Genomic DNA, 70,906 nt, shown 5'->3' on the forward strand with positions numbered 1-70,906 from the left:
CCTCCTCGAGGCAGGACCAACCTACCCCACTCCCACCCCCGTGCCTAGGCTGAGCAAGGTATCTCTCCATAGAGAATGAACTCCATAAAGTCAGTTCATCCATTAGAATTAGATCCTGGTCCTACTGCCAGTGGCTCAAGTCACACCATAGACACCTGTACTCAGCCATTAAAGGCTAGGTTCACAACCAAAAATATTTGTGTTGTTTGTTTGGGTTATTTTTGTTGTTGTTGTTGTTGTTTGGTTGGTTCTTTGGTTTGGTTTGTCTGTCTGTCTGTTTTTGAGATAGGGTCTCACATCACCCTGGCTGGCCTCAAACTCACTGTCTAGCCAAGACTGGCTGTGAGCTTCTCAGCCTCCTACTGCCCCCTCCCAAGAGCTGGGATCACAGGTCTGTGCTACCACACTCAGCTTGACACAAGCTAGAGTCATCGGGAGAGGGAGTCTCAGTTGAGAAACCGCCTCCATGAAATTGGGCTGTAGACAAGCCAGTGATTGTTGTGGTAGAGCCCGCCCATTATGGGTGGCACCACCCTCGGTTGGTGGTCCTAGATACTATAATAAAAACGGGCTGAACAAACCTTGGGGAGCAAGCCAGTAAGCAGCCCCCCTCCATGGCCTCTGTATCAGTTCCTGCCCTGTCTTTCTTCGGGAATGGACTATAATGGGGAAGTGTAGGCCAAATAAACCCTTTCCTCACCAACTTGCTTTTGGTCATGGTGTTCTGTCACAACAGTAGTGACCCTAATTAGGGCAGTGCCCTTTAAGAGCCGCCCAGAAAGAAATGGCCTCCTTCATTATTAGCACATTCCCAGAAGTAGGTAAATAAGTTGCCACCTTAAAAAAAAAAAAAGCAAAGCGAATCAGTGACTCCTTCAGGGAGGGGTAGGCATCAATACAATATTATCTATTAGCTTATCAGATGCTGACCCACACCCTGCAGGATCAGGGCTCGAAAGAGTGGGAGTGTGGGAGTTCTGACTCATTGAGAAGGCCAGGGAAGGATACGAGAGAGAGAGAGAGAGAGAGAGAGAGAGAGAGAGAGAGAGAGCGCTCAGTAGGAAAGCTTAGAGCTCTGTCCAAGGAGTCACATTCCAGGACCCAACAAAGGACCAGATGGGGTGGGTGGCAACCTTCACCAGTGGACAGACAGCAGCAGCAAGCACCTCAATCAAGCGCTTGTACCTAGGTTTTCAGTGGTATTTATCTCACGGACACCGCCACCTGCTCCTCAGAGCCAGGCCTCGTCCAGTTGACTAACCTCCTAGACAGCCAGAGCTGAGCATTCTCACACCTGTGGACCCCCGCCACACACACACACACACACACACACACTCACACACACGCTCACCTGGTTTATAGTGGGTCTCTTGGCTTTCGCGTTCACATTTGGAGCAAGACCTTTTAGAGCTGTGTCCCTCTTTTGATGGCTTCCGATCATATCATGGTCATCTGAAAAATCAGAATCTTTACGAAGGTCCATAAATCGCTGCCCCCACCGTTCCCTATGACTTATCCACTGTCACCCGCTGACCCAGCTGTACGATTCCTGCTGATTCTCCCCCACAGCGCTTCTGCCTAGGTCACTGCAGGTGAAGCTGAGTCCTGCTACAACACTTTTGTGCCAGAATCTGCACGGTAAGTGCTCTCCCTTCGCGTCCTCGTAGGGGCTTTTCGTAACATCCCTCCTCCAGCTGAAGGAGCTCTGCATTGCCAGATTGCTCACTGTGTGTGAACCCAGAAGAGGCAAAACTAGAACGAGTGCTGTGGCTTTAGCTTGAAATGATGGACACTTTAAACCCACAGGTTTCAATATAGACAAGTGTAGTAATTGTGTGTGTGTTCAGTTATGAGAGACTGTGAGCAGCCAGAGTGCTGTAATAGTGAACACACTTCAAGCCGATATCATGACTTTTAAAAGCTATTCTCTACAAAAAGGAATAAGGATACCTTGAAGCAGTAGGTGACTGCAGGGCTGGAGCAGGAAAAATTACAGCATGGTCCTGGAGTATCTTTTATGACTGAAATACAGCTGGACATAGTGATGCTCAGCTGTGATCCCAGCAGTCAGGAGTCTGGGAGTTCAAGCTGGCCTAGACTACCTAGTGAACCTTATCTCCGAGCAAACAAACAAGATACTCAGGAACCAGTTGGAAAGGAATCTTACTAGTAAAATAATGAACAACTTGAACATTAAAATAATTCATTGCTGGGCAGTAGTGGCCACAACTTTAACCCCAGCACTCAGGAGGCAGAGGCAGGAGGATCTCTCTGAGTTTGAGGCTAGCCTGGTCTACAGAGCAAGTTCTAGGACAGCCAGGACTACACAGAGAAACTCTGTCTCAAAAAAAAAGAAAGAAAGAAAGAAAGAAAGAAACAAGCTCTTCTTGGGGGTGTAGTGCCTAGTGTCTATCAAGAGACTAACAGACTAAAGGCTGTCCCACTTTGGAAAGGACTGAGGGTTGGAAGGCAGAAGACACCCAACCTTAGGAGGACCCCTCCACATTCTTTCATGTACCAACCAGAGCAGCTGGCCTTACTTCCCAGTTACACCAACTGCAATGTGACAAGCAAGTATCTGTGTCAAGGTCACGGGTACTGCTAATATTACTGTCACCTATTCATTCATTCATTCATTCATTCATTCATTCCTCCCTTGCCTCCTTCCTCTTTTTTCTCTTCCCCTATATCCAGAATGAAAGGAAATATTAGCTGGGTGGTGGTGGCGCATGCCTTTAATCCCAGCACTTGGGAGGCAGAGATAGGCGGATCTCTGTGTGTTTGAGGTCAGCCTGGTCTACAAGAGCTAGTTCCAGGACAGGCTTCAAAACTACAGAGAAACCCTGTCTCAAAAAACCAAAAAAAAAGAAAAGAAAAAGAAAAAGAAAAAAGAAAAGAGAGAGAGAGAGAGAGAAAAAAAAAGGAAATATTAAACTCTACATAGAGGTTAGTGAATGATGATGGAAATTTTTGGCCAAGTTCACGAACCTGCTGAGTTCTAGCTACTGACTTTGCCTGGCATGGTGTGCATGTCAAAGTCCAGAGGTTGCTGCTGAGAGGACCCCTGCACTGAGTCTGTGGAGCAGACGAGACAGAGGCTTAAGTCAGGGCAAAGGCTGTGGGTAGTCCTAATGTGAAGGGACAGACAACTTTGGCAAGAGGGTGGAAGCAAGCTGAAAGAAATGCAGCTGGTTGTCATGGCGGATGTGACGAGGAAGAAGCTGATGATGATCCTGAGCCATTTGTAGGGGCAAAGACACGCTAAGGAAGAGCAACTAGCTGTCAGGGAGAGACCCTTGGCATTACTCATGGCGCTACGGATGTTGTTAGCCCAGGTCAACCCAGGTGCCTACCCCAGCCAAGCGTACCTCTCTCCCCACCTTCCATCACTGAAATCCCAGGACTGAGCATGCATCGGCTAGCCGTCTTCATCCTGACCCCGTTAAAATACAAGTCCCTTTGCGACAACATCCTCCATCTACCATGTTTAAGGCCAGAAATACTTAGGATTTCATCAGATTTTGGAATATCTACATATTCATAATGAGATATCTTTGGAGATGGAACCCAAGTCTAAACACAAAATTCACTTATGAACATAGCTTAGGGGTAGTTCTGTATAGTGCTTTTGGCAAGTTTGCTCACCCACAATGTAAAGTCACGTGTGGAATTTTTCACTGGTGACATCATTTTGATACTCAAAGGGTTTTGGATTTGGGATGGAGAGATGGCTCAATCCGTAAAGTGCTTGCTATTCGAGCATAGGAATCTGAATTTTGATTACTAGAACCCATGTAAAAGTCCGGAATGGTGGTACACACCTGTAACCCCAGCTTTGGGGTAGTGGAAGCAAGCAGATCCCTGAAGTTCACTGACCAGCCAGTCCAACCCAAACTAATGAATGTCAGGTTCAGGAAAGTCCCTATCCTCCAAAAATAATGACAGGAAAGTACTGAGAAAAGACACTAACCCTTGACCTCTTCCCTCCACAAGCACCCATATGCATCTGCATGTGCATATACCCACAATAACATGTACATGCTTCACACATACACTGAATGGATAGATAGATAGATAGATAGATAGATAGATAGATAGATAGATAATAGATTAATAGAGAGAGGGATGGATGGATAGATAGAGTAGGTAGATAGATAAATAGATGATAGGTAGGTAGCTAGATGATAGATAGATAGATAGATAGATAGATAGATAGATAGATAGATGAGAGATAGATAGATAGATAGATAGATAGATGATAGATATATAGAAGATAGATAGATAGATAGATAGATAGATAGATAGATATAGATATATAGACGATAGATAGATAGATAGATAGATAGATAGATAGATAGATAGATAGATGATAGATATATAGAAGATAGATAGATAGATAGACAGACAGACAGACAGACAGACAGACAGATAGATAGATAGATTCCAGATGGTAGTGGCCCACTTAAAATCCTAGTCCTGAACAGGCTAGGAGGACCCCTGGGGTTCGCTGGCCAATAAGCCTATCCAAATTGGTGTGCTCCAGATTCAGAGAGAGACTCTCAAAATGTAAGGTGAGGAGTAGCTGAGGAGCAACACCTGATGTCAACCTCTAGTGTTCACACACACATGCCCACACACATGTACACATACACACACACACAAACACATACACACATACCTATACAAATACACACACACATACATACACAAATGCACACACACAAACATACACACATACATACACAGATGCACACACACAAACATACACACAGATTTTGGATTTTTGAAGAATTTAGGGTTTCAGATTATAGATTAATGGATGTTCAGCATTTTATTTACATTTTGGTCCAAACAATTTTATCCATGTTTCCTTGAGAGTATTAGGAGAGTTCAACTAACTTTGAGAGCTCCTTTGCCCATCCAGCCAGATGGGCTGAACAAAAGGGGCCCTCGTCAAGAGACTAACAGAAACTTTCTGTTCCTGTACCTTATGTGGCTGTGCTGTGCGGCTCCATATTCTGCCCCTCCCTCAGGGCACTCTCTGGATGGAGGACACCCAGTCACTCTCTAAGGGTGATTAGGGCAACAAGAATCAGAAGGGGATGTCCCTAAGGAACGTGTTTGTAAAGGACCCAGGGCAGCAGTTGGTCCCTATTTTACATGCTTATCTACCTGTCTGGAATCCCAGGGGCACCCTTAGGTGACAGCCCAACATTACTAGTGGGCTCCTCCTTATATCAAATTGAGTACTCACAACCCTGTTTTCTTACCCTGTTCCTACTCTCAACTAATGAAAAGTCCCCATAACCTTCAAGTTTTCTGAGTAAGGGTGGGGACAGGTCCATATACACCTTGAGGACTTTTTCCTGATTATAAGCATGAACATTATCCTAAGCCCAAAAGGCATTGGCTGTATTTTCTTCTAGTCCATTTTTATGTATCTCTTACCTACCTGCAATCTCACCTCCTAAACATAGGTGTGTATTTGGGCATCTTGCTTTGAAGCGAAGCCAAGCAAAATAGGAGAGTGTAAGATGTATCGTTTATTTTCACTGTGGGAGAAAGTCCTGGAAGGGTACACACCAAACTGTGAGATTATAGAAGGCATCGGAGAACAGCTTTTGCTTTTTACCTTATTGACTCCTGAATTCTTTGAAAAATGTCCATTCCTGTTAAAGAAAACATTAATTGTTTTTTGCATTAGCATTTTATTTTATTTTATTTTATTTATTTTTTGGTTTTTCGAGACTGGGTTTCTCTGTGGTTTTGGAGCCTGTCCTGGAACTAGCTCTTGTAGACCAGGCTGGCCTCGAACTCACAGAGATCCGCCTGCCTCTGCCTCCCAAGTGCTGGGATTAAAGGCGTGCACCACCACCGCCTGGCTAGCATTAGCATTTTAAAGAACAACTTATTCATGTCATTTGTTGAGGATGGAGAAGCAGACTTTACTTAGTGAACTTTATTCAGTGTGATAGGCATGCGAACCATCGTATACCAGACCGTGCTAGCTAATGAGGGCTCCAGCTTAACTCAAGAAAGGACAAGCAGAGATTTGAAACCAATGTGTCGGGGGCAAGCAGGTATGGAAGGACGCATCAAGAATAAGGAGTTTCTAGCCAAACAGACGAAGGAGATAAGGTGTCAAGAACAGAAAGACACCAACCACACTGGGAATTTATGCGAGCCTGACTGGGCAGGACTTTTGTTCTTCAACAATTTCTTACACAAATAAGAGGTGTTTGTGTCATTGTAATCCGCCACCCTCTTACCTGCTTTCTTCTCCTTCCTTCCTTTATTTCCCCTTTCCCAACAGTTCCTCCTCTTATTTTCACACCCATCTTTGCTTGTTTTGATGTTTGTGACCTACTTCTGAGTTTAGCTCCAGTTGTTTGTACGAGCAGGGGTGTGGGCTTATTTACTGGCTGCAGGCAGCTCACTAGAGTTACACCACTGGAGAAAATGACTCCTCCTGCCCAAGGTGCCATCAGGTAGGTTGGAATTTTAGTTCAGCTAGGACAGGGGAGGAGAGCTCCTCACCAGGCTGCTCAGAAACAGATTCAAGCTTTGGTCAGAGAGTTTTCTTCTACTGCTTTGACAAATGACCACAAACATCATAACACGGCTTAATTTGAAATGGTCTCCTTGGTAACCAAGGTACTCACAGGGCTGCATTTGGACTTTGGAGGCTGTAGGGGAGAATTTGTTTCCTTGTTTTTTCCACCTTCAGGAGGCCATACGCCAGCAGGGTGCGTATCTTCTAAGCCAGAATTCCATCATTCTGATCATGGCTTCTCCATCAACACATCTACAACGGCCCCCTCCCTCCTTTATTTCTTTTTTGTTTTGTTTTGTTTTGTTTTGTTTTTCGAGACAGGGTTTTTCTGTAGTTTTGGAGCCTGTCCTGGAACTAACTCTTGTAGACCAGGCTGGCCTCGACCTCACAGAGATCTTCCTGCCTCTGCCTCCTGAGTGCTCGGTTAAAGGCCTGTGCCACTCCTTTCTTCACTTCTAAGTAGTCTTGTGATCACCCTGAGCCCACCTGGATGACCCAGGACAGTCTCTCAGTCCCAAAGTCTGTAATACAACCTTCCCATGTAAGGTGACATATTTACAGAAGGCGGAAAGCAAGAAACAGCTATGATTGCTTTCCATTTAAATTTTATTTTAAAATTATTAGGCCCGTGGCCCCACTCCTGGATTATTTTATTATTATATGTGTATGATGTATGTATAGGTGGGTACATACATGCCACCACATGAGTGTAGAGGTCAGAGGACAGCTTTGTGAAGCTGGTTCTCTCCTTCCACCTTTACTTGGGTTCTGTGGGTTGGACTCAGGTCATCGTAAGGCTAGTGTGGCAATCACGTTACTGAGCCACCTCGCTGTCCCTTGTCGTTCTTTTTACTGTGATTGATGGTGCAACTTTTTGTATCAATAAAAAAAGTCCTTTTAGTATCAAACCCTGACCACAGAGAGTTCCTTCTGAGCACCATTTTAACACTGCCTCGTGCCTCACTATAGAAAAATACCGTAATTGTTTTCACTGATCCCTTAGCTTGGTGCATATATGTTATTTCTAGTTAATCACAAGTTTAAAAACAATGATTTTTATGATGAATTTCTTTGGGGGAGGGATGACTGAATCTGAAAGGAGTTAGGAAAATAACGTGTGAGTTCAAATACTGACTGCCTCAAATTATCCTTGACACTGAGATCTGCAGAAAAACTCCAACCTGTGGGTTTTATTTTTTAATTAAAATTATTTTTATGTGTAATATGGATGTGGTGCATGTGCACATGTATGTACAGCGTACTGCTTTATCACTTCTACCTTATTATCTTGAGACAGGGCCGGTCTCTCACTAAACCTGGAGCTGAACTGGCAGCCGGAAAGCTCCAGTAATCCTCCTATTCACATTCCTACAGCACTAGGGTTGCAGGCTCCTCCAGGTATGTAGAGACTGGGGATTTGAACTCAGGTCTTGAAGGTTGCACGGCAGGCACTTTGACCCACTGAGCTATTTACTTCTTTAGGTCAGAATACGAAGTATTGGGTTTCGTCATGGCATCTCCATACATGTGTCACTCTGGTTGGCTCTCATGTTGTCCCATCCCCCACTACCTTCCCACAGGCTCCCTCCACTTGATCCTCTTTCTTCCTTCAGTCTTCCTTTGTGCGTTCCCAGCACACATGTTCTGTTGCTCTCTCTACCCACTCCACCCCCCACCCCCACCCCCTGCCACCCAGGCCCTTAAGGTCTTCTCTCAGGCTGCAGAGGTTCTCAGTGAGAACTGTGCTTACCAAGCCTGGTGTCCGGAGTCTGAACCCTGAACACACACAGTAAAAGAAAACTGGCTTCTGAAAAGATGTCTTCTGGCCTCCAGCACAAACACCATGGCACATGCCCCAGCCCACCCCGATACACACAATAAAATTTTTTTTTTAAAAAAAGCCTTTCCTTCCCCTCTCACTATCCCCTATCTGGTTCTATGATGTACAAACACACATATTTAAACTCACAAGCAGATTTTAGTTTCTTCACGTGAAAGAAAAGGTATGGCATTGTCTACATCTCTAAACCATAATTTTTTTTTGTTTCTTTTGTATTTTAATATAGGGTCTTGGCTGGTCTGAAACTCATAAAGATCCACCTGCCTCTGCTCCCTTAGCGGTGGAATTAAAGGTGTGCACCACCACCACACCTAGCTAAGATATAGGGGTTTTCTTTTTTCTTTAGTAGCTTCATTGAGATGTAATTCATATGTCAGCTAATGTACTTATTTAAAGCAGAAACTCGGTGCTTTTAGCTTTCTGGATTTCTTTTGGGAAAGCTCAACTATGTAGAATGCAGAAGCTACCATCACTCTTAGTTTAGTCAGAATCTTCATGGGTTTTGTTTGTTTTCAATTTTTGGTCTTTCGAGATAGGGTTTCTCTGTACCTTTGGAGCCTGTCCTAGAACTCACTCTCTAGACCAGGCTGGCCTCAAACTCACAGAGATTCGCCTGCCTCTGCCTCCCGAGTGCTGGGATTAAAGGTGTGTGCCACCATCAATGCCCAGCCAATCTTCACATCTTTTAGGCTGGGTTTCTGTTTTGTCTAGTCTTGTTTTTGAGATGAGGTCTTCTCTATTACGTGGGCTGGTCTTGAGCTACTTGGTTCAAGGGTCTTGCCTCAGTCTCAAGACTCTAGAGAATCACAGGTATATTCCCATCCAACTTGTAGGGTAGCTTTTTAAGAGGAAACGATGCAAGGGAAAAAAGACTACAGACCTCTCAGATGTCTTGAAAATAGACCTTATCAAGACAGCTGAATGGGGGTCTAGGTTTGACCCCCACCACCAGGAAGAAATAGACAGAAAATGCTCTAAGATCTTCAAAATGTGTTTGGTTTTGTTTGGGGAAGCATTTAGTATTTGGACAGAATTGGGGTCTAGAGGAGGAGTTGGTAAGGAACCTGCTGGATGAGTTGATTCAAGGTATTGTCTCGCATTGCCTTCTTATAAGACTCTGATCGCTGTCACATGTAAAGTGGCACCCGCAGTAAACAAGAAAAGTCAATACTGGACTCTCCCTGCCCTTCTACCTACTTGTACAAAAGTATCTGCTTGATCCTTCACAAACCCAAGTCAGATTTCTTCAGCTTAGGCTGCCAGGGTACCATCTCAGGTCAACTCTTGCCAAGCTAGTCATAAAAAGGAGGAAAAAAAAAACCCGAGTAGGTCTTTGCCAATTCTGTGGGGCACCCATCCTATCTTGCAACAAGCCATAAAGACACCTTCCATTGGACTGTGGGAGGGCTGACTGCAGGTTTCAGGGTTGAGCCAATGAACTATCAGCCAAATCTAGAGTGTATTGCGCCAGAGCCATCTGTGGGAGCAGCCACAGGTGTGGGATCAGGTTCTGAGACAAGGGTGTGGGCTAGGTGGTGAAGGATGAGAGGCAGGAACAGGGAGTGTGGGTGGGGTCAGAGGTGGGCAAGCAGGGAGGAGGTGAAGAATGGGGCCCTGGCTGGGTTTGGACGTAGTCCTCAGATCAGTGGCAGCAGTTTGGAATCCTCTACAGGCCATTGCCTCCTTTGAGAGTCTGATGCAAGCCGAGGAAAGAAAGCACACATGCATGCTCAAAGCAGCTACAATTTCTGCAGAATATTGAGGACTTTCTAAAACTAAGAAAGCCCATCCAAGGGTTAGGATTATGACTTGCTGATGTGAACAAGTTCATAGGGAAATGAACAAATAAACAACTTTAGAGCAACACTGAGAATGTACTAAATCAGACTGGTGGGCCTGACAGGTCTGAAATCAAAGGTCAAAGACCATTTATTCCCTAAGCGCTTTATTTTCTTTCAGATTTTGTTTCTGAAAGTGTTTGGATTTGTGCAAAGTTCCAAATGTGTGGGCTTTCTGTTTGTTCTTGGTGGGGTTTTTATATTTTTGGTTTTTTTAAGACAGAATTTTTCTGTAGCTTTGACGCCTGTCCTGGAACTAATAGACCAGGCTGGCCTTGAACTCACAAAGATCTGCCTGCCTCTGCCTCCCAAGTACTGGGATTAAAGATGTGCACCACCACTGCCCAGCTGCATTTGTTGTTTTGTGATGAAGTCTTGCTATGAAATCTAGGTGGGCCTCAAACTCTTGATTCTCCTACTTTCCCACCTCCAGAGGGCTAGAATTACAAAGTCGGATGGTGGTGGCACTTGGGAGGCAGAGGCAGCTGGATCTCTGTGAGATCGAGGCCAGCCTTAACTACAGAGTGAGTCCCAGGTCAGTCAGAGCTACACAGAGAATTGAAAGATGGACATGTGCTGGCCTCAGCAAAGAAAAAGTGATAGTGTTTTGTAACAGCATAGTGATGGCACACGCTTTTAATCCTGGCACTCAGGAGGCAGAGGCAGGCAGATCTCCAAGTTTGAGATTAGCCTGGTTTACAGAGTGAGTTCACAGAGAAACTGTCTCAAAAAACAAAACAAAACAAAAATACAAAAACAAAGCAAAACAAAAAATAGTATGGGAATGTAGTGTTTTAATAACTATCTGCACAACTCTGTGAAGGAGATGCTGGGTGTATGCTCCAAAATCTGAAGCACAGAGATGTTGAGTCATTGACTCGAATCCACATCCACTGTGAGCCACAGAGCTCAGCAGGACTTGAACCTGGGTATTTAGGTATATGAAGAGGGAGCATAGTCTCATCTAGAAAACTGTGGGGGGAAAAAGTTTAGACTCAGAGCAGTCTGAGCTGTGTGAGGATATTCCTGTCAATAAAGAATATGGACAGGAGAGCAAGACGACCAGGGACCCCAGAAGACCCAAGAGAAGTGTTGGAGGCTTGGATGCCCACCTAGCCATGCCCAATCCCTCGCCTCTAGCCCCCTTCACTTCCCAGCTCTTCCTCCTCCCGAACAAAAACCGGATATTTACAGTCTGAAAGTATCTCCCACTAATTACCAGTTCAATGACAGGAAGAAAAGAGTAACTTTATAGGGAAACCACCTGGCCGACTCTAGTTTAACCAAGTGCCCAAGAGATGACTCAGTGGGCTCTCAGGGAGGAATTTGGAGGGAAATTGGGAAGGAAGGGTAGGTCTAGAACTAGACAGGTTCTGCACAGAAAGAATGGGAAGTTTTGGAGCTGATGGGGGTCTGTGGATGGCAGGAGGAGTGAGGGAGGGGGACAGTTCGAGGGTTCTTATAAGCAAGTCACTGAGGAGTGGGGACAGCTGGTGTCAGGAAGGTCAGACCAGGGCCAATGCGGGAGGTCGTGGTGGCTGGACTGTGCGGCTGTGCTGAAAGGGGCTCCAATCGAGGACCAAGGCTCCTAGGCGGTGGCCAGCAAGTGGACCAGCGGATGACCACACTGCTTGGCGGGTGGCGCGGTCGCTGCGGGGGCGGGAGCCGGTGACGGTCCCCCAGCGCTGCAGGGGGCGCTGTGGGCCGGAGCGGGTCGGGGCTGGGCGGCGGCCGCTCCTAGCGAGCGCGGCCCCTTTTCCGGGTTTCCTCCGCCTCCTCCTCCTCCCTCTTCGCCGCCGTCGCCGCCGCTACCCCTCTCCCGGCCGGTGGCTGCCGCTGCCGCTGCCGCCGCCTCTAGGGGCCGCGAGCCGAGCGGAGGCCGCCGCGGAGCACGAGCCCCGCCGTCCCGCCGGCCGCCGCAGGCCCCGGGCCGGCTCGGCCGGCGCCCCCCGTGCCACCCGGCCCGAGCGTCCGTCCTCCCGCCCCCGCGGGCCCGGCCTGGCGCGGACGCCCGCCGCTGCCGCCGCCGCGCTCCTCCTTCTGCTCGGGCGGCCGGCGGCCCGCAGCCTCCCGTGCCTGCCGCCCCGCGCCCCGTGCCGCGCCGCCGCCCTCGGCGCCCCGCGGCGCCCCCCGGTCCCGCCCGCCATGCCCGGCCCGGCCGCGGGCAGTCGGGCCCGGGTCTACGCCGAGGTGAACAGCCTGAGGAGCCGCGAGTACTGGGACTACGAAGCCCACGTCCCGAGCTGGGGGTAAAGCCGTCGTCGGCCGCCCCCTCGCGCGAACCGCACCCGACCGGCCGCTCGGCCTCGGGGCTGGCAGGGAGGCCCGGCTCCGGCCGCACGTGTCCCCGGCCTCCCCTGCCCGCCTGGCCCCCGGCTCATCAGCCGGTGGGGAGAAACGTGGGGTCAGGGGTGGGGGAGGTCCTTGCGCCTCACACTTTGGGGTTCCTGTGGGATGGGAAGTTCATGGCTGTCCTCTTGAGCTGTTAAGATCTGGGTGGGAGGAACATTTTTTAAAGATGTGCAGATTCTCTAAAACAGGCAGTGGCTCCCTGGAGGGTGTGAAATGGGAGGCAGGTACTGTGGAACCGCGGGCAGGGGAACACCCCAGTACCCCCAGGGGTAGATGATTTGCTCGGTCACTTAACGTGAACCTTAAGGCCCAGTAGCTGCTCTTTCTCCCCAGGTTAAAACTAGTCACTTGGGGTTAGCTCTGCAGAGTGAAGGGAACCAAGCTTCTGGGTGGCTTTCACTTAGGGAATGGGTAGATACGTTACGTAGGGACACCTCCAAATGCTTGTTGAATAGAAGTATAGTGCACGCCTAATCCCGAATCCTGGCATTTATGTGTGTCTCTTGCCTTTCACAGTAATCAAGATGATTACCAACTGGTTCGAAAACTTGGTCGGGGCAAATATAGTGAAGTATTTGAGGCCATTAACATCACCAACAATGAGAGGGTGGTTGTAAAAATTCTCAAGGTGAGTGTCCTATGAATGGCATATAACATTTCCCCCCACAGGGCAAGAGGACTAGAGTGAGTAATTCAAACTCTCGTGTATCTCCTGGAGGATGACCCTGCAGCACCGTTACCAGTTTCCGCTAAACTTTTGAGGAAATGTGTCGGCTTGTCTGAACTCTTGAGTTTGCTAGGCCAGGGACATTTAAAGTGTAAACTGTGGGCTTCTCAAACAACTCGTGAGAGGGGCTGTGTTTGATACAGAATTAATAGCTATTCATAAAAAGAAGAAGAAAAAAGATTTTGTGTGGCGATTCTGCTGGTCCAGGGCTCCTTCATCATTGAACTTGTCATTCTCTGCTCTGAATTACTCCAGAAAGAAAGTTGTCTGAAGACTGGAATCCTCTCTGAGATAAGTGTAAAGCGGAGCGTGCAGAGGATCCCCCAGTGGCTACTCCCCTTTCATTCCGCAATAAAATTTTAGGTGGGCTGGATAGAACAAGCCAGGCAGTCAGAGAGATTTGGGACAAAAGAGTACATTCTAGCCACTGAAATAATAACTGGGCCAAAGCTGTCTGGATGGCAGGACTAGCCCTCTCGGGTGATAATGATAGGGCTGTTATCATTCAAATGAAGACATGATCTTAATGAGCGTGAGGAGTCAGACAAGTTTCTGCACAGGTGATTGAAGATGAAGTGATGTCTTATAGGTTATATGGGAAGGTAATCCTTAGGACCTGGTCGGTTCTTTATGTTGTCAGATCATTTACTGCACGAGCATGTCACCTTAGGATCTGGGCAGTTCTTCATGACGATCACGTTTGTGTGTCACCAGTGAGAGACTGAGAACACTGGAGAGCGGTGTACTTCACGTGAGCCTGGTTTTCACAGTGGCCTAAGTGGAGGTTCTGTGGGACAAAAATGTGGATTTGAAAAGCTGTGTCTTGCTGTGGTCCCCATCTAATTGTAGTCGATCTTAGCACTCTGGACACCACCTTTCAGCAAACAGCTGCTGTCTTGCTCCTGATCAGCCTAGCCTCGTGAGTGGTAAAGCAGCAGTTTTGCTGTAAAGACAGGTCATGGTGTCTCTACTGCTGAAACACTGATGGAGAATCAAGTGGCAGTGTTGAAGGTCGGGAGCATGGCCCCACTAAATGTGATTGGTACACAGAAGGGCAGTAGTTATGGAGGGGGGCGTTAAGCAGAGAAATGTTTCCTTCGAGGAACTTTCTGGAAACCATACAATTCATTACATACATAAACATAAATGTTTTTAATAGAAGTTACTTCATACTCTTTTCGTTTTTCAAGACAGGGTTTCTCTGTAGCTTTGGAGCCTCTTCTAGTACCAGCTCTATAGACCAGGCTGGCCTTGAACTCTTAAGAGATCTGCGTGCCTCTGCCTCCCAAGTGCTGGGATTAAAGGCTGGCCAGACATTTTAATTTTAAGGACTAAGCAAAACAAATTGTAGTTAGGAATATCTAAATATACACACATTTAGGTGATTGAATTGCCAAATCTAAATTTCAGGGAAATGTCTAAATGTCTGTGCAAAAGCATTTTTAGAGTAAGTGCAGTTTCGTGTGGTGTGTTTTAAAGGGAACAGCACTCAGGTATGTGTCTGAGTTCCAGTGTGTGTTAGGGAAGCATTGTAGTATTGCCCTTTAGTTGTTCTTATGAAGAGTTTCAGAGATTAGTTGCTTGAGAGTTTTTCCTCTGCACTAAAGAGGTTTCACGTATTTATTGTATGGAAACTGCTTCAAGTTATTTTTTTACAAATGGTAGACCTAGTCACAAAGAAATGTACCTGACATCACTGTTGAGATGACCCTTCACCAGAGTTCTTTCCTATTTCTTCATGCCTCTGACTGTTCATTTAAACATTGGATTATAGGATCTTAGCACTGAACAGAGTAAATTCCAGGGTTCGAGCATGAGATTTTGATGCCTTAGTTCATGAGGGGTTTGTTTTTTCTCAGAGGGCAGCCTGAACCACCTTTACTTCTTTGTCAAAGTCCTATGGAATTTTTATGTAGGTTTAATTTATTTGAAGGGTAGAGTATAAAACTACTAATATTGTAGTTTTGTTGTTATAATGGATTTAAAGTATTTTTCAAAAAGAACAAGATCTTTATTCCCAAATTCTGCGTACTAACTCAAATAAGTCATGACTAATACCTACTATTGTGATATTTGGGTATAGAACAGCTGCTCAGTTTGGGGTAGTCTAGGAAAGGCTTCCTTTTCTCACACCTGCTGTATTTAATCTGCAGGCAGGAACTTATGTGCACGTGGTGACTGAGACACAAGGTGCATGCGCTCAGTGACATTATTTCAGTCTTTGTTATTTAGTCACAACGGTTGGATGCAGAGTGATCATGGAGGACTTTTATTTCATTTAATTGTTAGATCTCTAAATATTTTATTGATCAAGGTATATTGAGGCAGTTCAGGGGCTTTAACTATTGAAAAGCTGCTAGTGAAAGTTTTATAAAATAATACTCTTAGCAAAGATTTTTTTTTTTTTTTTTTTTTTTTTTTTTTTTTTTTTTTTTTTTTTTTTTTGGTTTTTTGAGACAGGGTTTCTCTGTGGTTTTGGAGCCTGTCCTGGAACTAGCTCTTGTAGACCAGGCTGGTCTCGAACTCACAGAGATCCATCTGCCTCTGCCTCCCAAGTGCTGGGATTAAAGGAGTGCGCCACCACTGCCCGGCGCAAAGATTTTTTTTTTAATTAATTGTAGGAAAGTGAACTTACGCAAGTCTAATGAATAGAGAAGTCATGTCCTCCCCCCACCCTACCCCCGAAACAAGGTGGGGGGAAGCCTTGTGTAGCCTGAAACTAGCTCTGTAGACCGATTGGCCTCCAACTCAGAGATCCATATGCTTCTGCATCCCGAGTGCTGAGATTAAAGGATTATGCCACTACCGCCCCTTGAGAAGTAATGTCTTCTATTTTTCTTTTTTTTTCTCGGGGTGGGAGTGTCAGAAATTGTATTAAGGAGAAAGGGGGGAAATAATTTTTAAAAAGTTTATGCAACAAAGCAGAAAGCGGCGTCAGTGTCAAAAGTTTCATCTTGATCATAAGCAGTCAGCTCTTCAGTTCTTTTATGGCACTTAGAAAGGTGTACACAGAAGTGAAATAAAAACATTGGTGTTCACTGCCCGTGTGTATGGATCGCAGTACTTCCTGGGGTCCTTGAGAGCTTTCAGTTAAACTACTGTTTCCTGAGTAGATGTCAAGAGGAATACAATTTTTAAAAACATCTAGAGCGCCGGGCGGTGGTGGCGCACGCCTTTAATCTCAGCACTTGGGAGGCAGAGGCAGACGGATCTCTGTGAGTTCGAGACCAGCCTGGTCTACAAGAGCTAGTTCCAGGACAGGCTCCAAAACCACAGAGAAACCCTGTCTCGAAAAAGCAAAAAAAAAAACCATCCAGAGCACTTTGAACCAGTGCTGCGGTGGCTTAGAAATCCTCATATAAGGCTTCCTGGTCACAGCATTTTGTATTATAAACATCTTGGCTACCCATTACCCTCTTCCGTCAGAATTAATTCTGGATTAAGGCAAATGGTGGTATTAAAATTTGTCTTAAACGTGTTTAACATGTCTGTAGGGTTGTTTTGAAAATGTGTTGTTGGGACTGAGGTGGTTGCTTAGTTGTAGAGCACAAACCTAGCAAGCTAGAGGTCCTGGACTCAGTCTTCCCCACCCCTCCCCGACAGCGAAGCAAAATACAACTCTGTAGACCAGGGTGGCCTTAAACTCACAGAGATCTGCCTGCCTCTGCCTCCCTGAGTGTTGGGATTAAAGGCGTGCACCATCACTGTCTGGTAAAATTTTGTGTTCTTCAAAGGAGGCTTTAAACGGGCTTGAGGGATGGCTCGGCGATGAAGAGCACTGACTGATCTTCCAGAGGACCTGGAAGCATGGCAGCTCACAGCTGTCTGTAACTCTTGTTCCAGGGGTACTGATGCCCTCACACAGACACACCTGTAGGCAGAATACCAATGTACATAAAATAAAAAGTGAATTGAAAAAAAAGTAGCTTTAAAAGGAAGATTAGCCTTAGTTACAACTCTTTATTAGTGATTTAGTGGTCAGCTGATGACCTTTGTTATATCCAAATAGTGGGGTCTTCATGCGATAAAATACTTCCTCCTTTGAGGTGGTTCTCATCCTTTAGTTAAAGCGTATATACCAGTCTTCCTAAAGCAGCTCTTTAGTGATGGTTTCTTTCCTTTTTTTTTTTTTTTTTTTTTTTTTTTTTTTTTTTTTTTTTTTTTTTTTTTTTTGTGGCTTCTAGTTTTATCAAATGTCTCATGGTATAAAGAGTAGTTTTTAAAAACAGTATTAGAGTATTAGTAACATTAAAAATAAAGTATTAGAAATTATGTGTAAACTGGCCACAGTTGTTTGTAATATTGACATTGTAGGGACATTGTAGGGACATAGGTGGAGAGTGTGATTAATGTGTGTTAAGCAGAATCACAGAATGTCCTTGCTTAGAATCTATTAGAAGCAGCAACCAGAGAAGGAATGACTTTCTTAGGGTCACCCATTTAGTGCAGACACTGTAAATAGGAATCTGTATGTCACAGAGGAAGTTGAGACATGTATGGAAGAGAAGAAAGGCAGTCACTGGAAGTAAAAGGGAATTATTTCTGATGTTTGAGGTAACTCTTCTGAAGAGAAAGACTTAGAAGTCGGACTAGATGCAGACCCAGAGTTAAGTAGGTTCTGTGTGGTGCCCACAGGCCGTGCTTACATGGAAGCCTTGCTGCTTGCTTTGCTTTCTCGCTTTGAAGCTTTAGCAGTGTTTTTGTCAGTGCTTTTGTTATGTGTGGTTTTTTAAAAATCACATTTATATTTGGGGAGGTATACATGGATCATACGTAGAACTCAAAGATGATTTGTGGGTGTTGATTCTCTCCTTCCACAGTGTCTCCAGGATTGAACTCAGGTCTCTGGGTTTGACAGCTGAGACATCTCACTGCCGCCTTACAAAGTACTTTAGACCAGTGCTTCTCAACCTTCCTAATGCTGTGAACCTTTAAGTACCTCATGTCGTAGTGGCCCCTTTAATACACTTCTTCCCATTGTAGTGACCCCTTTAATACACTTCTTCCCATTGTAGTGACCCCTTTAATACAGTTCTTCCCATTGTAGTGACCCCTTTAATACAGTTCTTCCCATTGTAGTGACCCCTTTAATACAGTTCTTCCCGTTGTAGTGACCCCTTTAATATAGTTCCTTATGCTGTGGTGACCCCCAACCGTAAAATTGTTTTGTTGCTACTTCATAACTAATTTTGCTACTGTTAAGAATTGCAATGTAAACGAATTGTAAATGTCTGGTATGCAGCCCCAAAATGGTCATGACCCAAAGGTTGAGAAATACTGCTTTAGACCTTTTTGACCCATACAGTTCCTTTAAGTCTCATAGCAATTACTTCCCAGATTTCGGAGTGCGTAGTTTAATTCCTTTCATACATTAGAGGTAATCTGAGTGTGCCCTGTATGGGAAAAGTCTGCAGTGATCAAGTGCCCCTCCTTCTGTATGGCTCAAGGCTCCATGTGGCATTTACCTAATTTCTGGATCTCACTTCATAATCTAAGTGGTAGAGTTAGCTATATGAAAAATAGGGCAGAAGAGTTCTAGACTGCTCATTTGTAACCTTTGACTGTTAAAACAGAATTCCATGAAGCAAAGATAGAAGGATGTGTAGGTGATGGTATTGTCATAGTCCATTGTGCCCAGGAAGTAGACTGCCCGACTTTAGATGTCAGGTCCAATACTTAGTTCTGTGATATTGGATGGTTTTGATAAACTACAAGAAGAGAATTAATTCATCTCAGAAGATTAAATGTACCTAATAAGCTTGGTGCTGAAGAGCGATATGAAATAGTAATAGCAGTGTTACAGTTGGACTAATTGAACAATTTTAGACGCAGAGTCAATAATCAAAGGGATTGTAACATTAACTTGGTGAGATTAAATGGTTCTGCTCTGTGTTTTGCCCCTCCCCCTTTTCTGTATAACGCTTATAGCACCTATCATCGTAACCATTGTTAAGCATGTTCATGGCATTAATGCATTTATAATGCTGTTAGGGCCATTACAACCATCTATCTGTGTAGCTCTTTTCATCTTGTAAAACTAAAACTATGCCCTTTAAATGATGGGTCCTCAGTCCTCTGTCTTCTCAGCTCCTAGCAACCACTGTTCGTTGTTTGGACTACTCGGGTATCTCATAAGTGAAATCATAAAGCTCTGTCTCGTGACCGGCTTATTTGACTTACCATGCTGCCTACAAATGCATTTATACATATAATACAGTTTACTTTTCACTAGGCGTGTTGTTTCATGCCTGGAATCCCAGCAGTTGGGAAGCTGAGGTAGGGGGATTACCTTAAATTCAAGGCAAACCTAGGCTTGAGAATAAAACCCTGCTTTAAAGAAAACTAAAAATAGAAAAAAATAATTTCCTTATTTTTAGAAGGTAGACTTTGTCTATCCATTCCTCCATGCCTGACACTAAGCTGCTTCCATGTGTTCACTGTTGTGACCAGAGCTACTTTGTTTGTTTTTTTGTTGTTGTTTTGTTTTATTTTTCGAGACAGGGTTTCTCTGTAGCTTTGGAGCCTGTCCTGGAATTAGCTCTTGTAGACCAGGCTGGTCTCGAACTCACAAGATCCACCTTCCTCTGCCTCCCAGGTGCTGGGATTAAAGGCGTGCGCCACCATACCGCTGGTTACTTTGAACATGGGTGTGCAAATGCCTTTTTGAGCCTATGCCTTGCTGCTTTGGGTGTATACTCAGAAGTGCAATTGGTGTTTTATCTAAGTTGCCCAGGCTGACGTTGAACCAGTGATTTTTCTGCCTCAGCTTCCTGGATGCTAGAATTATATGCCCATTGCCATCATGCCTGACTAGTTTTCTTCTTTTGAGGAACTTTCCACAGTAGCTGGTTCATTTTATGATACCAGCAACAGTATGTGAGAGTTCTTTGTCTACGTCCTGATCTACACGTTTCTGTTTTGTTTTTTCTTTTTTGAGACAAGGTCTCACCAGCTAGCCCAGGCTGCCCTTGAGCTTGTGATTTCCCATGCAACAGCCTCCCAAGTGCCAAGATTACAGGTATGTACCTCACACTGGCTTTTTCTCTTTCTCTCTTTTGTTTTTTAATGATATCTCGTCATTGGATGTTACACTGTGCCTGTAAACCTTATTTTTTCTTCTTTAGTTCTGAGACTAATTCCCCTTGAGGTAGTGGGCTTGGAATGACAATATTTGAAAGACTAGAGGCAGAGTTGTGAATAACATTGTTTAGCTAATTTTTTATTTTGGTCAAATGCAATGGTTTGCAAAGATGTCTGAAATTAAGGAAATAAATGTCAACCTAGCTAAGCCTTTTCCTCTCCTTCATCATTCTTCATTCCTGGCACCCATTGTTCATTGTAATCTTCATTGCAAGTTTGGCTGTCATTAGTTTGATAATGGGATGAAAGTTGGTGCTATATTACTGTCTTAAATATGTCAATCTAGTTGAACTTAGAAAGAAATTTAAAGGGGGCTTTGCCTGTGATACTTGCTGAAATGGACTGAGGTCTTGATTCTCACACCCTTGGTAAGCAAAAGTTGATGAGCTGAATTGCAATTAGTAAATACTATATTGCAGATACTGTCATTGTCCTCAGCACTGGTTCTAAAGGAGTGAAGATCTGGGGTGAATAGGAAGGTGATAGGTTTTGTCAATTTTTCCTTTTCTGCAGTGTGTCACAAACTTCTATTTTATTATAGACTTTTTTAGATTTGGGTTGGTAGACAAGACATCCTTTACTCTAGGGCCACTTTGAACAAGGGTCTTCCATATGGCCAGCACTGCCCTTCACGTGGGAAAACTTTCTGAACAGATGTTTTGTTTTGTTTTGTTTTTCGAGACAGGGTTTCTCTGTGGTTTTGGAGCCTGTCCTGGAACTAGCTCTTGTAGACCAGGCTGGTCTCAAACTCACAGAGATCCGCCTGCCTCTGCCTCCCGAGTGCTGGGATTAAAGGCGTGCGTCACCACCGCCCGGCTGAACAGATATTTTAAATGTTAAACAAGTTTTTGTAGTTAAAACTTTTTAGTGTTATTCTTTCCTGTAAATCTTTTCTCAGCATATGTGGTAGTATATACCTGTGGTCCCGGTGCTCCAGGGTTGCAACAGGAGGGTGGCAAGGGTAACTTTTTTGCTACTTTATCTACTTTGAGTAAGAAAATACTCAATTTGGAAAACAGCTAAACCAATGCCATTTGAATCTTTGAAACAGATCCTACCTGAATTGGATGACTGAGTGTAAGCCTTAGTAGCATGCCCAAGGCGGTCTCTGCATGCTGTGTAGCTGATGGCCAGTGGGAACATACTCTGTACAAGAGTTGGACCATCTGTTTTTCTAGAAAACTTGCAAGCTTTGAAAGGTGTCAGTGGTTGTCCCTGGAAAATGTTCTTTTCTTCATTTGTAGAATTAGAAAGTCTCCTTTGCTCTCCAAGCTCTTTAATAGTTAGCTTCTGGAATCTTCTTCCTCAGGCTCAGAGCAGTGCAGAGGCTGATGGAACTGCTTGCTGCCTGTGCTTAGTGCTTTGGAGGGGTGTGTCCCGGATTGTGGGTCACTTTCTTTTTTGAGTCTTGTTGGTGTCTGGCAGCATCTGAGGACTCCAGCTGCCATGAGCTCCACTGGACTATTTCAGCGCTGTGCAGCTGTTCCCAGTCTCTGGTCTGTACGTTCCTTTAGACATGATGAAGAGCAGCTAAGTGTTTCTGAGTTCCAAGAGCTGCACTCTGGTGTTTCTGGGGAGCTGAGGAGCAGTAAGGTTGGAGAAAGTAGCATAAGGATAGCATGTGTACTGGCCGTCCCTGTGAGTGGGTGCTGTCAGGAGCAGAGGAGCTCTTGATTGTACGGGGCTCTGGTTGCAGGTTTTTTAAACAGGAGTGGTATTACCTGAGTTTGGATATATAGAAGATAGTCTTTTAACATTATTTTAGAATTACAAGAGTTTTGAGAGTTATCATATAGCCTTAATTGCAGCATTGGGGAGCAGAGGCAGGTAGGGCTCTGTGGCTTAGAAGTGTGCCTGGTGTACATAGTGAATTCCAGGACAGCCAGGACTACAAAAGAGAGACCCTGTCTCCAAATTTATATATATTAAGACAAAACAAAACTCCAAACTACTTTCACCTGATTCCTCAAATGCTGATGTTGGCTTTATACTTCACTTTTAACGCTGAACTGGTTGCTCCACACCTCTCATGATGTTGGCTTTTTTTAAGACCTGGAGGCTACTTGTCATGTGTGTCTTCCCTGGCTGTTTTTAATTGGATTGTGTGGTGCTTGATTTCCCCGAAACATTGAGGTTTGATTACAGAGACCAAGGAAGTAGGTAAGGTTCCTAGAGGAGATGGGGAAGAGGCCCCCAACCGTCTCTGACTGCGCATCCGCATCCTCGCAGAGGGAGAAGTGTGGTGGCAGCTGGCTTGCAAGCACACAGTTACATACTCTCCTTCCAGCCTTTCCCTGCCTGCTGTGTATGCGGTGTGCTTGTATCTGGTGGACACCGGAGTACAATATTGGTGTCCTATCACTCTCCACCCTACTTTCTTAAGACAGGCTCTCTTTGAACCTAGAACTCACTGTTTATTCTGCTGGGCTGACCACCCAACAAGCTACAGTCAAACCTGACTTTGACATAGGTATTGGGGATCTAAACCTAGGTCCTCATGCTTGTACAGCTCTTGTCCACTGAGTCATTTCTCTAGCCAATCCATCTCCCGTGCTCTTGCTCAGGGGTATGTTTCAGTAAACAAGGGGTTATTGTCTCTGAGCTTTAAAACTTTACATATGTATACTACATGTTGGATTCTCACACACACCATGTGATGGTCAGAGGGCAGATAGTGAGAGTGGGTCTTGCTGACCTTGAGGGTTCTAGGGATTGAATTCATGTCATCAGGCTTGACAGCAAGCACTCTTACTGAATCATCTCCCAGCCCTCCCGGGCTAAGACTTTTTAGATCTGGTTTATCATTTCATGGAAAGTCCATGGGCCTCTCTTTACTTGTACTATGTACAGTGTTTTAACAATAAAGTAGTCTTTTTTCTTAGTACAATCTCTCCCTTGTAAAGCCCAGAGGTGAAGAGGGTGCTGCCAGGCAGTCCGATTGCCAGAATGGACTCTTGCTTCTGCTCCTGTTAGCTGTGACCTGTGTGAATAACTCCTGCCACTAACCTTCCTGCTTAGACCCTTCGTGAGGGTGAATGGACTCAGGTCAGGGATTTAACGTGTGTCTGTCACTGTCCTGAGTGACTGCAAATGATTGATTATGACACACTTGCCTTTCAGAACTGCTTTTAGTTATTGACTTCAGATCCTATTTCAGTCAGGAAATGATACATATAATGGGAGTATTTCTAAGAAGACCTTTAATTTCCCATCTTGTAGGTTGGTGGCTTTACAGTTAGTCACTGCTGATGAGATCAGCTTTCTCCTTTGCTGATCCAACAACTTTTTCTCTCTAGGAATGGGATCTGTTGGGAGAGGTACTGACTGAGCTGCTTTGATTCTAAATATTAAGGAAGTGGGAGTGGCAACAGGAAATGGGAGCCAACAGCTTGGAAACAAGTTTGTAACTTGATGTCAGTGAACTGGCTCTTGCCCCTGAAGTTACATGTAACTTGTTGGAAGAGCAAGTGTCTGGCCATTTTGTTTCAGTTTTTCCATTTGTCCATGATCTACAGCTGTTCAGAGCTATAACACATTTGGCAGTAATCCAGCAAGCATGCATATATTTTTAAAATACTACATGGATGTTCAAATTTGCTAAATACCCTAGATGTAACTACTACTTAAAGATCCTGCCACATAAGCTATGAACTATAAATTGTTTAACCTAAAAGATTACAGTGGGTAAGCCTTCTTTTTCTCTTCTAATTTAAGCATATTCTTTAACACAGCATAAGCATAGTACACAGCAAATAATCCTTGCTGTTGCCTTAACATTGTTTAAAGTTGTTTTTATTATGTTAACTTAAAAAGAAGTCTCACTTCTGATTACTCTTGTGTATTTAAGCCAGTGAAGAAAAAGAAGATAAAACGAGAGGTTAAGATTCTGGAGAACCTTCGTGGTGGAACAAATATCATTAAGCTGATTGACACTGTAAAGGACCCCGTGGTAGGTGCCTGGTGGCTGGGGATTGTTTTAGTGGATTGGGGTGGGGTGTTGTTTAACACCCAGGGCCTTGTGTGGTACTGCATAATGGACTGATGACACTAGTATTTATTGGCAAATGGGCTTAAAAACCATATAGCTGTCATGGCCCAGTGATGAGCTAGCTACCACCACTAAATGCAGTCTATGTTCAGAGAAAAACCTTGCCCCGATTTGTTGCCTGTTATTGCCTGTTTCTTTGATTTAGCCCCTTGAAGCATCTTATTGCCAGTTTGCACTATCTTACCTCACTCCAGTAAGCCTGGTATTGGGGATGTCTTTGTTGATTCTAGTGTAGAAAACTAAACAGGTCCTAGACCACCAGTCCTTTGAGAGAGAAGCCTTGCTGTTTCATATCTTTAGTTCCACATCTACCACAAGGAGCCTCATGGTGTATAAGTACAACTAGGAATATGCATACTTTTACAACTAAAATGCTTAGTTTGGGACAGGATGGCTCAGTAGTACAGGCACTTGCTTCACAGGCCTGGTGACTAGCGTTTGATCCCTAGAAACCACATTAGGGTAGATAGAACCTACTCCACAGAGTTGACCTCTGACTTCCATGTGTGTGCCATGGCACATGTGCCGACATACACACATGCACATAACATATTCACAATAATAAAAAATTAAGAAACAAGCCGGGCGATGGTGGCGCACGCCTTTAATCCCAGCACTCGGGAGGCAGAGGCAGGCGGATCCCTGTGAGTTCGAGACCAGCCTGGTCTACAGAGCTAGTTCCAGGACGGGCTCCAAAGCCACAGAGAAACCCTGTCTCGAAAAACCCAAAAAAAAAAAAAAAAAAAAAAAAAAATTAAGAAACATATAAAATAACTTGCTTAATTTTGACCTATTCTCAGGGTTCGGTTTTAACCTTTGTTTCCTTACCCTAGGGAAAAGTGACAGTATTTTTGATTGACTAAGCTTCCATCCTTGCAGAACCCAATTTGGTGCCACTTGTATTGTGTTTCTGTTGTTTACCTGCTTTATGTGAAATTATTTCCCTGTTCTCTGTGGCAGTTTTACATCAGCTTATTAAGAAGCAGGGCTTTGCTTCTGTATGCTGAGGACATCCTCATCATTTAATTGCTAGACTGAGTGACAGCTGTAGGCTAGGCACTGTGCCGAGTATTTAGCTGTATCACACCTTTCAATCCCCACAGTGATTCAGGGGGACATTATACTGTAAGAAAACAAAAGTCTACAAAGACTGAGTAATTTGCCCTGCTGAACAGTAATATAGGATGAGAAAAGATTTTCCTTTTGGGCCCTGATCAAGACTGAGAAGGGGTGATTATATACTAATTTACAATTGATTTCATGAATAATATATCCCATTCTATTTAATTCAGATTAGCCCTGAACTACATAATGTTTGAGGTTAGAATGAGTATTGTCCACTTACATACACACACACACACTGTATATATAATCTTAGTGTTTGAGGTAAAAATGGGTCATTGTCCATTTAAAGAACACAGAGAGAGAATGTGAATTGGAGGTATAGCTGAGTTGTTATGTGCCTGTTAGCCTGAATGAGCCCTGGTTTTGTTCCCTAGAAATGCATAAATTAGGCGAGGTAATGTTTGCCTGTGATCTCAGCACACAGAAAATAGAATCAGGTCAATCATAAGTTCAAGGTCATTCTCAACTACATAGGAATTTAAGGCCAACCTGAGCTAGAGACCCTGGTGGTGCAACAAGACTTCAGAAGCCGTGCCAGGGGCTAGACCTAAGGGACTTGCACATGGTAGACAGATTGTACATGTGCCCTCTTTCTGTCATCTCGTCTTCTCTGTTAGCTGGACTTACTGATACCTGACTCAATGTTTGTAATTTGTTAACATGTTTGTATGATACATGAGTTAAGCAAAAAAAAAAAAAAAATTAAGCAGGGCTTGGGAGCTGTCTCAGTGGTTAAGAGTACATGTTATTTTCCAGACAACCCAAGTTTTATTCCCATCGCCCATGTCAGGAGACTAAGAACCACCTGTAACTCCAGTTCCAGAGGGATCAGACACTTGGCCTCTGAATGACTGCACTCTCATGCACAGAGCAGACATACATATTTGCCTAATACATCTGTTTTTGAGTACTGTAGGTGGAAGTAGAAAGGGAACCTTAGCCCCTGAATTTGAGAGGATCAGGCTTACTTAAATCTGTAGAAAGGTCAAATTCTTGAGGACAGTGTTAGACACATTTGTTTTTGGTCCTACTTGGACTCTTTTGCCCAGGTAAAGACGAGTGTGTGTGTATATGTGTGTGTCCATGCACATGCGCGTATATGTGGCCCACTTCGTAAGAACCTGTGATTTGTCCTTGAGCTAAAGTTCCAGCAGTAAAGATTTTTGAGATGAATTTTTATTTCTATCACCCTTAAAATCCATGCTTTTCTCCCAATTCTGAAATATCATTTCTGTTTATTTTATTTCTCCTGAGTAAACCTGACATTTGAAGCTCTAGATTTTTTTTTTTTTAAGATTTATTTATTATGTATACAACATTCCTTCCATGTATGCTCGCATGCCAGAAGAGGGCACCAGATCTCATTATAGATGGCTGTGAGCCACCATGTGGTTGCTGGGAATTGAACTCAGGACCTCTGAAAGAGCAATCAGTGCTCTTAACCTCTGAGCCATCTCTCCAGCCCCGAAGCTCTAGATTTTATAAGGAAGTTACGGAACTAAACATTTACTAACTGGAGCGCATGTATTTGGAGGCCAGAGTCTTCTCAGTTTGGCTGCTCATCAAGCTTCTGGAATCTTGTCTCCATCTCTTGGGGATTATAATATCCAACTTTGACATGGATGCTGAGGATTTGGACTCAGGGCCTCTTTGCCTTCACAGCAAGTGTTCTTACCCACTGAGAAGTCTCTCCAACTATAATGCTTTTAAAAGTTGGATTATTAAGAAAAAAAAAGAAAAGAAAAAGTTGGATTATAGACATTCACCTCTGAACCCAGCCCAGGTGATCTTTTAGGAGCCTACAAAGACTTAATAGAGTATGAAAACTGTGTCAGATGCAACTTGTTTGCTAAACCAAGATGAAAGTGTGCAGCACCTGATGCAGATGGCAACTTGGGATGTTGTTGGCTGTAAGTCTTAATAAAATCACTAATGGGTTTCTCAGGGCTGCTGCTGGGTCATTCTGGGAATATCTTGCTCTTTAAAACTTTACATAGACACAGATGTAAACAGTATATACTGAGCTTCCTGTGCATGACTGAGCAGTGTTAACCTTCGTTTCATGCCAGCCCATAACCCTGCTCCTCCTACCTTCCACTTTCCCCAGTTACCTTGCAGCAACCCAGATATCATAAATACTTCAAAATCAAACAACAAACAGGTTTTTAGGAAGAAATTGCTCAGCACTGATGAGGGTGCATGCTGCTCAGCCGGAGGGCCTGAGTTCAGATTCCAGCACTCATTTCAGATCCTCACGACCTCCTAGTACTCCAGCTCCAGGGTGTCTAATACCCTCTTCTGGTCTCTTTAGAGATGGATGCACACAAGCACAAAAATAAATAACAAATCTAAAAAACAAAAAACACAGGCAGTCCCTAATGAGAGAATCCTTTTTGTCCGTGAGGTTTGAGGGTGGACCAATACAAACTGCATTTATTACTGTCTGAGTATCTAAAAAGAATCACTGTTCTCTCTTTCAGTCAAAGACACCAGCTTTGGTATTTGAATATATCAATAATACAGATTTTAAGGTGTGTATGCTTCTTTTTGGCATGGGGTTCACAGGGGTTGGAGGGGGTAGGGTGGGTACTGCTTAAACTTCAAAGCAGTCGGGAATGATGTTGGTGAATCAGATGGCAACTTGGATCCCAAATATTGCAGATCTTTGGGGTTCTTGAATTTGGAGGAGTCACTGCCTTTTGACTTGCTTTCTCAAGGAGTTAGCTGCACTATGGAATCCTCTCATCTGTAATAAGAGATGTAATGCCTCATCTATTACACATCTGTTTTATACAGCACAGTTTTAGTGTACATTAACTTTGATTTTCATGAGATCTACCCTTGCTGATAGGGAAAGATAATGGATACAGAGCTTCTGTGGAAGGAATCCTTAGATTGAAGCTGCTAAACATGTGTTCATACACACTGTGTCCAAAGCAGTTGATGCAAAAACCTACTTCAGTCGCTGTTGTCAAAGAACCCTGTTCTGGGGTATTTACACTTGGTATGGTTTTTAGTGACAGGTTTTCTTTGTGTAGTCCTGGATGTCCTGGAACTCACTCTGTAAACCAGGCTGGCCTCAAACTCAGGCTGCTTCTGCCTCCCAAGTGCTGGGATTAAAGGTGTGCACCACCACTGCCTAGCTATATACTGAAGTTTTTAAAAATGGGTTTGATTTAACTCAGGTTGGCCTTAGACTTTATCCTTCTACCTCAGGCTCCTGAGTGCTGAGATTACAACTGTCTTCCAGTGTTGCCAGCTGAAATATTCTTTTAAAAGAATGTTTTAAACACTGAGTTTTGAACCATCCAATCCCAGGTTTGCCTTTCTGCCTTAATCTGCTGAGTGCTGGAATTACAAAAATAAGCAGCCATGTGCAGCTTTAACTTTGTTCATGGATTTGTTTAATTATAATAAAAAACATGAACATACTAATGAGGTTTCTGGTGTTAAGATATGAAAAGAGAAAATCTTTTTTAGAATATAGTTTGATATAAAAAACAAAATAGTGATGTTGATTTCCAGGGGTATGAGAGGACTTAAGGGTGGTTCCAGTTCTCTGGCAAGGAGTCAGACACTTGTGAGTTTGTTGAGCTAAAAGCTAGAAATAAAACCATCTTGTCAGTTGAAGTTGCAGGTTTCCAGTATCCCTGCTGCAGGCGAAATGAAATAACCGTATTTGCACGTATAATTTTCTTAGGTACTATCTCTAAGGGTATCTAATGAAAAGTAAGGGGAGAAGATGCATTTACTTAAAATGAGTAGTAAGTTTTAAATGTACCTAGTGCAGCCTTTCTTGTACATAAAATACTTTGCTGTTATAGCTCCCTTACAGGTAAAGTCAGTGTGGCTTTAGCATTTTGTGTTTCTCAGAGGGTGGTGTCTGCCACGTGTTGTATCAGTGTTCTTTGGGAGTTGACAGGAAATCTAACATCATAGGAAGCCTGTTTCTCTGGGATCTGAATCCTTAAAGGAGGTGTTCTGAAGACATGATGCTCTAATGGATGCTTTTAAAGGAATTGTGGAGCTCGGTGGTTTTGAGACTTAGATATCTAAGAACATCTTTTATCCCCACTTAGGTCTTCACTGGGGTATTATTCTACATTGAGATTCATGATTTCCTCAGTTTTGAAACGTTTGTTCTAGTGGTAGCACTAGAGCCCCTCCTGTTTGATCTTACAGATTTTTCTTTTTCTGGAAGTGTTGAGGAATTTCTCTCCATTCTCAGTCTTCTGAATGTTCAGACATGTGCCTTCCTGTGAGCTCCTTTCATCCTTTGTTCTGCATCTTGCTGGGCCTTTTCCATCTGAAAGCCTTCCGTAGTGTCAGTGTTCTTTGATTTCTCACCCCTCTCTTGTTCTCGCTGTCTAGAATATAATTCAAATGTTAGGCTTTGTATTTTAGAAGTCCGTTTCAGTCTCTGAATTTTTAAAAATAGTGTCCTGTTCTCTTATGCTTTATGTAATATCTGTTTTCTCATAGAGATGATTGCATTTTCTCCCATGCCTTTCATCTTTTTCTTACAGTTTTGTTGTTTGGCTCTGTTAAGTTGCTGCTCCTGTTTTGGAGTGGTGCTCTGAAGGGCATCGCTGTCTTGAGGGTCTCCAGTAGAGTGTTGTTGGTACGTTACCTCACAGCTGCCCTGTTTCCGGCCTGCTGTTTGCTCTCTTTCAGAGATAGTGACTCTGTTCATTTCTGGGCCTTTCTGTTCTTCTTGGTTTGAAGCTCTGTGCTTATAGGTGCCTCACTGTTGGCCAAATTTCCAGCTTTTTAGTCTGTTAGGTCCATGAACACGTTTTCTGGCTTCAAACTGTTGTCCCTCTCACTGCAGTTCTGGAGTTCATCCCTCCCAGGCCTGTGACTGCTTTACTTTAATAGGACCTTCAGGTGAAGCAGAGGGGTGAGAGTCCCTTTGAATACTGAGTCATGCTATTTGGTCATCCTAAAACAACACTAAATATCAGGTAGCATGTGTGTTTTGGTAGGATGAATGATGGCGCTTAGTTATGACAGGTCACAAATGTGCAATCTGTTAGTGTTTATGTCCTTAAGGATTTTTTATATTTTATTCTGTGCCTAAATGGGAAGGTTCGGTTTTCCTTTTCATCTTTTTCTCTTTTAGTGTGAAGTGCATTAATAGCTGACTTTAAAGTACTATCCAAAGAGTGTTTGTCCTCATTGAATGTCGGGGTGACGTGGCTTATGTTGTGGCTTGGTGATAGGTGTTCACCTCGCATGCACAGGGCCTTAGGTTCCATGCTACACAACAAAACAAAAGCCGCAATGCAGTGGACACACTTGGTTGGTTTTGGGCCTTTTTTGGGGAGTGGGGGGATCAGCTGACAATCAGTTTTAATCTGTAAATTTTCTTTCATTATGCAGACATCTTACTTTGGTATCTTGGTTATATTATGTTTGTAAAATGAGTTTAGGAGCTGGGCCGTGGTGGCGCATGCCTTTAATCCCAGCACTCGGGAGGCAGGGGCAGGAGGATCTCTGTGAGTTTGAGGCCAACCTAGTCTACAAGAGCTAGTTCCAGGACAGGTTCCAAACCCACAAAGAAACCCTGTCTGAGGTGGCGGGGGGGGGGGTGGGAGTTTAGGCAGCTTTTCTCTGAAAGTGTATATACAGTGTGTAAATCTAGGCAGCTGTCTTCCTGCCTAACTTCTTATTTGTTAGTGTTAGGTGATAGGTTTTGAGTTAGAAATGCAGATTTTAAACTAGCAGGTTAAGGGGTTTCCTCCCAGACTTTCTCTTTCTGCACAGTGGCCACCTATCAGCCTGCTGATTGGCCACTCAGTGTTTTTGATGCCCTTGCTGTTGTTAAATCTGTCTTTCTCTCTCATTGCTAGGTTCTTTTCTCTCTCTCTCTCTTAAGTCATCTTAGAGTTAGTTGGACATTACCATACTTGGTTCTTGAATGTGCTGTTAATAGAATCTGAGTGTGTTCCTGTGTTCCTCACAGTATCCAAGAAGTTTAGGTAGTTATACTGTAATCCATCCACTATCATGGCCTTTTTAAGAACTTTCTCAGTTACTGTTGTCCCCATAATGTCTTTAGAGCTATATGTTTGTGAGTATATGGTTCAAGATCAACTGGGCTTTTCAAAAATTCTTATATTGTTGACTCTTAATTTGATTGTATTTGTGTCCAGAAAACATGTTCTATCCAGGTTTTGCATCCCTAGTCTACAAGTCTTATCACCCCACAAAGTAGAGAAAGGGAAGCTTTTTTCATGACCAGAACTATTTAAAATATTAAATGAACTGGATGTGGTGGTACATGCCTTTAACATCAGCACTTGGGAGGTAGAGACAAGTGGATCTCTGAGTTTGAGGCCATCCAGGGCTACATAATAAGACACTGTCTCCAAAAAGAAAAAAAAGGTTTGAACTTACCTTTGTTCTGTGTATATGAATATATGAAACACAAATGGATTTTGGATTTTGTTCAGATATGGCTGGGGCATCTAATCCTATCCTTCAGAAGGCAAAAACCAAAAGGATTGGGAATTTGAGGTCAACCTGGGCTACATGATACCCTATTTCAAAAAATAAAATACCCCCAAAACAAACCATAAACGAATTTTATATTGGTCTCATCACCAAAATACTTAATTATTTTTATGCAAATATTCTAAGAAGTAAAAAATAACCATCATTAGAAACAGGGTGGTGGCTGTGCATGCCTCTAATCCCAGCACTCAGGAGGCAGAAGCAGGGAGATCTCTGAGTTCAAGGCATGCTTGATCTACAGAGCAAGTTCCACGACAGACAGGGATACATAAAGAAATCCCGTCTTGAAAAACAAACAACTTTTGGTCACAAGCACCACAGATACCCAACCTGTATAGTGCTGACTATTTGGAGCCTGTTGATGTTTGCTCTGTGATTCTAATGTGGGTCATGTTTTAAACCATGATGGTTCCTTACTCATTTTTCGCTAGTGTTACATTTCATGATAGAGGTAGTAATTTGGTGTTTCTCTTTAAAAACCACCAGATTTCTGTATGTCAAAGTTAAACAGTAAAAGAAACATAGTGTCCCTTATAAAGATAAACTTTAAAAGGGAGGAGGGCTGTCTCTAAGAGGTAGAGTAACTACTTAACAGCACACTCCTCAACTTGAAAGTGTCAAGTGAGAGTCAGGTGTGGTGGCACACACTTGTATGCAATCCTAGTGCTTGGGAGACTGAGATAGGAGAATTCTAAATTCAAGGCCAAACCTGAACTAATAGTGAGTTCCAGGTCAGCTTGAGCTCCATAGTAAGACCATGTCTTAGAACAAGTCTAAAGGAAAAGGTATCAGTTGAGATGCCAGTTATCTGTGCATTAAGAATGTTATAAATTAAAATTTGTTCTGGTTCCGTAAATTTCCAAACAACACTGTTTTGTTTTTTCTGTCTTGAAGGTTACATGTTAGCAGTATCTAAATTGGTGGCTACAACATGAAATAATGCTTGTCTTTGGCTTTATATATCCCCTCCTTTTTGATCTTCCTCCATTTGAACCCTGAGATTTCTTGGTGTATACTGAGCTATGTATGCTCACTCTGCATTCTCATACTCCTTATACCTGTGCTCTTGTGTACTGAGTCAGAGTCCATAGAAAATGAAGTCCTCTTGAATTGTAGCCATTAGGCAAGAACACAGTATGACTGACTGTGACGGTTCCCCAGCGTCTTTGAAGTTACGCATTCATGCATGCAGTAGGAGTGAGGCCCACTGTGGTGATTCCTTGGATGTTTGTACTTGTGCATAGGAGACATCAAGTCTGGTTATCAAGTTGCATTGTCTGCTATTCTCCTCTTCACATGTTGCAGGGTTTATTTTAAAAGTCAAAGACATACTCAGCCAAGCTCCTTAGATTACTCCTGTAGTAGAACTGATTTTTAGGGAATCACCAGTGTGTTTGAGGCTTTGCAACTGACCTGAATAGGTAAGTCGTTTCTTCCTTACTACCTTTATAAACTTTATTTGTGAGTGAGTATAAATCAGACTTGTGGGAATCAGTTCTTTTTTGTACCATGTGGATCCTAGGGATGTAACTCGGGTTGTTGGGTGTGGTAGCAAGTGCCTTTACTTGTGAGCCCATAATCTTCTGGGGAAACAACTTGGTTTGTTTTTGGTAAGTCTCTTATGCAAATGTGAGCAAAGTGTTTTCCTGTCAACAGTGTGCAGTTGCTTGGTTAATAATATTCTCTACATACCTGGAGGGAAAGTGTGCTTCTTAGGAAGTTTCCCTTTGTAATTTCACATGAACTCTGCTAGTTCTTGAAAGCTAGGTCTGTTTTAGTCACTAACTGGTAAGCATTATAAGAGCGAGTGGAGGAGCTAGACATGCTGTCCTGCTGTGAGGGCTTGGCTTGAGAGTTTGGTGGAGACAGCGGGTGTAGGATACAGCTTTGCAGTGCATTCATGATGCTTGGGAAGGTGGGGAGACTTCAGAGATCCTGAATCACCACAGTAGTGACCATCAGCTGGCAGCAGCTGCTTTCCTTATATATACATAGCTAGTTATTCGGTCAACACTGGTGTAGAACTCTAGGCAGGTAGCAGGTTCGCGTTTACTATAGTGAGGATTTACCTTCAGATCTCAGCTCCCTACCTGGTACCTGGTGCTAATTCTGGGGACCCTGAGAGTCTCACTATACTGTGAACAAACACCCTAGAGCAGTGATTCTCAACCTCTGTGGGGTCCCATATCAGGTATTTACATTACCAATCATCGTAACAATAGCAAAATTAAATTATGAGGTAGTAAAGAAATAATTTTATGATTGGGAGTCACCGCAACATGAAAAAAAATGTATATGAAAGGATTTTAGCATTAGGATGGTTGAGAATCACTGCCCTAGAGGGAAAGCATGACCTAGGGTTTAAAGAAGGATGAGACCCGTTTCTGTGTAGAAAGCTGAGGCGGTAGTTTGGAGAGGATCTCTGAAAGGGGGCAGTGGAGGAGCAGATACCTGTTGGTGTCTTCAGAGAAGGTGATTTCTGAAGTCTGCGATGGAGATTGGAGCAACAATTAGAGGAAACCAGGTTGGCCCTTGGAAAGGACTTAATCATAAGCACAGGTGGTTACTTGGTCCAGATGTAGTTTAATCTTAATCCCACCAAGAACCATGAAAAAAGGTCAGACTGACTGATGGCCAGCCATTCAGGGCTTTGTAATGGAATAGGTCCAAGCACTGTTGTGTGGGTAATGTCTTTCGTATTTAGTAAAAATGGTACAGGTTGGAATAGTCAGAAATACTTTACTGACAGCCTAAGGACATTTGTTCTTATACCTTATGTCCTTTACATGATGATTTATATAAATAGTACGTGATCCAAGAGGAAAAAGCTCTTTAGAGATAAAGGTTCAAATAAGATATCCCATATTGGTTTTTTAGAAATAGAAAAATTAGCACTCTGGGGGTTTGAGAACTTGATCTTTTCTCTTTTCTGGGCTATTTCTTGACCTCATGGTTCAGTTTAGCACAGCCTCTGCGATTGATCTCTCACACCCAAGATGTTATCTTAGACCTTTATATTCTGTTTGGTTGCCAGTTGTGACTAAGTACTAGCTAAGAAACCTGCCTTAAAGCACAGGGTAGGGAAGACAGAGACCTGGGGTTTGATTCTTAGGAGGCTGAAACAAGTTAGTAAGTATGCTTGAGTACAGCTCAGCCCACTGGTGAGCCCCTACAAGCACAGCATCTTATGGGCCCAAGCCAGCAGTTATCTGGGGCTGAGAGAGCTACATATTCTTACTAAGCTGGAAAGGCAAGTTACTCTTCCCTAATGGGGGAGGAGAGATGTGGCCTCTTCTCTACAACTGTGCTTTTTATTAGTTTCTTTGTCATATTTGCAGATAAGTTTCATTTTCCTGTTTATAAAATCACAGTGTTACCATTCTGTGCTCCTTGGAGGATCCCTGTGATATGTGATTCTTTTCTTCAATAGAGGAAAAGTTTAAAGTTGTTTCAATTAACTTTATAGGAAACACTGCCTACATTGACAGGGAAAGAAATTTGCTTGGAACTGATTGATTACCAAAGGCAATGCATAGTGTCTGACTGCACATGTGGTACTTTAATGATCCTGGTACTCTGCTCCAAGAAATTCAAATTTATTTCAAACTCCATGAGGCGGATCTCTGGATTATCAGTAATGAAAGTTTCCTTGCGTGTGTTAGCTTGTCTTGTGGTCATGTTTGACACTGCTATCTTTATTTTTAACACCTTATTACATTATTCCTTTTTAAAAAATATATCAGTTACTGCCTGTGAAATCTTTTTTAGCCTGGAATTGTTTGGTGGGCATCAGAGGGCATAGATTTTTGAGAAGACTCATGGCATTTTTCAAATGTCTACTAGTTTCCCTCTGTTTCTTTTACAAGTCATTTCATTCCCCTAAAACTAGTCAGCAGCAGCTGGGGAAGGTTCCATGTGTGCTATGCGCTGGGTGGGCTCAGCTTGATGTGGACAACTAGACAACTTTGACTTCACAACAGTGTGGCTGTAGTTATTAGAATTCTAGAACGTTAAGTAGCAAAGATCAAATTGGCTATAGTGTTTCCCTCTCCCAGAACTCCTTCCTTTCCCCCTTCTCTGCTGAAGGTGGAATGTTGAGCTCCCTCATCTTTGCCATTCCAGGTCAGGCAGTGAAGTTGTGGGTGGCCATTGTAACTAAATTTGCGGAGGAAGGCCAGCATTTAGAATAACAAATACAATCAGACTAAATTAACTTTCTGTTTTCTGAAATCTGTTTCAGCAACTCTACCAGATCCTGACTGACTTTGATATCCGGTTTTATATGTATGAACTACTTAAAGTAAGTAGCATTTGTAGACAGTACTTTAAAAAAAAAAAAAAAAGCATATTCCTTTAAGTTTTTGAAAAGACAAAATTCAAGCAGAATATTTTCTGCTACCCAGAGAATCTATTGAGACCTAAACTTCTGATGAGAATTCTGTTGTGAAACCTCTTAGATTTTCTTTTCTTTTTTTTTTTCTTTTCTTTTCTTTCTTTTTTTTTTTTTTTTTAATTTCACTTTATGTGCATTGGTGTGAAGGTGTCAGATCCTCTGGAATGGAGTTACAGACAGTTGTGAACTGTCATGCGAGAGCTGAGAATTGAGCCGGGCCAGCTAAAAGAATAGCCAGTGCTTTTAACCACAGAGTCACCTCTCCAGCCCTCCTCACAGGTTTTCAGTAAAACTTAGAAGACTGGTCAAAAGCAGGACAGGGCCGTTATACAAAGATCACAACCCCCTACGCCTCTTGTTGGCTGTTGAAGTTTTCCTTTGCCAGTTAATTAATTCTAGTCTTCTATGTAGAAAGTCACTCACATAAAGACTTTAAAGATGGATTTCTACTGCTCGTAATCTCAGCGTTAGCCTGCTAAGTCTTTTTTAGATTCAAGTCTGCCTGACTGAGACAAAGTGGTCTGGGTTGGCCCCATTCATGTATCTTGTGATACGGGCTGGCGTTGCTGGAATAGTTGATTCCGTCTTTGAAATAGCAGTAAGAATGAAGACCTCAATGTGTAAACACTTCAACCTGACCCGTGCTGGTTTGCCAGCACCTGTTAACCAAAGTCAACCCTGTGGCCAGCCCTTGATTTCAAAGGGTGTAAAATGGTTATTATTTCTTGGTGGGAAAGTCATAAAGAGGGATGGGTACATAATTGGCAGCCTTTTTTGTTTTTGTTTGTTTTTTTGTTTGTTTTTTTTTATCAAACTGTCTTTTAACATCCTTTCTTATATGAGAAGATCTACCCCTCACCCCAAGTGCTAGTGCTCAATCTAGGGAGAAGTGATGGGTGGACCTTCTAAATTACTTAAAAGTACCAAGTACTATAAAAAAGAAAAATAGAAGCATTATCAACTGGCAAAAGAATATTTTCATTTGTCTAGGTGAACACTTGAGTAAAGCATTCTGAAAATGCTGCATGTACCTTTTAAGGTAATGAATCACTAATAACTTCATAAGAACTATGAGCTCATAGAAGTGCTTTATAAATACAGAATTGGCCAGGCATGGTGGCGTATGACTAACTCCTGGCACTGGGGAGATAGAGGCAGTGGGTCTCTTAAGTTTAATACAAGCCTAGTCTACATAGTACATTCCTGGCCAGCCAGAGCTACAAAGTGAGAACTCTCTCAAGTAATAATATAAATTATAGAGTATTACAAAAACTGTGGGGGGGGATTAGTGGTTGTAGATCTCAATTAAGAAAATTCCCAAGATGGGGTTTATGTGGGAACTGTGGAACATTGCTTGAACCAGGTTAGAGCAAGGCTGGACTTAGGGAGTGGAAGTTTAAAGACCTACTCCATGAAATGATTGCTTTTCCATAGAATTGTGCTTGAATGATCTGCCTGTTCCTGGAGCCACAAGTGGTGGGCTTGGGATTCACTCCATGTCTGTTGAGCTCCCTTTTTGTTGGAAAGGGTAGACTAGAGCTTGACCTGGTCCACCTTTTCTGTGTCTTCTCCAGACTAGAAGTCTAGTAGGAAGAGGTTTGCAGTCCTCCCAGAAAACCCCACACACATGCACCCTTGAGAGCCACTGCCCATTTCTCACAAGTGTTCATTTAGGTCAATATTTAGGTTTTGTGGATTTTAGTGAATGCCAGCTGGACAAAGAAACTAGCACAGCTGTCCTCAGTTCTGGGGCCCTGCTACTGTCTAGTGGTAGCAGTATTCTACCAGTTCCTGCTGATGAATGATCAGAAGGAATTTAAAGGTGTTTTAGGATCCCCGTAGGGTGTTTGGCCAGTGAGTACTGCCAAGAACTAATCACTGCTGCTTTTTCCCTCAGCCTTTGCTTCCGTGTGTCTTTCCCATCCCAGGTATTGTCTGGATTCTGTCTTTGACAAAGGCTGGGTAAAATGGCGGAAACAGCTGGAGGCTGTGTGTGACTGCTCGGTAACCGACCCCACCTCCAGGTTTCCTGTGATCTGGTTCAGATCCAGGGGCATTTGCCCACACGGAGCCTAGTTTTGTAAGGAAACTGCCAAGATGGGGCTTGAGTGAGAACTATGAAATGCTGATTAAGCAAAATGTCATTTAAAGAAGGCACAACAACACATTAGAATCTTGCTACAGCTGTTGTAAAGTAAATCTTGAATTTCTGTGATAGTAGACTTGGTATGTATAAACCTTCAGCCAAGTGTCCTTAGATCTATGGTAGCTGCTTAAGCAAAACCTAAGAGCTCTGTTCTCTGCTCATGTGATACTGATCACTTGCCAAGTGCTTAGTGGTCTTGCATAGCTGGTGGCTACTCTACTACACATAAAACAATGGACAAGGCTGGCAGAAAAATTATGGACATCCAGAAAGTGCTCTTAGGCTCCTTCTGTCTAGTATTCCCTTCTTTGGAGATTATATCTCACCTCTATCTCTAGGTTTTATATTGTCCACTCTCCAAATTCAAATTAAAATTGTCAAAGCTTGTCTGTTACTGTTGCTATAGAACAGGGAGCATGTTTTTTGGTATGCTGCTTGCTTGTCCTCTGTTTAAAAACCCTTCAGCATGAAGATGCCTGGTATGGTGTCCTTCTTAGTCTGCCACTGCAGGAGGTACTTGGTATCTAGAATTACTTTTATTGTCACAGCCTGAGTGACACAACTGATACCTAGACCGTAAGTAGATGCCATGTATTGTGCTGAATAGTCTTTAATACAGGAGGCCCCCACATGAAGAATTTTCTGGCCTCCTCAAACTTTCCTGTGCTTCTTAAGCCAAAGGGTCTAACTTTGGTGTTCACAAAGATGACCCATGGGGTGGGTGGGTGGGTGTGTGTAAAAGAAGATTTAAGAGCTGTGTGTGGGTAGGTGGGAGATATATTTTTTTATATATAAGCTGGATGTGGTAATCCCAACACTTAGTAGTGTGAGGCAGGAAAATATTGACTCTGAGGCCAGTCTGGGTGTGGAGAGTGGAGGGCAGCCTGACTGAACTGTGTAACAATAAAAAGGAAAAAGGCTTGTTAATCCAAGCTTAAAATTTTAAAGCAATGTTTCTTTAAAGGCAATATAAATATATTTTGATGTAATATAAATATAGATTATTTATAGTCTACATTTAAATAAATATATATAGAGAGAATGATCATTAAACACGTGACAGATAATGTTTCATCACTAATAAGAAAATACAAATCAGAAATACATTGAGCTACCTGAATAGCTGTAATTTAAAAAGGAACAGGCAGTGGTGTCACATGCCTTTAATCCCAGTACTTGGGAGGGAGAGGCCGGCGAAAACAACAACAACAAAAACCTGACAACTGTTGGTGAGAATGCGGAAAAACTGAACCATCTTGTGCTGGACTCGAAAAAACAGGCAGTTTCTTAAAAATTGTAAAGTTACCATGCAACAAGGCGCTTCTGCCCCTAAAAAATTTACCCCAGATAAATGGATACCTACCCTCCAGAATAACTTGAATATGATTGTTCATTGCAGCATTTGCTCTCCACAGCCAAAAGTAGAAACAACCATAGTAAGCTCATAAATGATTCAGTGTCAAAAATAAATAAGCTCAGTGAGAAAATTAGACAAAGTACTGTACTATTAGTAGTAATATCCAGCAGTAAGAACTCTCTAGATAGCAGGTCCACGGTGCCCAGGAGTAGCTTGGCATGGGCATTAACTAAAAACGAGCTCCAGGGAATTAATGGGCGTGCTGAAAAGCTCTACAACAACATGGTGGCATTGGTTACACAGCTCTCAATTTACTAAGGATCATTGGCTTTCAACACTTAAAAGACTTTTTTACTGATTATATTACAGGAAGTGATTTTCTCTCTTAGAATAGTAATAATAATTCTTAAATGCTGGCTCGAATTTTTATGTTTAAGAAAAATGTAAATGTAAACTCACATAGTTCACATAACTTAAGTCTGTCTGGTTAAAAGTTATCTTCAGGCCAGGCGGTGGTGGCGCACACCTTTAGTCCCAGCACTCTGGGAGGCAGAGGCAGGCAAATCTCTGAGTTCGAGGCCAGCCTGGACTACAAGAGCTAGTTCCAGGACAGGCACCAAAGCTACAGAGAAATCTTGTCTCGTGGGGAAAAAGTAAATATATTCATATGTCATTCATTTTTCATGCCCACATAGATTCTGAGGTCCCACACTCTGGCCTTTCATTCTCTCTTTTAAAGCAACCTTCATCATGATCATCATCAACAGCCCCCTTTCTACTGGCTACCAGCTGTAATGTCCCTGGAGAGCATCTTATTTTCTCTCTCCTTAAAGGCAGTAAGCTACCCTTTTTGAGACAATTCAAGGTAAAGTGTCACAAATAAAAATGTGTTTGCTGCCGGGCGCCTTTAATCCCAGCACTTGGGAGGCAGAGGCAGGCGGATCTCTGTGAGTTCGAGGCCAGCCTGGTCTACAAGATCTAGTTCCAGGACAGAAACCAAAAGCTACGGAGAAACCCTGTCTCGAAAAATCCAAAATAAATAAATAAATAAAAATGTGTTTGTCTTGGGGATGGTAGAGGGTTTGCTTACTTTTCTCTGCTTTTTTACCTTCTAGGCTCTGGATTACTGCCATAGCAAGGGAATCATGCACAGGGATGTGAAACCTCACAATGTCATGATAGATCACCAACAAAAAAAGGTACCAGTCCAGCCAGGTAGCACCATATCTTTGCTGAAGGCGTGGGGAAACCTCAGCATTGTCCAGTAGCACTGTGGTGTCTGTAGAGCGTAGATTTCTCCAGTAGGCTGAGTTGCTGTGACTTCTCTAGTCTCCACGAAGTACATGTGACCTTGGCTATGGTCACTGGTTTTATTTTGGTTTTTGTGTTCAGAGGACCTCAGGAAGAAACTATAGTAGTAGTTTCTGCTTTGCTTTTTAGTGACCATTAGACCAACCCTACTATCCCTAAAAAGTACACTTGGGTCTCTCCAACTCTGGTTGTTTTAGCCCGTGTTGGCTTAATGATCAAATAGAGCAGTTCCAGAGTAGGGCATGCACTTGAGTCCTTCAGTAGTGCCTGAGGCTTTAGAGCTGTGAATGATGGGAAATGTGTTCCACATGAAAGGAGCATGTGTTAGGAATATTTCCTAAGCGAGCTCTCTGACGATGCAAAAATTCCCAATCAAGCCAAATCAAAGCAAGCCGAATTAAGAAATATCCAGGCTTAATGGGAGATCTGCGCTCTCGGGTGGCCCCGAGGGGGAAACGGGAAGCCGCAGAAAAGCGACCCCCGGGAGGAAGAAAGGGGGACCACGTGTTCTTCTTTTGGGGGATCACTTAAGTACCCTGGGGAGTGGTCCTGACCCCACCCCCAGGGAGGGGTCAGGACCTGGCCTGCTGGGATTTGAAGTCCAGACCAGGCCTGGGGGCTGGGACCTAAGCTCCCAACTTAACAGCATGGTGACAGAAAAAAGGCTGAGTACTTTTGATTTGTAGAGTAAAAAACCAGGATAACTTTAAAAGGGGGAAAACTCAGAATATTTTTTAAAAAATAAATAAATAAATAAACTCAGAATATTCTAAGTACTCTGCTCCAGAAATGACCTCATCTACAGTTTCTGAAGTAGACTTTATGGGTACGCTACGTGTGGCCGAATACCTGTAGCAGAGATGTGGTGTGGCATCCTCAGACGTATGGGTGGGCATCTGGAAGTGCACCTCTCACATTGTTTGGTCTTTCTCATAGCTCCGACTGATTGACTGGGGTCTGGCGGAATTCTATCATCCTGCTCAGGAGTACAATGTTCGCGTGGCCTCGAGGTACTTCAAGGGACCAGAGCTCCTTGTCGACTATCAGGTGAATGTGTCAGTAAAGCTGCTCTGAACTGTTTTTATATTCTCTTAAGGAAAATCCTTAAGTATTTTATTTTATTTTTTTAAATATTTATTTATTTACTTATTGTGTATGTAATATTCTGTCTGTGTGTATGCCTACAGGCCAGCAGAGGGCACCAGACCCCCTTACAGATGGTTGTGAGCCTTCATGTGGTTGCTGGGAATTGAACTCAGGACCTTTGGAAGAGCAGGCAATGCTCTTAACCTCTGAGCCATCTCTCCAGCCCTAGTCAGTTTATTCTTATTATTATTATTCTACTCTAAAGGTTTTTCTCAGCTACATTAACAAAGAATTCATTATTTTTTTTTATGTGTATGTATGAGCATACTTGTGCTATAGCCCTCATGGGAAGGTCAGAAGACAACTTGGCAGGAGTTTGTGATCTCCGCCATATTGGTTCTTATAACCAAACTTAGGTTAGAGGCTTGACAGCTTTTTACTAGCTAAGTCTCTTGCTGGCTTTTTTCTTAATCTTAAGGGAAAGGAGTGACTTTTAGTTCTAAAGTAACTGCAGAAAGGCTGAGGATGGAGCTTAGTAGTAGATACTTGCCTAGTATGGATAAGGCTGTAGTGCCTCAAAAGCAAGGGCTAATCTTTAGATGTCAGATGAGTATGAGAAACTTGGGCTGATACATTGTTGACTTAATGACATTCTGCCTTCAGATGTATGATTACAGCTTGGACATGTGGAGCTTGGGCTGTATGTTAGCAAGCATGATATTCCGAAAGGAGCCATTCTTCCATGGGCAGGACAACTACGACCAGGTGAGCAGCTTCAGCCCTTGCTGGTTTGTCACAAATGCTAGGGAAATAGCCTCTGGGGCAGGGATGAGGTGTGGGGTGTTGCTCAGTGCACATAGGCTCTGTAAGCTAACGAGTTGTTCAGAATTATATGTGGGCATGAGGGCCCCAACCATGCAGAGACAGCCAATGCTGTCTGTGGTGGAAGTTCAAGATGGCTCTAAGAAGTAACGCAGCTCTTTGACAAAATCAGATTCTAGTCATTGATCAGCGTCCCCAAAGATATTAGCATCTAAATTATGTTAACCCTTTAAAAGCAGTGTAGACACTTCCATTCATGTGAGCTTTGTGTCCTTAAGTCTCTTTGTTTATTCTAGGCTGGGGTCTCTGTTAGGTCCATAGAGATTTGGGTGGTGTGGAATTTCCTGATTCCCAGACCTGGCACAGTGTCCTGGCAAGCTCATGGGAAGCTTTGTGCTTGGTGGTTTGGTTCAGTGTGTTCTGTGTTTCAGCTTGTTCGAATTGCCAAGGTTCTGGGGACAGATGAACTGTATGGGTATCTGAAGAAGTACCACATAGACCTAGATCCACACTTCAATGATATCTTGGGACAGTAAGTAAAAAAGGGGAGAGAGGGGGTAAGGGAGAGAGCAAGCATTTTGCTCTATTTCTGAAGTGGGAATATTACACGAAATCCAATTTCTCATTTATCCAATTTATTTATTGAGGTTGAGTCTCACTTCTGTGTAGACCAGAACTAGTTTTGAACTCACAGATATCTACCAACCATTGCCTCGCTTTGTCACCACCAGGCCTTACAGTTGATGGGGGGGTGGGGAGGCAGAAGCATAATGCTTACTCAGATGCAGATGTTTTAAATAGACCGAGCAGTTTCATGTCAGCGTGCTGTGGTTATACTGGGGTACCAGGCTGTACGTACACCAGCCTGTTCTAAAGTAGGTACTGAGAAGAATGAGCTTCAGCTGCTTCACAGAGAGCAGCATTCTAAGGGTTGGTTTGTGTTAGGTCTATTAGAGGAGGTTTTTCTTGTATTTAGTCTCAGAATACTAATGATGCGCTTTTTGTAGGCATTCACGGAAGCGTTGGGAAAATTTTATCCATAGTGAGAACAGACACCTTGTCAGCCCTGAGGCCCTAGATCTTCTCGACAAGCTCCTGCGGTACGACCATCAACAGAGACTGACTGCCAAAGAGGCCATGGAGCACCCATACTTCTGTGAGTGTCTCCCTTTATCTTTGGTGTCAGTCAGAAAACTAGGTATTTGGATTAGATCAACCTAGGAATTTGGCTTCAAGTCATTATTCTAGATCACTGAGACTAATTTACAGGTGATTTTACTAGTTCCTGGAGGTGTTTGCTTAATTCACTGTTAGTAATACCCCTGAGGCAATGCTCTCTACCCATTCCCATCATTCTGGACTTTTGTATACTGAGGTATCTAAGATTCTTGTTTGTTTTAGAGACAGGGTTTCTCTCTGTAACTTTCGGACCTGTCCTGGAACTCACTTTGTAGACCATGCTGACCTCGAACTCAATGAGATCCTTCTGTTTCTACCTTCTGAGTGCTGGGATTAAAGGCGTTTGACAGCACTGCCTGGCAAGATTTTTTTTTCCAAGTGTGAAAATATAATCAAAGATTATTTTTTTTCCCTTTAAAGAAATAAGTTAAAAATAGGAAGATCAGCTGGGTGGTGGCGATGCGCACCTTTAATCCCAGCACTTAGACAGAGGCAGGTGAATCTCTGAGTTCGAGGTCAGCCTGGTTTACAGAACAAGTTCTAAGACATCCAAGGCTACACAGTGAAACCCTGTCTCAAAATAAAGCAAACAGACAAAAAGGTAGTGGGATGACACTAATGGTTTCTAAAGGAAGCAGTATGTGAATAAGAGCAACCTGAAGTGAGCGCCAGGCTCTGACATTTCCCACAGCATGTCTGTGTGCCTCTTGCACTTGCTTGTGGTTTGAGTACATCTTTCCATTGAAAGTCTCACGTACTCTTCACCCATGTGGAGGCAGAGGTGACTCAGTCTAGTCATGGAAGGGGCTGTTCTTTGACCCCTTTGTGCGCTTTTCCTTTCCTTTTTTCCTTTGGAGTTTAGCTAATTCCTAGTAATTGTAATGAATATGAAGGACTAACTATGGTCTTAAACCTAGGACAGAAATTTAAAGCAAGTTGAAAGGGTCTTCTCTTTCAGCCTTCTCGTCTGCTTTCTCATTTCAATCACAAAGCTGTTTTTACTCTTCAAGTTAGGCCACTTTCAGGATACTAGTGTCGCCTGGTGTAGTGGCACACACCTGTAAACCAAGCACTCAGAGGCAGTCAGTGGAGTACATAATAAAACTCTGTCTTAAAACAACAACAGCAAATAGCCAGGCATGGTGATACATACCTGAGGATTGGGAAGACAGAGGCAGGTGGATCCCTGAGTTCGAGTCCAGCCTGGACTACAGAGTGAGTGTGAGTTCCATGAGATCTTGGGCTACCCTATCTGAAAAAACAAGCAAACAAACAAACAAACACAATAAAATAAAAAGCAGTACTGGTATAAACTCATGAGGCAAATGCGTACAGATTGCAAATTTGAGGCAATCTTAGATATATAGTTAGACCCTGTCTCTGAAATAATAACAAAAACAACCTGGTATTTCAGATAATTGTTTGATTGCTTTTCTAAATAAATTGAGTGTTTCACTCTGCTTAAAATTGATAGACTGCCACTGGCTCTTTTACTCACCCTTTTTATAACGTGCTCATTGTACATACTTTAAAGAATTTAAAGGCTAGGTATTATGTTGGTACGTAAAGAAGAAATAACAAGAAATTGGTGGTTAAGTTAGGGTCGCTGTGCCTTTCAGCGGCCAGGTCTGTATTTTTTTTTTTTTGGTTTTTCGAGACAGGGTTTCTCTGTAGCTTTGGTGCCTGTCCTGGAACTAGCTCTTGTAGACCAGGCTGGCCTCGAACTCACAGAGATCCACCTGCCTCTGCCTCCCAAGTGCTGGGATTAAAGGCGTGCGCCACCACCGCCCGGCCAGGTCTGTATTCTAAGGAAGCAGAATTACCTCCAAATAATTCCCTGCTGGGCATGACCACTACCCTGACTGAGCTGCAGCCTAAGGCTGAGTTCAGTGTTAGTTTGAGCAACAAATAAAATTTTCAGAAGTAGTTGAGGCTGTGACTTAGTAGAAGATGGATTGCCTAGCATGCATGAGACTGGGTGCTATTCCTTGCCTTGAGGACAGAAAGAAAAGGAGTCCATTCCTGATCCTGATGCCTGGTTCTTGTGTGACCTGAGTCCCTCATAAATGTCTGGCTTGGTGCATATTGAAGAGGAAAGGTAGGTGCTGACGTGTGAACCTGTGCTCCTCTCTTGCAGACCCTGTGGTGAAGGAGCAGTCCCAGCCTTGCCCAGAGAACGCCGTGCTTTCCAGTGGCCTCACCGCAGCACGATGAAGCCTGGAGAATCGACGGTAATGCGGCACTGATGCTTGCCAATAAAACCAACAACCAAACAAAAACTTGAAGGAAACTACAGTGTGATAAAAAGAAATTCTAATCATTCCTTCTAAAGGCAAAGAAGAGTAAAGACCTAAAGCCTGTCAAAAGCAAGAAACTCCCCAGTACTAGTCTGCAGGGAGCTGCGTTGTGCAGTGTGGCAGCGCATAGTGCAGGATCTGAGGGACTCTCCCTTTGGAATGCATGGGAGATGAGACGCTCGGAGTTGTTGTGCACGTACCTGCGTTTAACAGGATACCACTGTTGAATTAACCCGTTCGGTCAACAAGCTCTGAATATCTGACTTCCTATCTATTCCATTGTGGTCTGGTTTTCTTTTGTGAGAATTCAGGCTCAAGTTTTAGCAAAAGTCAGCAGTCTGTTCTGACACACCAGCCTCATTTACAAAAGAAAGAAAAGAAAAAGAAAAAAAAGATTAAAACAGTGACAGTATTTTTTTTAAGCTCTTTTACAAATTCATGTGTTATGTATTTTTTTATGACATGAGCTCTCCAGGAAATGTACCTCATTCCTGCAGTTTTCTTCTAAGTCTCTCCATTTGGAGGCAAACTGCAGTCACTCTCACCACGTCCTCTGTAGTGTCAGAAGAAGGCACTGTAAATCTTGACATGCCATGAACAGGTCCTAGGTGCATTAGAAGTTCCATGCTGTGTGCATAACTTGGGGCTCACCTTTATTGATTTGCCTAACTGTTGAATCTTGTTTCTTTTTTGAGTTTTCCCCCTGCCTTGTAAGGAAAACCTCACCATTTCTCAGCACAGCTTTGTGTGGGCACCTCCTTTAATGTACCACTCTAAAACAAAGACTACTTTTGTTCACAACCATAGCTGCAGCTGCAAAGTTAGTCTTCAGGCAGGTCAGGGAGGGAGGGAAATTTTCTATTAGGATTCATTCAGGAAAGACGTCACATGTACAAAAGGCATAACCCGCCACCTTCCCTCTTTTTAACCCTGTGACATGGTCTGGCTGCAATTGGGGATGGCATTTACAGCTCTGACAGGTCATACATGAATGTAATGGCAAAGAAGTCTGGCGTGCAGGCGCTTGCTTGTGGGCAAGGTTGTCCCATGACTCCTGCAACTGGCTGGAGCGGGGTGACCGGGGCTGGGGGAGGAGGGGGGGCTCCTGGAGCGAGGGTCGAAGCTTTATAGGTCCACTGTGCTAACCTCATGTTAGCAGAAAGAGGGAGATTTTGTTTGTTTTTTTGTTTTGTTTTTGTTTTTATAGGGCTGATTTCATTTGGGGGACTGGTCACTGACATGGTTTGTCACCTAGTCCCCTCTCCTTGGCTGCGGAGCCATGCCCTCAGTTCTGGAGACCTAACATGTTTGGGGTATAAACCACATCACACTTAGGGTTTCTTCATTAACTATTTAATAATGCCATACATTTTTATAAGGTTAGATTGTTTGTTTGAAACATCTGTTTACATTCCAAATTCCAATAAACTTGTATTGGTATTGGTAGCAGGTCCATCTCTAAATGCAGATTCTATTTTGTCGTTTGGTCTGTGAGAACTTAAAAGGCAAATTAACACTTTTCTTGGTAGTATGGAGTTGAGTTTATAGGTTAAAAAGTAAGATTCTGGGCCAGTGGCATGGCAGGTAAAGGCATTTGCTGCAAAGACTGATGCCCAGAGTTTAGTCCCCAAAATCTACACGGTGAAGGGGAGAGCCTGCTCCCACAAGCTGTCTTCTTCCCACATTTGCGCTGTGGCATGTAAACACACACAATAAATAAAGTTTTAAAATCTTTAAGAACCTTTATGAAGCCAAAGCCTTGCTGTGCAGTTAAGACTTTCATGCAGATCTGCCTCCTTGCATCAGCTTCTGTGTACCGATGTGCTATACATTTGTTCTTCCTGACTTGGAAACATGACATGGACGCCACTGAACCTGGGTTAACATGTCAAGCAGCAAACCTCAAGTGTTGGGGATACTATGGGATTTCTCGTGTGCCCTTTGGTTGTCCAGGGAATGTGTTACTGTATGTTTTTTCTGTTTTCTAACTTCATCGCCTTGATTACCCATGCTTCTCTCTTTAAATTGTTCAAAAGTCTGTTGGGGAGTCTCAATTGAGCAGTAACCAACCCCACCTCTTTGTCCTGGGTCCTCCAGAGACAGTGAAAACTTCTGTGAGAAGAGTTGGCCATGTTCCCCTGACCCTCCTCTTTGGGGTGCTCTAGGAGAGAGGTCCTTGATAACAGCTCAGTGGGGCGTGTCCTTTGTATGCAGCAGTGCCTGTATTTTACCTCTCTTCCCCCTTACTGTGGAACATCCTTGGGCTTAATGCTTGCTCCCTCTGGATCTGCACTCTGCCTAGTTTCCCAAGTTGCAGTGAATCTAGTAGCCCTCTCACCTGTCTCCAAACCTATCTTGATCCAGGTGTACCTGGGTCCAGCCCCTAGAGTTTGGAGAGTTTTAAAGTGTGTGTGTGTGTGCGCGCGCACACACATGAGAAAGAGAGTTGCATTCAGACTAAACTGGTAAATTTACCCAGTCAGTTTCCTTCACGGGAATACATACATCTTAAACTCATCTCAGTAATTTTCTTTTGTTTCATTACCTTATAACAAGTTAAAAGTGCCTATGACAAGGACTTAATTATTTCCTAATGAAAAGCAAAAACACAACAAACCGTGGGGAACAGGGTAGTGTTGCACTGTCATCTCAGGTACTGCCTGTGTTCAAGACCGGCACCTGGTGTACTGAGAAGAGGCTCCAGCCCCAGGGCTGACTCCAGCTCACTGTCTCCTTGGTATCCACAAGGAGCGTGACCTCAAGGTTGCCTGGGCTGAGAAAGCCATGCTGAGAATGGTACTAAGAAGTGTGTTGGTAGCAGTTCGTTCTTTTCGGCCGCCACTCAATTGAACCTGGCTCCTGTCCCTGTTGTGGGTGGCTGGGTAGAAGCCATTGCCTGTGTAAAGAGAGCATGTGTTACTGAGGCCTGGTATGGAGCAGAGTGCCCTGCCGGGCCTCCTCATGAACCTTCCTCTTAACATGTCCATGCCCACCTGGCTTAGGGCACATGGGTCCTCTCGCAGAAAAGAAGTAATCTCAGGCTGACTGCTGAGAGAAAGGAGCTGGGGGTCCCGGAGGCTTAGGGAGGTGGCTGGGTGGTGGGATGCAGGTGAAAGAAAAGGATCCAGTAAGAAAAATATAAAGGTAGGCTTTGAACAGCTCATACTTCCTGAGAATGAAACTAGGGGTCACTAAGCTCCTGTGACAAATGTGCCGGGAGAGGATACTGCCCCTGGCTTGGTTCCAGTGGCCCTTGAGAGGTGGTTGGCAGGGGCCTTGGTCTGTACCTACTCAGGGAAACAACCTAGGTTCTCCAGGATCATGGCTGCTATGTCAGCACAGCTTCGGGACAGGAACAATGGGAAGAATTTATGTGTATTGGGGTCAGTGTAGGAGTGTTTCCTTGAATGTCAGTTCAGATTCCCAAACACTCTGAGGCAGTCTCCCTCTTGCGCATGAGTGAGTGGATAAGAGCTGCGGGGAGAGGTGCTTGCAGAATGCCATCCCTTCTGAAAGCAAAAGCAAGCAGATCTTGTGAGTTTGTTGGGGAGTTTAAAAAATTAAAACTGGCCGGGCGGTGGTGGCGCACGCCTTTAATCCCAGCACTTGGGAGGCAGAGGCAGGCGGATCTCTGTGAGTTCGAGACCAGCCTGGTCTACAAGAGCTAGTTCCAGGACAGGCTCCAAAACCACAGAGAAACCCTGTCTCGAAAAACCAAAAAAAAAAAAAAAAAAAAAAAAAATTAAAACTGGTGTGTCCTGCCTTTAAAACACAAATTCCAGTGTATGGATGATGAGAAGGGAGGTGGCTAGGAGCACTTGCTTTTGCGCTGGGGGGTGGCGATCTTTGTCATAGAAGCTGGCAAGATTGGATTATGCAACTGATGCATACTTTTGTGTCAATACTCAACAATGTGCTACAAATGTGACACTTAACCCTGAACTGCATGTATTGGGGATTTTAAAAAGAAAAACAACAAAAAAACAAACTTTGAATCAATAAATTTAAGTTTTTCACTTGCTGGCTCTTCTTGCTGTAAATGGTAACTAAGAGTTTGGGGCAGAAATCTTGCTATCCAGAGGCAAGCTTGGATGATCTTGAAGAACCAAGGAGCCTTCTGTTTGCAGGAAGACTGCGCTGCCTGTGTTGTTGGTGACTCTTCCACATGAACACTGCAGCCCCAGTTCCACCGTGTAGCCCTAGATGACTGACATGGGCTGCCATGTCAGCAATGAATGCCTCATCTTCCCAACTAGGAGACAAACAGTTGCTGGGACCTTAGCTTGCCTTCCCTGTCTTGGGGGAGGGGGAAGCACCAGCATATACTTGGAGCTTCGAAGACATACATGGTGGCCGAGGCCATCAGTTTGCTGTGATCACTTTAGGAGTGGGACTGGAGTGTTGTAGATTTGTTCTCTAGTTTCTCAATGGCATCGCTCAAGGCCCCTGCTTCTCAAGACTGACTGGTTTTGTTACCTGACTTTAACCTTGGGACCCAGGCTTGGGTGTTTGTGAAAATCTCTCCCTACCACTCCTTGTGGGCCTGTACCATCATTTGGCTGGAGGTAGGGGTCTTGCATGGTCGTGCTTTTATCCCTGACTGATCGCTCTGGATTGGAACCTGGGACAAAAGCTGAAGAACTTGGGTGGAATGTAATAATTTCTTTTTTTTTTTTTTTTTTTTTTTTTTTGGTGGAATGTAATTTCTTAACATGGATGGGCAGCTTTTCCCACCTATTGAGCAGGAGAAAGAAACTTTCCCCCGAGGGAAGTTTCCACAGAGTGACTGAGAGCTTACTGGATGCTTCATTGTGGTCTCTAGAATCTAGTCACCGACTTTACCATGATGGGTATGAAAGGCCATCCCAGACAGCTAGCTGCTTGCAGAGGCAGGTTGACCATCATTTGAGCCCGCCTGCTGCCCTTCGATGAGTGGATTCAGCCCTTTCCCAGAATAAATACCAAGTCCTTGGCTTCTTAGACTCGGTACCCTCAGAGATTGTGTAAGGTCTGAGACCCTGGAGCTGGACCTCCTGTCTGGCTTGTGGGACGGTCACTAGGCATTTGCATCAGCACCTGAACTTGAAGGATAGGGCAAGAGACATGACCGTGACATAATATGGCCAGAGTTCCTCTCCAGAAAGCAGGCCAATGACTGCCTCTAGAGTGTCAAAGAGCAGGAAGAGGACACTCCAGGGCCTGTGCTTGTGCAGCCGGTGTCCCATCGAGTGGAGAAGACAAGTTTGTACCCTGTCCCAGGTGGCCTGCCTCTCACTCTGGCTCTGATTGATTAATGCCCTCTTTCCCCTCCTCCCATCTCTCCCCAGGTCTGTTGCGGTTCCTCATACTTTTCCATAAGCAGAACAAGAGCAAAATCAAACGTCTTAACGCGTGTAGCGAGATCACGTCCCGAGAGCAGACACACAATGGTGGCAGGCTTGGCGAGCACGAACTAGACCACCTGAAGGGCAGCCCACCACCGTAAATCAGACCTCACTTCCGAATGTAAAAGGTTCACATGCCTTTGGCTTCCTGTTGACTTCCTCCCGACCCAGAAAGCATGGGAAATGTGAAGGGTATGCAAAAGTGGTTGTTGGTTACTGTTGCTCCCCGTGCCCTTGGCGCATCCCATGGCTGCCTGTTGCTCCAGCAGATCCCAAGGACTAGCTGACCACAGACTCCACAGACGGGATGGGCAGTGTATGGCATGATGGGCAGTTACATATTATTATTTTAAAAGTATATATTATTGAATAAAATGTTTTAAAAGAAGTGGATGTAGAGTTTTCAGTATGGAAGGGGCCATTGGCCAAGACCAGAGGACAATTACCACGCTCTAACTAGAGGGAAGCAGGGTGGGCAGGGCCTGTGTCAGAGTGGCGTGAGCAGCCTGGGTCGCTGCATAGGCCGGGAGAGCTGGGCCTTGCCTTGATGCATTCCCCATTGTTCACTCTCACCCCTTCCACAGGAGTGGCTCAGCATGGCCTCCATGGTTACTTCAGGAAGAGGCTGTAAGTCACCCTTTACTGTTTCTTTAGAGCTCATGCCTCAACTTTTTTTTTTTTTTTTTTTTTTTTTTTTTTTTGGTTTTTCGAGACAGGGTTTCTCTGTGGCTTTGGAGCCTGTCCTGGAACTAGCTCTTGTAGACCAGGTTGGTCTCGAACTCACAGAGATCCGCCTGCCTCTGCCTCCCGAGTGCTGGGATTAAAGGCGTACGCCACCATCGCCCAGCTTTTTTTTTTTTTTTTTTTTCTGAGACAGGGTTCCTCTGTGTAACAGCCCTGGCTGTCCTGGAACTAGCTCTTGAAGACCAGGCTGGCTGGCCTCAACCTCACAGAGGCCTGCCTCTGCCTCCCGAGTGCTGGGAGTAAAGGTGTGCGCCACCACTGCTACTATGCCTCAACATTTTATTCTGTCACTCAGTCATACGCACTCCCTCCTGAAGAAATGCTTCAAGTCTTAGAGGCAGGTTAAATCTGCTATCCAATGGGAGGGAGGGGATCAAAGCCAAAGATGTTTTTCATCCCGTCCTGGGACCACCTCAGGAAAGGTCGGGAAAGCCTGTGTGCACGTGCGCACACAGAGGCTTCACACACACACAAACACGCACACATACATTGGAAGCAGCCATTATTAACAGGAAACAAAGCCAGTTTAGAGTGCTCTTTCCTCTCATTGATCCTAGAACAGCTGTGCGGGGGGAGTAAAAACAAGTGAACACAGCTGGAGTTTGTGACCAACCTCTGGCCACTAATCATTCTCATACTGCCTGTAGAGCTCAGAGACATGGGCAGTTTGAAGCAGGCAGTAGGTTGGGGTGTAGGCTTGCTCTTCACAAGGGCCACTTTCTCTGCACCCTTCTGCCTCTTGTTTTGAGTGGCCGTGTGAATCCAAGTGTGAACACTCACAGTATTCAAGTGGTTATGCGGAAAGAATATGCCAGCTCCTGCGGGGCCATCGTGGACCCACTATGTCAGATCCAGTCAGTTCTCCAGGTGTGAGAGCTTGACACTCCCCATCCCGCCCCACCCCACCCCACCACTGGACACCACTGACCAGTGGACTCAAGCACCTTGCCTTGGTTTCTCCTCCCACTACTGTCTCCTAGAGTGCTTTTCAATCAAGGCTCCAGAAGTTCCATTGGTATCCCAGCATCAGTGACACACTCACGAATCCCATTGGTATTCCAGCATCAATGACACACTCACGAATCCCATTGGTATCCCAGCATCAATGGCACACTCACGAATCCCATTGGTATCCCAGCATCAATGGCACACTCACGAATCCCATTGGTATCCCAGCATCAATGGCACACTCACGAATCCCATTGGTATCCCAGCATCAGTGACACACTCACGAATCCCATTGGTATCCCAGCATCAGTGACACACTCACGAATCCCATTGGTATCCCAGCATCAGTGACACACTCACGAATCCCATTGGTATCCCAGCATCAGTGACACACTCACGAATCCCATTGTTATCCCATCAACAATGACACACTCACGAATCCCATTGGTATTCCAGCATCAATGGCACACTCACGAATCCCATTGGTATCCCGGCATCAATGACACTCGCTCTTGCAATGTTCACAATGGGTATGTGCTGTCAGCACAGGCCTGTCTGCAGTTAAGGCCCTGTGCAGATGTGGAGGGTCTCTGCTGGACAGATTCACAGGTAGGGACGTGGAGATCCCTTCATGCTCACAAAGAGCTGGGAAAGCTAGCTTGGTTTCTCCTCCTTTTTAGCCCCAGCTCTCCTTCCCTTCCCAGCATAGAAGTCTTGCTTTTTAGAAATGCCTGACCTATCAGATACTCTTGGGTTTGGGGCGTGGCTGGAGAGGAAAGAGAAGGAGGAGTCTTCACTTTGGTTTTGCCTTTGAGAAAAGGACATGGAGCCTGCTAACCTGAGAACCCATGGAGCCCCTCCACCACAAGCACGGGCCGTCAGAGGACCTTACATCATCAGTAGTCCTGTGTGTCTTTCCTGACAGGTTAGCATGCTTGTAGTAAGCAAATGACATCCAAGTTAATACTTTTTTTTTTTTTTTTTTTTTTTTTTTTTTTTTTTTTTTGGTTTTTCGAGACAGGGTTTTGCTGTGGTTTTGGAGCCTGTCCTGGACCTAGCTCTTGTAGACCAGGCTGGTCTCGAACTCACAGAGATCCGCCTGCCTCTGCCTCCCAAGTGCTGGGATTAAAGGCGTGCGCCACCACCGCCCGGCCCCAAGTTAATACTTAAAGCCCCTTTAAACCATATTAACCGTTACTCAGTTTGATCTGTTTTTTTTTTCATGTTCCTATACATCCTTACTATCCTCTAAAACTTATAGCGACTTTCAATCATGCAAATGTAAGAAAATGTTATATTCTTTTTCTAAAACATTTCCGGTTGAGAGCAAGACTCTGAGTCAGCATGCACACATCTGCCTCACCTCTCTCCACGGCTTCGGGGTGTTCCACTGTGTGATATGCCACGGTTAAAACAATTCCTTCAGAAACTAGCGACTGGTTCTGGTTTTTCAGAATTGCTGAGTAGGCAAATCTGCTCCACATTTGTAGATGGGCCATACGTAGGATAAAAATTACTTTTTAAAGGGGGATAGTTAAACTTTCCCTTCCAAAAATTTTATTATGTGTGTCTGTGCATACATGGTGGGATGGGGGTGGGGCCGTGGCAGAGCAGGGGGACAGTGACCAGAGGGCCAGGAGGTGGAGAAGATGGACTATCCTTCTCAGAATGAAGTTTCTTTTTTTCGGGCTCTTAACACAAGGTTCCTCTGGGATGCACTGTGCTGAAAAGCCAGACTCAAAAGGCAGCATTCCAAATGATACCATTTAAGGAGGGATGGAGAGATCACAGTTGTCGGAGTGCAGTGTGGCCTCTGGGGGTTAGCATCTTTTCCTTTTGGGGTGCTGTAGCATAGATGTGATGTTACACAAGCCACCTTTGTCATAAGTTACCCACCGTAAAGGGTTCATCCTTCTGCTGATAAACTTGGAAGTATTTTTAAAAATCATCACACACAGGGGCCCAACAGAGTCCCACGTGGTCTTCCTGCTCAGGTTAGCTGAAACTTTGGCAGTAGCCCAGGTCTCTGTCCTTCATCTGCCCTCTTAGGCTCTCAGAGTTCAGGGCACTCCCCTGCTTCCGCTCTGACTAAAGTGCATAGCTGCTCATCTCACTACTGAGCCAGACCATCACCCCAGTGGCAGAGAGAGGTGGAGAGGAAGCTCTGCATGCCACTTTAGTGCCTCCCTGTGGGTCCCAGGGACAGGTGCTCTGGGAGAATTTCTAGACAAGGCTGACCTGGATACCTGCTGCCCCCTGCGTGTTAGCTGCTGACCAGACCTTGTGCACTGAAAAGGATGTGTACAGCCACTGATGCTTGAAATGATACCTTGGTTATTAAATATGTACATTTAAAATCTAGTTTGTGTCGTGTGCGTATAGGTATGCACACACAAGTAGTTTGTGTGTGTGTGTGTGTGTGTGTGTGTGTATGCACGCGCGTGCGTGCATGTTTGGAGGTCAAGATACAGTGTCTTCCTCAGGCACTCTCCATCTTAATTTTTGGCACAGGTTCTCTCACTGAAGCTAGAGCTCTCATATTTGGTTAGACTGGCTAGCCAGCAAGCCCCGGGGACTCTCCTGTCTCCACCACCCTGCTGGAATTACATGTGTGATTTAAACGTGGGCTCTGGAGGATCAGACTCGGCCCTTATGTGTATGTGGAAAGCACTGTACCAATTGAGTCACCTCCCCGGCCCTCTGAATTGTGTACTTACGACTGCTTGTCATTCTTGTTTCATAGCGACAAACAAGCTGAAACTGACACCTTTTTAAAACTTCCCTGGGTCAGTACATTAAAAACTTAACGGATGTCAGATGTGGTGGCGCATGTCTTTAATCCCAGCACTTGGACCAGAGGCAGGTGGATCTCTGTGAGTTTGAGGCTAGCCTGGTCTACATAGCGAGCGCCAGGAAAGGTTTCAGGCAGCCAGGTCTATGTAGAGAGACCTTGTGTTTTTTTGTTTTTTTTTTTAAGATTTTTATTTATTATGTATATAGGTTTCTTCCTTCATGTGTCCTGCAGTACAGAAGAGGACACCAGATCTTATTACAGATGGTTGTGAGCCACCATGTGGTTGCTGGGAATTGAACTCAGGACCTCTGGAAGAGCAGCCAGTGCTCTATTCCTCTGAGCCATCTCTCCAGCCACCGAGACCCTGTGTTTTATCATCATTATCCTTATTATTATTTTGTTTGTTTGTTTATTTATTTATTTTTGGTTTTTTGAGACAAAGTTTCTCTGTAGTTTTGGTACCTATCCTGGAACTAGTTCTTGTAGACCAGGCTGGCCTCAAACTCACAGAGATCCTCCTGCCTCTGCTTCCCGAGTTCTGGGATTAAAGGCGTGCGCCACCACCGCCCAGCTATTATTATTATTATTATTATTATTATTATTATTATTGTTTTTTTGAGACAGGGCTCCTCTGTGTAACAGCCCTGGTTGTCCTGAAACTCACTCTGTAGACCAGGCTGTCCTGGAACTCACAGAGATCTGCTTGCCTCTGCCTCTTGAGTGCTGGGATTAAAGGTGTGTGACCCCATGACCAACCCGAGAGACCCTGTCTTTAAAAAAAGTTTACTGGGTAATGTAGGGCATAGTGGTATGCAGCTATAGCTCTGGCACTCAGGAAGCTGATTTGATGCAGGAAGATTGAGAGTTTGAGGTCAGCCTGGGGTGTAGTGAGACCCTGTTCTAAGAAACAAACAACACTTTTAGAAAGCCTTTAGTGGGTTAATCAGCTGCCATGTCCATGCATGGCTTCAGGAACTTGGGCCTGACTAGGGTGTTGAGGGAATGAAGGAATGACAGACACAGACAGAAAGTCGAGATGGGTGGACCAGGCTCTCTGCTGGAGAAACCACAGCGACCTGAAGCTCAGCATATCCGTATGCGGTTGGATAGGGAGGTAGGATTGTTGCCTACAACTGACAAGGGGATTTAGGAGTTACTACAGATAGGTAGGGTTTATGTATACAGCTGCATCAAGGATACGGGCTTAGCTTAGGTTGGTAGAAATGGTCTCTGTGAGGGAGCAGTCTTCAGGGTGTAAATATCCAGGGGTAGGAAGCTATGATGGACATGTTCGCACACACTCTCAGCATCTGCTCTGGGACCAGAGGAAGGCTTCACCATTCCTTCATGGATCTGAGGCTCTGGGATCCTTGATGGCTGTGCTGTGTCCACAGCACACATTCACTCAGGACTTTATTCATTTGAATCCCTGTCCTGAAAAACAAAAACAAAAAAATTCTATCTCCCAGAGGACCGGAGTTCAATTCCCAGCACCCACATCAGCTGACTCATAACTACCTATAACACCAGCTCCAGGGGATCAAATGCCTCTTTGGCCTCTATAATGGAAATGCCATTGAGGCTGTAAAATTCAGTATAAAGACTGTACCACCTGTCAAATTAAAATAAAGTCCTAATGCATCAAAGTCCATAGTTCTGGGACAGTTTCTAAGTGTACTAACCTTGTTTTTTGACTTCTGTAGCTCTGCTTCAGGCTAACTGTTCTGGTTAATTGAAGAATGCTAAGAATGTTTTGGTCTTGTTTTGTAATGACTATGTCATGGACCCACACACACCAATTAAGACCACAACAGAACCAGTATCTGATGCAAATGCATTGGGGTTTATTGATTACAAGGTGCACGCCTTTGATTCCAGTTCTTGGGAGATAGAGGCAGGTGGATCTCCGTGAGATCAGACAGTTATAAGCTGCCATGTGGGTGCTAAGAATTGAACCCAGGTCCTCCAGAAGAGCAGCTGGTGCTCTTAACCACTGAGCCATCGCTTCAGCCCCCATATATTGTATTTTATACAATAAAATTAATATTTTTTACTGTATGTAGAAATTCTACCTGGAGTGTTCAAAGCTTTGATGTGAGGACTAAGTAAGTTAATACAGGGTAAGTCATTTCATACACTTGTCACACAGGGGTTTGTAACTATGATGATAAAAATTGCTAAAATGTTTGCATTTGCACAAACTCTGTTGTGTGCCAGAACACATAACAGAAGCCTTGAATGCACAACATACCACCGAGGAAGACGCTCAGAGGCAGGGGAAATCTCCCACATTTGAGAATTCCTTCTACTTGAAATACCAGTTTATGTTTTTCCTAAAATGTTCCAGGAATTGACGCATGTTTAAAAAAATCAGCTGTTGGTTCAACTCAACCAATCTAATTTTGTTTTTTATTAATTTCTGCTTTTATCTCAATGTTTAGGCTTTCTTGTTTTCTATCCAATGCATTTAAGGCGATACATTTCGCCCAGAATATTGCTTTGACAGCATCTTCTTCACCATTGACCTGATAATTAAAGGTGATGATGTAAATAAGGCGTTCAATACTCTCTGTGAGTCCTGGATGTCCTGGAGCTTGTTATGTAGACCAGGCTGGCCTCGAATTCAGAGCTCCTTCTGCTTCTGCTGGGATTAAATCCCGCGCTAGGATTAAATAATGGCGCCACCACTCCAGGGAACATTTGTCATTCACAGAAAGCCGCCTGCCTCACTCGGTCCGCCCTACAGGGGCGGGGCCTGACGTGACCCCGTCCCCTACACGCCAGCCCGGTTCCCATGACACTACGCCGCACTGTCAACACGTGCGGTGAACTCGATGTCTCCTTCCGCTGTGAGGAACCAAGTCTGGACTGCGGCGGGGAGAGGAGGGAAATAGTCCCTTGGCAACCAAGTTCCGCTCCCGCGGAGGCAGGAAGGAGCGGTCTTAAGGGCAGAAGAAACCGGAAGCCGCTCGTCCTGCGGCGGGACTGGGCGATGCGCCTCCGGGAGGCGGGCTCAGGGGTGCGGAGGGATCCGCGGCGGGCCACGGAGGCGCTCCGCCTCCTCTCCGGCAGGCTTGCGGCGCGGGCGGCAGTTGCTGTGGTTTCGGTGCTGAGGTGGATCTGTGCGCGCCCAGGCTTGCGGATCCGCGTCGCGCCGCCGCTGCTTCCCGCCGTCAGTGGCTGCAGCTCAGCGTCCTTCTTTCGGACCGGCGGCCCCCTCTCTCCTTCGCCGCTCGGTGCCGACTTCCAGTCCCGGGCCTAGGGCGGCTGCGGGGCCGCGGCTGGCGAGATGTTCAAGAACACGTTCCAGAGCGGCTTCCTCTCCATCCTCTACAGCATCGGCAGCAAGCCCCTGCAGATCTGGGACAAAAAGGTGAGCGGCCGGGCGGGGCGGAGCGTGGGCGGGACCGGCCCCTCAGCCCTCGCTGCCCCCGTGAGGGTGTGGCTGCTGAGCCTCGGCTTCCCGGTCGGTAGAATGGGTGCAGAGTGCCCACCGCCTAGCTGGAAACGTGATGAAAAGGCATGCACGTGTTCGCCGGTGCCAGGCACTGTGCTGCTCTGTTAACGGAGGACCCTTGTCCCAGACGTCCTGAGCAGAGGCGCACCCACAACCGCCCGGGCCAACCCAGACGCGTTCAGGTCTCATCCATTAGCTCCCTCCGTTTCGCTGAATGCTGACAGGCTAACCTTTGGAACCTGCCGCAAGCCCTCTGTGACTTGGAGTCTGTACTGTTCCTCCCCTATCGGCTTTCTCCATTGAGAAAACTGCAAAATGGTGGTTGTCATAGGCTTCTCAGGAGCCGTAAATTCGGACCCAGTGCCAAGCCCCCGTATTTCTTTTTCCCAGGCCTCCTATAGAATGGATGGTATTTTCGCGTACCACATGAGCTGGTGGCCCTCCCTGGCCACTTTTGGAGATGTTAAGATCTAGCTGGATGTGAGTTGGTCTGCATTTATTATCTTGGCGTTTCATTTCTCATGAAGATTCCCGGGGTAGTCAATTGGACCGTTTTGTTTTGTTAACATATAAAGTGGGCACTCTGATGCAGAAGCTGGCGATTTAGGGAATATCTTTAGTTCTGCCCTCTTCAGGGGGGAAGGGAGGCGGCGATGTACCGGTAGAGTGTTCATAGAGGTGGTATGTAGAGTGGACGAAGTAAGCCAAGTCTGTTGGTAGTGGAACTAGAACAATACAGTGCCTTTCCTTATTTGCAAAGGAGGACTTTGGGCCACACAGTGGTTGAGAGAGCACCTGCCTTGCCTTCCGCTTGTCACTGCTAGGCAATTGTGTTCTGAGGACAGCTTTGAGAGAAGCGTGTTTGGAGTATCATGTCATTTGGTTAAGACAGTTGAGAGCTCCACAAGATCCGATCTGTGATCAGTGAACAGTCTAGGAAGCAGACCCTTAACTCCCACCCCTCACCCCCACCCCCATGCTCTTGAACTTTTGTTCACTTCAAAATGAATCAGGAGCTCTTAAGTTAGACCTCTGCAAAGAAGCCAGGGTGAGTCCGCCTGGAGGTGCTGGGAGGAAGGTGGCTCACCAGTCTTGGTATCTTGACAGTTATGGCCAGAGGGTATGGAAAGAGCGGGCTTGTGTGAAGTGTTGGTGTACAGCAGTCAGAGCAGGTCCAGAGAATGGTTGGGAGGGGAGTGGCAAAGCTTTTACCAGCTCTCATCCATTTAACACCCCTGACTTTGATCTGCGATGTGGTTGTTTTTTTTCCAAGCATGGCTTTTTGACTAGTCAACATGTTTACACATGGCCTATGAAAGCAGAGTAACCATGGTGTGCTGTGTCCCTTAACAATGCCACTAGAGGTCCGATGGTACCCTGATGACATAAACACATATGAAGCATGGTTACAGCAGGATTGCACGGAGCAAATTAAACAGACATTTTGGCGAAGAAAACTTCAGAGCATTCATTTTGAGCCAAATCTTCATAATATAAAATAAATGAATTACATGTTTTCAGTGCTTTATTTGGACTAAACACAAATATATACTGTTTTGATTTTGGAGTCTCTGCACAGGGAGAATGCCTACTTGGTTTCTATGAAGAACAATCTTGAAAGATTAGGTGTAGCATCTGCTTAGGCTTCTGAAATTAAAATAATGCAGTCATGGTCCTTTGTCTTTTCCACTCCCAAACCTCTAGTGTGTCTCTGGGGAACCGAGGCCCAGGAGGCTGTCTGCCACCTGCTTACCTAGTTCTCCAGGCTTCCTCACCAGGCTCCCCTCTCCTCCTCAGTGGGGCTCCTGCTGCACCAAGTCCACTCTCCACAACTAAAAATCTCTTCACTTGTTGCTGCCTGACCTTCACTCCAGGTCCACCTACATTGCCCTCAGTCTCTGGGTCACAGGTCAGAGGAGGCACTGCTCTGATGCTTGCCTTGAGTTAGTTTATTATCAATACAGAACCTTGGCTTCCTTCCTCTCACACTTGAACTTAGTTAAGATTTGGCTATACTAAGTTTCCTGAAAGAGATGCTTGTAGTACAGTTTTTAGACCAAGAGCATAGAAAAAAAATCAGCAGGTTAGCCGGGCGGTGGTGGCGCACGCCTTTAATCCCAGCACTCGGGAGGCAGAGGCAGGCGGATCTCTGTGAGTTCGAGACTAGCCTGGTCTACAGAGCTAGTTCTAGGACAGGCTCCAAAACCACAGAGAAACCCTGTCTCAAAAAACCAAAAAAAAAAAAAAAAAAATCAGCAGGTTGTTTAATGTTAAGTTCTAGAACCAACAAATCTTACATTAATTATCAGTGTTAGAGCTTGCTGGGCACAACTTTAATCAGGAGGCAGAAGCAAGTGAATCTCTGTGAGTTCCCGGCCAGCCAGGGTGACACAGTGAGATCTTGTCTCAAAAAACAAAAATATGTTAAAAAAAAAAAAAAAGAAGCAGAAGAAGTGTTCCTCGTCATGCACAGTGCCGCGTGCCTTTCTGTCCTCTTGGCTGCAGCACCGGAATCCCGTGGATGGTTTCTGGGTCCTGCTCTCATCCTGCCGCCCTCTCACCTGCTCCTCAGCTGCTGCCCTTTCTGTTTCCATAGGCACTGTGACTTAGCAGAGTCTGTTGGTGTTGTTGGATAGTCATGATGACTGGGTCCCCTTCCTCTTCTTAACGGTGAAGAAAATCCCTCGCCAGAATTAAAACTAAATAAATTATTATGTGTTTGTGCACGTGCACACGTGTGTGTGATCATGCCTGTGCCCATGGAGGTCAAAGGACAACTTTTAGGAGTCAGTTTTTTTTTTTTTCTTTCCCCACAGGGGTCTAAGAACTGAACTCAGGACATCAGGCGTGACTGCAGGGTTTCTGCTGCCACTGTGCTGGCCCTAGACCCTAGACTTTTAATTTGGCAAACCTTGCTGGTGAATGTTAAGTCATCCCATGAATGGAATTGAGTGCCTTTGGATAGAGTAGAATAATGTTCTCTTTCCCAAGGTCAGTCTTTATTTTAACCATTGCTGGCTTTCACTGTAACTGGCTGAAAACACAGTGAGTTCTGGTTAGTTTCAAGAAGCGGCGCCCTTTCAAGAAACACTTTAAGCTAAGCTAGGAGGTGGTTGTGTACACCTTCAATCCCAGACTCAGGAGGCAGAGGCCAGCCTGTCTGCAGAGTGAGTTCTGACTGCCTGTCTGCTGTGTAAGAAGTCCTAAAAAGGTCTGCAGGTGGAGAATAGCCCAAGAACCTGAGCTATGACCACAGTTTCCCACAGAGGGCTCCCTCTGCCTGTTTTCTGACTTGGAGTCAGACCCTGGCCTTATAGGCAGACACTTCCTGCTGCAGTGGCCTGCTCTCAGGGCTTAATGTAAATTAGGACATGTGTCATGAAGAGGACATGCCAGATGGCTGAGGGTTCAGCTGCCTGCCGGGAGGAGTGAGTGGAGCCAGAAAATGAAAGTGGGGGGAGGGAGTGGGAATGGTACAGCTAATATGTTATTTTTGAATCATGCTGCAGAATTGTGGACATTGGCCAGCTTCCTCCTATCCCTTTAGTATTATTTTTCCCTCATCTTGACCCTCCTCCCTGGGGCTTACACTGAGAAAGGGAGAGAAAAATCAGTGTTCTTTATTCGTTGCCCAGCAACCATGAAAAGCCTGGGAGAAGAACTGGGAGATGAGCTTAAGGTTTGTTCCCTTGGTGTCTGTAGTACTGAAGATCATTCTCTTTTATAATTTCCAGTAACTTGGATTCAAAAGCCCCACATACTTCATGTGTAGAATGACGGGGCTGGGGTAGGGTCAGGGTTCACAGGAATGATTAAGAATAAAATGTAATCATGTTTACATATATCATTATGAAATCCATTTTTTTCCTTTTTTGAGTGTTTGTGGGTAGTGTGTATGTACATACGTGTGTTCTGGAGTTTATGTGCTGATGTGTTTGCTTGTGGAGGCAAACATTGAATGTCTTCTAAGCTGGCTAACCAGGGAACCCAGGAATCTGCCTGTCTGCCCACCCTAACCCCCTCCGCTGGGGTTATAGGCAGTACATTGCCACGTCCAACTTGTTTTTTTTCTTTGTTTTTTTTCAAGACAAAGTTTTTCTCTGTAGCCTTAGCTGTCCTGGAACTTGCTCTGTAGACCTGGCTGGCCTCAAACTCATAGAGATCCACCTGCCTCTGCCTCTCAAATGCTGAGATTAAAGGTATTCATCACCAAGACCAGCCACGCCCCGCTTTTATGTGGGTGCTGGGAATCCAAACTCAGGTCTTCACACAAGGCAAGGTTTTCACAATGTAGCCCAGGCTACCCTGGAATTACAATTGAGGTAGCCACAAATGTGTAATAATCTCCCTGCCTCAGTCTGCTGAGTGCTAAGATTACAGGCATCAGCCACTGTGCCTGGTTAAACCTGTTGCTTTGCATGCTGATATTAGTTTTCTTATTGCTATGACAACTAAAGGTAAGAAATTTATTTATTTATTTATTATTTATTGGCTCTTTATTTAAGGAGTTAGTTCATAGTGAGGAGAGAGGCATGGTCAAGTTCATGGTAACAGGAACATGCAACTAGAACTTCTCCACATTTGTGATGAGCAGGAATCAGTGCTTAGGGAATTTTGACACTAATCTTATATTCATTTTTCCCCTTTTTATTCAATGATGGAGTCAGAGCAGAAGGTGGATTGGTGCCACCCACTTTCAGAGTGGGTCTTCACTCCTCATTTAAACTTCTCTGGAAGCTCCAGAGTGGGCATCTCCATCAGTGTCTTTAAAGATTGAGGGGTGTGTGTGTGTGTGTCCATGTGCACTTGCCAGATTGTGTTTATGTTTACCAACTGAGTGCAGGTACCTTGAGAGGCTGGAAGAGCAGATCTGATCCCCTAGAACTAAGTAACCGATGAGTGGCGTATGAATGCTGGGGACAAATTTTAAGTTTTAGTAAAAGATAATAATCACAGGGATTGTGAGAGTATATCATGGATGACAGGATTGATGTCAGAAGCATCTAATTAGAGGAAGAATGAAGTGACATCTGCTTCCACGTGTCAGCAAATGCATTTATGTTCATCCGAAGGCCAGGCCTGTCCAGTGAACCCTGAGCTAAGGAAAGGAAGTTGACACTTGGGGGGGGGGGGGAGCGACGTGCATCCTACCTCTTGTGTTTATGAGAAGCTGCTCAGAGGGTGGGCTTACTTCCTGGAAGGCCTAGACAATCAAAGGCGGTGACAGCCTGTCTTTGTTTTGCTTTGTTTTTGTTGGAGACAGGGTCTTACTGTATATAGCCCTGGCTAGCCTGAAATTTGCTGCGTACACCAGGCTAGCTTCAAAACTTACTGAGCTCCTCCTAGTTTCCAAGTGCCAGGTTTACAGGCATGCACTACCACACCCCAGCTTAGTCTGTATAATTTAATGTAGTCATTTCCAGAGGGGAGAGGTTGGAAACCTTGCCCCAAGAACCACTCCCTTGTTTCAGAGCCTTAGAGAGGAGACTTGGGGAGTCTCCTGTTCTTGAGTGCTCATATCCCCGAATCATCATCTGCACATCACTCCTTTTTCCCAGTGAGTTTGGATTTGCAGGCCTTTGAAAGGGACCTAAAAGGGGGAGATTGTAACTCACTAACAAATCGGGTTGGCTTGCCTCTAGCTGAGGGGAGGGCCTAGGGATCCTGTCTAGCTCCCTCTGTCCCTCTGCATGCTTTGGGAGGCATTGTTCCCTTTGTAAGGACTTGAGTGGGTCAGATTTGCAAGCTGTAAACTTAGAGAAGGGCAGAAGGCCAATTTCCTACTAGTTCTTCCCTATGAAACCTGGCTGTTTTCTGAGCAGGGGAGACCTCTTGTTGACTCTGGACAGAAAGCTTTTCGGAAATGTTAAGATTGACTCCATGATTTGAAACAACGTTGGATAAATAGCAACATGTTGCCTTTTAGCAATAGTAGACTTGAGGCCCTAATTACTTATTAGTTCCTTGAATTCCTCTGTCCTTAAGAAGAAATGTTTATGTTGTTCCTTGAATTCCCTTCCCCTTAAGAAATGTTTATGTTGTTGAGAATAACTAGTGATATGTTGTAAAATTAATATTCCATCTTGTTGGAATGCTACCAGCTCTTATCACCGCATTATTTGGAAGTAATTTCCTGATAGATTCCTCCTTCAAGAAGTTGCCTGGTTTTCCATAGAAAATAAAGGAGAAAAAATTGCTACTTTGGTAGGGAGCTCTGGAGAAGGAGGTGGGCAGTCCTGGCATGTTCTGCACAGACTTGAGCCTTTGTGCTCTTAATCTCTGTTGGAAAGTGTCCCAGAATTCAAAGCAGGAGGGCATTGACTGTGGCCAGCTTTGTTTGAGAAGCTTTTCAATGTGACATTTGTGTCTTGACAACCCAAGAACTGCTCCTTTGGCAGAGATGAGAGGCCCAGATAGCCCAACGTTCTGTGCCTGGAAATGGCACCAAAGGGTGTTTTATAAGAAACGTTCTTCACGCCACTAGCTTCACGTCCTTTGTGACGCTCCCGTGATCCTCCAGCTTCCTATAATAGTCCATGGTCGATATGTTATCCAGGAATGTTCAGAGCCCTCCTTGAACCTATTCAGATGCCAGCTCTTAGGGTGATAGATTCCAGAGTCAGCACATATTTGAGCGCTTAGCTTATGCCTCACAGACCTGAGCACTGAAGAAGATCCAAAGGCTGTGTGGGATTTGATCCTGCTCCTGGCTGCTTCACAGACAAGACCACAGCAGTTGTAGAACAAGGTGGGCGGTGGTTCTAGGTGTCGCCTGGGGAACTCCACACACAGTGAGGGCTGATCGAACTCAGTGACAACACACACAAGCTGATGGGAAAGCACAGAGCTGTGTTGAAAAGTATGGTGGATTAAGCTTTGTCGTTGGCTGCCAGCTCACAAAGACTTAGTTATGAAAGCTCAGCCTTAGCTTGGGCTTGTCCCACTAGCTCTTATAACTTAAATTAACTGATTTATATTAATCTACATTTTGCTTTGTGGCTTTTTGCCTTTGTGGCTTTTAACCTTTCTTTCATATTCTGTATGTCCATCTTCCCCTCCCCTCCTTGGAACCTCCTTTGTGCCTCCATTATCTTCTACTTCCTTTCTCTGCCTGGAAGTCCCACCTGTACCTCCTGCCTAGCTGTTGACTGTTCAGCTCTTTATTAAGCCAATCACAGCAGTAGATTGCCACACATGTACAAATATTCCACAACAGTATTGTCAGACCCATGGTGCTCTCTCCCTATATGTAAATGTAGTGAAAAATAAAATTGTAATCAGCAGACTGACTAATGAACAAGGAGCCTTAGTCAGTGAGATTTAGTCATTCATAATGAAGCCAACACTCACTTTTGTCATACCCAGAAGACACATTTTTCTTTTTCCTGTAGCCTCTTCCACACCTATTGATCGTTTCCATGTTAGAACATCCAGCCCTGTGTCTCCTGTGCATGTTAGCTGCTTCTGGGTTTAGTGCTCAGAGATGCTTGTTTGTAGGAACAATTATTTTGAGAAAGGGAATTAATATTTAATGTGGGTTTCTCATATTCTGTGTTATATGTAGTCTGTATGTCTGTATATATGTGAAGTGCTTAAATTAGGCCATTTAGACAACATAAGCCAGGAAAGTGAAGCAGAAAAGAAAGAGATTGCTTGACTGAAAATGGAGATGCCTGTCTGTGGTATGGAAAGGACCTGACCTCATACTTGAGAAAAGTGTAAAAGTATATATAAGAAGATAAAGGATAAACAGGAGTAAACTCAAGGGACACATACATATACACACCTTTTTTTTTTTTTTTTTTTTTAAAGACAAGGTCTCGATATAGCCCAGACTGGCCTGTAATTCAGAGCAATCTCCGGCCTTAGCTTTCTAGTAGTTAGGTTTGAGGTGTGCGCCCGCAAGCAAGCTAGGGTATTGCTTTCCTCTTCACCTGCTACCTTCCTTTTTAGAGACCTGTTGTTGTTTTTTAGTTTCGAGGCAGAGTCTCTTTACATAGCCCTGGCTGTCTTGGAATTCACTGTATAGACCAGGCTGGCCTCAGACTCACAGAAATCCACCTGCCTCTGCCTCTAAAGCACTGGGATTAAAGGTGTACGTCCCCATGCCCAGCTGACAGTAATTTATCAGTCTTTGTGGACAGAGAAGCTGTGGTTGGTGGAAGGTCTAGGCAGCCCAGGCTCCTACTTAGGACCTCCCAGCCACAGTCCTTGGTGCCACATTCATAGCTGAGAATGGCACTCTTACTACTCTGCGTGAGTTTATATTGCTTCTGGGGGAGCTGGATAAGAATAGATGGACTTTGCTGTTATAGATCAGGAAGGAATTTATTCCAAATGGCAAGTAGAGGGAATCCATACCCCTTATGCATAGGCTTTGACATGCTGTTGCCAATTGTGTGTCATATGCCTTGGGCCCCTCTTCCTCTAATGGGCTCATTCAACCCTCAGAGTTTGTATAAGGCTGTTGTCAAATACTGTCAACACTAGACAGTTTTCTTCCTTATAGGTACGGAATGGCCACATCAAAAGAATCACTGACAATGACATCCAGTCCCTGGTGCTAGAGATTGAAGGGACAAATGTCAGGTAGGTCACCAGCTCTGTTCTGTAGACTGCTGCATCAGGAGGGCAGTGTGCTGCAGTGTTAGCAGAATCAGGCTGTCTGTGGATCCCTCACCACTGACAGCTTGTCTCAGGCAGCTTTAGTTTCCTCATCCTGCAAAATGCGATTGTTTTCCTGCAGGTTAGTGTGAAGATTAAATATGGCGCTTAGACCCATGTCCAGCATAGAGAGCAGTTAGCCAGAGTATAGGAGAGTGCTCTAATCACCCAGTTGTAGCCATTATGGTTTTCAAGACCCCAGAGTTTTTCTTTTTCTATTTTTTCTATCATCATATTTACCTCAGAATTAAAATCTTCTTTTACCAGAAGAACTTCCCAGACTTCTTGTTTTGTTTTTTTCAAGACAAGGTTTCTCTGTGTAACAGTCCTAGATGACATAGAACTAGCTCTTGTAGACCAGGCTGGCCTCTAACTCACAAACATTGGCTGCTCTGCCTCCCGAGAGCTGGGATTAAAGGTGTGCGCCACCACCGCCCAGCCATAATAAATTTTGTTTTGTTTTGATTTTTTGTTTTTGTTTTTTGAGACAGGGTTTCTCTGTAGCTTAGGAGTGTCCAGGCTTTGGTTTTTAGATACTTTATTGTTAGTCTCAACTTTTGTTTGGGTGGGTTTGTGTTTTTTGTTTGTTTCTTTGTTTTGATCTTTTGGTGGACGGGATTCAAGACAGGTTCTCATTATGTAGCCCTGGCTATCCTGGAACTCACTATGTAGACCAGGCTGGCCTCAAACTCACAGAGATGTGCCTCCCACAAGCTGGGATTAAAAGTGTGCACCACCACCGCCTGGCTGGATTTGTTTTTTTAAAAGACATGATCTTTTTTGTTGCCCAAGCTGGCCTTGCTCTCCTGGCCACTTAACAGTCTGGCAGATTACTACACTTGACATAGCTTTTCATTTTGTTTATTTTATATGTGTATGTGGGGAAGGAGGGATTGTGCTCGTGCCGTGGTGTGCATTTGGAGGTCATGTGGGTCCCAGGGAGCAAACTGCTCCTAAGGTTTAACAGCAAGTACCTTTACTCACTGACCCGTCTTGCCAGTCCTGGCATTTTTTAAAGCGTTCACTAACTGAACTTTTGAGGGGGTCACTAGGTGACGGAGCTGAGACCTTTAGGTTGCTTTTGAGTTTTTACTCTTGGATCATGTGTTATTGTACACACTGCAAAGGAAGAAAGACAAGTGACCATCCCTGGTGTTTCTGCTGACAGCACCACATACATCACATGCCCTGCAGACCCCAAGAAGACACTGGGGATTAAACTGCCTTTCCTCGTCATGATCATCAAAAACCTGAAGAAATATTTTACATTTGAAGTCCAGGTGAGTGTGTTGGAGAACCAGGTGGTAAGAATGCACGTTAACCTTTGGTGTGTGCTCTTTCCTGCCTCTGCTAAAGCTCAGTGCAGCTCTCTCTCATGAGAGAGTTCAAAACCAAAGATTTAATGTGAAATTCTAAAGAAACAGCACCCAGAAAATCTAATCAATGGCTACAATGCACATTCGGGGGGTAACTATTTAATATTGAGTCATTGCTTCTGTTTTAGTATTTTTGAGCTTTTACAGGGAAGAAATATGAAATCATTCTGTGGTCTGAGAGCCTGCTGGCTGTGTCATATGTCATTGCAGCTGCTGTTGTCTTGACAACAGATAAGATAAACTTACTACTTCCGGGCCATCTGTGAACAGCTATGACCTGTCTCTGGCCTGTTTATTGTCCCTGGAGTTTGGCCTTGGGAACCAGGCTGTGGAGGCTCAGATTCTTGTCTTAAGGACTTTTCTGAGCCTGAGAACATGAAGACAGTGTGGCCCTCCTCTGCGTGCTGCAGGTACTAGATGACAAAAACGTTCGCCGACGGTTTCGAGCAAGTAACTACCAGAGCACCACCCGCGTCAAGCCTTTCATCTGTACCATGCCCATGCGGCTGGATGACGGCTGGAACCAGATTCAGTTCAATTTGTCTGATTTCACCCGGCGGGCATACGGCACAAACTACATCGAGACCCTGAGAGTGCAGGTACTTCGCCTTGCACACATGGAGTTCCACACCAGGGGCTTTAGGACACATTCTGGCTGGCTGGATGATGGCACATGTGGCAGAGTCATGTGGGGCTTCTAGCCAAAGTTCCTGTTGAGGGGGTTTTTGCCTATAAGTTACATCTGTGTGCCATGTTCATGCTTGGTGCCCTAGAAGGCCAGAAAAGGCTCTTGGATTCCAGAAATTGGA

The 70,906-nt window shown here is 44.5% G+C and overlaps 2 protein-coding genes across 3 annotated transcripts in view; both read left to right on the plus strand.

The window, feature by feature from the left end:
- The first annotated feature begins 12,000 nt into the window (after positions 1 to 12,000).
- Positions 12,001 to 52,495, plus strand: Csnk2a2 (casein kinase 2 alpha 2). Of its 2 annotated transcripts, XM_057753578.1 has the most exons (12): positions 12,001 to 12,480; positions 13,100 to 13,211; positions 24,298 to 24,399; positions 28,104 to 28,154; positions 36,380 to 36,439; positions 41,151 to 41,234; positions 42,283 to 42,393; positions 43,096 to 43,197; positions 43,686 to 43,786; positions 44,262 to 44,410; positions 46,571 to 46,664; positions 52,058 to 52,495. In XM_057753578.1, the coding sequence occupies exons 1-11, from the start codon at positions 12,377 to 12,379 to the stop codon at positions 46,645 to 46,647; spliced, it is 1,053 nt and encodes a 350-aa protein (XP_057609561.1). In that variant the 5' UTR covers positions 12,001 to 12,376; the 3' UTR covers positions 46,648 to 46,664; positions 52,058 to 52,495. The 2 variants fall into 2 exon arrangements, with proteins under 2 accessions (XP_057609561.1, XP_057609562.1); XM_057753579.1 differs by lacking the exons at positions 24,298 to 24,399; positions 28,104 to 28,154.
- Positions 52,496 to 59,636: 7,141 nt separating this feature from the next.
- Positions 59,637 to 70,906, plus strand: part of Cfap20 (cilia and flagella associated protein 20) — a 12,677-nt gene continuing 1,407 nt past the window's right edge. Inside the window, exons 1-4 of the mRNA XM_057753794.1 lie at positions 59,637 to 59,973; positions 68,567 to 68,646; positions 69,890 to 70,001; positions 70,508 to 70,696. Coding sequence (XP_057609777.1) covers positions 59,890 to 59,973; positions 68,567 to 68,646; positions 69,890 to 70,001; positions 70,508 to 70,696 — 465 coding nt within the window. The 5' untranslated portion in view covers positions 59,637 to 59,889. The remainder of the gene's footprint in view (positions 59,974 to 68,566; positions 68,647 to 69,889; positions 70,002 to 70,507; positions 70,697 to 70,906) is intronic.

Source organism: Chionomys nivalis, chromosome 21 (genome assembly GCF_950005125.1).
Source record: "Chionomys nivalis chromosome 21, mChiNiv1.1, whole genome shotgun sequence".
In the NCBI taxonomy this organism is placed as follows: Eukaryota; Metazoa; Chordata; class Mammalia; order Rodentia; family Cricetidae; genus Chionomys; species Chionomys nivalis.

What these genes read in the sequence shown, in the direction of transcription:
- Csnk2a2 (XM_057753578.1), top strand. Translation starts at nt 12,377, where the DNA reads ATGCCCGGCCCGGCCGCGGGCAGTCGGGCCCGGGTCTACGCCGAGGTG. An exon ending in GGCAGGACAACTACGACCAG is followed by an intron (nt 43,198 to 43,685) that starts GTGAGCAGCTTC and finishes TCTGTGTTTCAG; the next exon opens with CTTGTTCGAATTGCCAAGGT. An exon ending in TTCAATGATATCTTGGGACA is followed by an intron (nt 43,787 to 44,261) that starts GTAAGTAAAAAA and finishes CGCTTTTTGTAG; the next exon opens with GCATTCACGGAAGCGTTGGG.